The following is a 72,089-nucleotide window of genomic DNA, read 5'->3' on the forward strand; positions in this document are numbered from 1 at the left end:
CCAATGGTTTTATTGTAGAAAGGTATAGCGATTAGCTGACCCTACCGGCCGGTGCTACCCAAAAAACAATTGTTTTCTACCCTTTGTACGAGTCTTCTTCCAAAACTTTCTATTGCTATGAAAAATGGTTAAAATTTACTATAAGGAAAATAAAAGAGTTATTATCTATGAAATTTTCAATTATTCTATTTTTCGTCCTTATATACAACCAAATGGAATCTGGTCCCTTAATAAGAACTTATTGTAAAGAAAAAATTTAGATTAAAAAAAAAAAACCTTTGAAGATATGTCAATTAAAAAATAATTTTCAGAGGTGGAGATAAGTCCCCCTTCTTTTTTGAGTAATAATATTAAGTGATTATTATAATAAATAAATAAATAAACAAAACAAGATCTTTATTTGATTTGTATACAGTTTTTTTTTAATTCTACTTTTTAAAATAATTATATTTTCACCAACCCATATTTTAAAATCATTAAACAAATAAAAATAAGCTGAACAAACATTCTAAGAGCATTTGTAGTTAATGCAAAATAGAAAAAATGCTCAATTTTATACGTTTAAGTCCAAAATCACCAATATCAGTTACATTAAAAATATGTAAATTTGTAAAGTTGCTATAGTAACCGTTATTCATTTTACATTTAATTTTTTATTCTTTTTTTACTTATCCTAAAGGTGAAGGAAGAGAGTGAATAATAGTTATTATATGTAAAGAAAGAGAAATAATTAAAAAATATATAAAAAACTGATATTTTAATAAAATAGAGTATATAATAAATAATCTAATATTTGTATTTTTGACAAAATAATTGTATAAAATAAAAAAAAGGCTCTTATACTGAAATAAATATAACTTTTTGAAAAGTAGCTAATCTCTAAAATCTAAATTATGAGTGTGTTTGGGAATAACTTATTTAGTTAAAATTGAAATTTTGCTAAAAGTACTATAAATAAAACTAAAAGTTAACTGAAATAGTACACTAAAACCTATAAATAATACAAAAAAATGCAATAAAACTCGTAAATAGTAACAAAAAATAAACTAAAAAAATTAAATAAAAAAACTTGCTTTTTTCTTTGAGAGTTAAGAATCTATATGGATACCGCTTATACCTGAAAACTAAAAAGATTATAACAAAATAATCTTTAAATATATAAATAGTTTCATGAGACCTAATTTAAAAATTATTTTTGTTATAAAAATAATACTTGCAAGTCCTGTAAACTCTACACAATCCACACGAAAAAGGGAAACCAGCGTCTGCTTCAATCCAAACGTGCGCTTAAAAACTATCTTTTTCTTTTTTTGCTGAATAAAAAACTATCTTTTTCGTCCCATGCAAAACGCAACTTATATATTACGAAAAGGGGAAGTGAAAACCATTGTCGGTGGCCCATAGTTTGTTTGGGTACCAAGCAAAAGCTAGTACGGATTACGAATTCCTTCACAAGAAAAGTGGCCATCAAGGATTCAGTGCCCTTTGGGTCCACTTTAGTTAATTACTCTTATATAAAACCTTTTGAGACCACTTTAGTTAATTACTAGTATTATATTATATAAAGGTAATGGTCTGCTGGGTCCTATGTGTATTGTCGTATACTATTTTATTTGACAAGATGTATCAGTTAGTTTACACGAAAGAACAGAATACCGTTCATTAGTACTGACCCACGCGCGCGGTTCAAAAGCGGTGCAGGATTTATATGCTACTAGAGAGGGGAAAATAACAATTCCATAAAATAAAATAGATGGAAATAATATGGTTAAATTTATAATATCTTCATGGACAAAATGTAGGTGTCAAGAACTTTGTAAATGAATTAGCATCTTTTTATGTACAAAATATTTAAGGGTTTAAGGAAAAATATTTAAGTTGCGGAGTTAGTAGCATATTGTAATTATTTTATTAAAAAAATATATGAGTATCATACTTTAAATATATTATATTTTAAGTTCTCGATTTTTTTTTTTTTTAGAATTGATTAAGTTCTCAAATTAAATCTAAAATAAATAGTTGCATTGAATTAAATTTTCATTAGAAAAGACAACATTATTTATGTTTTTCATTGATAAATTCAATTAAATGTTTGAATTTAATTAAAAAATATAATATTATTATATTTAAGGTACTATACTTAAATTTCACTATGCACTCAAAAATTCTTAGGGCCCATTTGGTAGTAGATTCCAAACATCGTTGTTTAAAATATGTGAAAACTGTAATTTAAAAAGTATTGTTAAAACACGTGTTTTTAGTGTTCATAAAGCAAAAAATTTGTCTGGTACCATGGTTCAAATAACACGTTTCAATGTTTGAAAAACATAAAATATGTGTTTGGTATGTGTCTGTATTATTTTATAAAAAGCTGACACTATGTACAAAATAGTATTCTTTATTTGAGGAAAGAGAACAAAATCATTTTATAATGTTGCCTTTCTTTTCTCATTAGTGTTCTTTCTTTTTCCCTTTTCTTCCCTGAGAGAAGAAAACCAAACCCACGCCATCAGAGTCCTCATCTCCATTGACATAGCAAAAGATCCACGACTAGTCTTCACGTTCCTCGTATCTCATCTCCACTGTCAGCACTCCAAGACCCAGCAACGAATCAAGATTTTCTCGCTGCCGAAGTCAACGGAAGAAGGTGCCACTTCAACATCGAAAACTCATGGGCTTGCTGCAAATCCAAGTTCGAATCTCACTTTAACCTTGGTTGTTAATGGGTTTTTATCTAAAGATTGTTGTGTAGTTTAGTTGGACTTCGTAAATCATAAACATTGGGTTCATTCAAATAAAGACTGGGGACTAATATGTATACCTTAACCTCACTAAATTACTCTAGCACCACAATGCGCTTTACTTTCTTTACGTTACAGTGAATACTCTATACAATACAGCATGCCCAGGTGCCTCCTATATAACTCTTGAATCGTTCACACTCTCTTCCCATCCAGCATGCATAAATGTAAACCGCATGCCGAAGTTGCATGCACACGTCACATTTTGAGTGATGTCACTCATTCTATCTCTAGAGTATTAGGTTTAGTGCCCTTAAATCCTATTGTATGATGCTATGTATGATATTATGTAGGACATTATGTATGATATTGTGTATGACTTATATTGTGATTAATAAAGTTGTTTTATTATTATCTAAAGTAATAGTAACATGAATATTTGGACATTATCATATAGTCCATGAGATGCATAGTATGTGATTTATGTGATTTAGTCACAGAAAATATAAGTCACAAGTTCTTTGTAAACTCAAAATTTATAGTTCGTAGTCGGTGATGAAATTGAGCATTTTATCTGCGAAGACTATAACGTATTAACTAAGATGATTTGTCTTGATCATGGAAGTGGGGGCTTCTAGTTGATATGTTGATATATTTTAAGAGTTAAAGACATATTGAACTAGACTGCTGTGAGATTTATTATTCTCCTAACGACTGTCAAATGAATAATAAATCTCACGACTTCTATTTGCATGAACTCTTAATCCTAAGAGTATAATGGACCTGATCATAAGATGTAGGTTACTTTGATATATCAAGAGTGAGATCTAAAGTCACGATCAAAACCTCAGTATGTTGGGCAGCTACATTTAGTGTTGATGGAACATATATTCTCAAGATGGAATTCATAATCTTTTAACGAAGATATAAAATATTCCCTTGAGATAAATTTAATGGGTTTGGTTATTCAGAGTATTAGGCCTAACCACTTTAGTAACGAGTTACTAAAGTATATATTTATGAAATTGGATTTCATAAATATATGATGAATAACTTAAAGGATTAAACTGGGTACTCAAGGATTAAGATGTAGTAATCTTCAAAGTGACAGTCTATATTTATGACTTTGTATTATTAAGAATATTTTATGAAGGGGTTGCATGTATAATAAAGTCTTGGGATATAATTTATTATTAAGACTTAGAGTGCAATTATATTTATATAGTGTATTAAATATAATTAATGGTAACTTTGAACTTGTCAAGAGTTGACAGAAAAATCCAAGGCCTATTGAAGCTAGTGTCTTATTGGTCCCTTTTGGTCCCACTCCAAGCCACACACTAAAGCCCAATTGGAAAGGCCCAATAGGTCAGCCCAATTAGATAATCTGTTAATTATAAAGGGAGAAACATACAAAAATTTTTATGAGTGAATGAGAAAAAGAGAGACATCATTGTGAAATGGTGTGTATGTGTGAGTGAAGCCACTCGATTATTCTCATTTGGAAACTGATTGAGAGACCACACTTCTTAGGCGTAAAGTGGAATTAGAGTGAAGACTAAAAGTGTTCCCAAATGCTTCTAATCTTTGTTTTGAATTTCTCCACACCAAGGTACGCTATCTTATTCTTAAATTCTGAAATTTGCATAGTGCATGTTATCAATCATGAATGAAATAGATTCATGTTTGTTGCTTCCGTTGTATGTTTTGTATAAGATACAAAACCAGATTTTCCAACATAAAGTTGCTGGTCCTACTGGCTGGCACATAAGTACTAATATGTGTCCATCAATGGCCCCCACACATAATTGTTAACAAAATGGTAATGTTCATTATGTATAGGAATCAAAACAATCAAATAATTTCATTAGCTCTGAGCATAAAGCATTGTAGGGTGTATTAGGAATTGCCTACTGTACAAGCAATATTTCATAAAATCACAATGAATAAAATGAAAAAGATGTTGAATTTATATTTCAAAAGAAAATATTGTGTTCTATATTTATAGTATTATACCAACATTCTATTGGGTAATGTGAACAAATTGACCAATTTAGACAATCATTGAATTAATAACAAGATACCAATATAATCTTATACCTTAAACCATAAATAATATTTGTTATTTTCGCGAAGTGAATGAGAAAGCTCGACTGCATCAGCGTCAGGCCAAATGATGAGGCATCCCAATAAATGAATAGCCTTCAATGCACGCCAAAACCGCCTTTGAATGGCCTTAAGAGAGTGTTAAAAGCGGTTGGAAATTATCTAGAAGTCAGTATTATGTCCAACGATGTACAACAATGTCCCAACTGACTCCTCCATTGATACAATGCCAGTATCCTCCTCTAATAGGTGTAACCTCTTCAACTCATTACTGATTACACAAGTGCTTGAAAATGTGAACGTCCATGCGAAACATGTCATAACAAACTTGGGAATTTCCTTCTAGTACTTCTTTAGCGTACGACTTACCACTTAAGATACTAATGCATATACGACGTTTCATGTAGTACTTTTGAACATACTCTATACAAAGCTGAACGTAGGCTGTGACAATCTCAAGTTCGACATCACTATCGTCGTGATCTAAATCGAAGCTAGCCATGACTGAATCACACCTATAGGTGTCCAACTGGTTCACATGAGCCATTATACTCAGTTTAGTATTATTTTGTTACAAGCCATGATAGATATATCTATATATATATATATATATATACACACACATGTATCTATATATATTACTTTATGTATATCAATTATGCATGTATCTATATATATATATATATATATATATATATATATATATATATATACACATATATAACTATATATGTGTGTATATATGTGTGTGTGTGTGTGTGTGTGTATACATATGTATGTATATCTATATATATGTGTGTGTGTGTGTGTGTGTGTATACTGTTGTATGTATATATATTATTGTATGTATCTATATAAATGTGTGTGTGTGTGTATCAAACAGGGAGTAAAGAACACAACAGTAAAACATATGTGATAGATATATAGCACTAGTTCAAAGCATTAGATAGTAAAAGAAGACAACATGCAAACATTTGTCCAAAGCATTAAAATAGGACACAGCTTGAACATGGAAATGAAATAAAAATAGGACTAATATGTTCAACCACAAAAGCCCATGCCGCGGCTATCGAAACAAACCACACCATCAACCACCTCTCACCACTGCTGCAGTCCACTACCAACAAAATCAATCCAAATCCTTCTTCTATCTATCGTCATAGCAAAAAAATGGCTCTACTATGGGGATTATGAAGCTCCGTTACGGCCTTGCAGTAGGTGAAATGATCTACACTTGTGTGCTCGTTAAGCAGTGTTACTGCTTTGTTAATTGAGAACTGATCACCCCCCCCACAAAGACCTCGGTGGACCTATTAAACCTCTGATTCCTCGTCTCAATGAACCCCAAAATAGCCTTAGTCATGATTTCAAGGGAGCCTTCTTTATTCTTCTTTTTTCACCTAAATGAACCGCTTCGGCTACCCGCTTTTCAGCTCGCCTCCTGCTTTACCCTTCACCTAGTGTAGGTAGCTCCTCCACGTTGTCCACATTATCGGAGTTGACATTCACATGTATCCCAGATGATAGGAAGGCTGCATCCAACTCTCACTCTTCAGAACTTTTTGAAGCTGGTTTGATAGATGAAATTTGTAGGAAGTTTGTGATAGTGTTGGCATTGAAAGGCTGGCCCAACTCGTAGTTTTCAAACCCCTTTTTGCGGAACTCCTTGCATTGATGGTTGGCTTATTAACAATCATATATATGGGGTTAAACAATTTATTTATATAAAAACCAATACAAATGACTTTGGTAATTAATTATGCTCAGATTATGTTCAGCACTTACTGCAATTGCACTTACCCATACCGCATCACTTCCTACATCCGTTTTCGCAACAGGGTCCCATTCAATTCCCGTACGTCCAAGGAGGTCGAAGAAGACGAACCTTCAATCTTTGGTATTTTTGCCTAAGTTGTTCTTTTTTATAATTTTTATTTGCACGTAAGTTAACTCACGCACAATGGATGTCCAAAGTCCTGTCTTAAACTGGCCCTCAGGCATATTCCCTCTAACTTCCTTCTCTACCAACACATCTATGAAATGCTTCTCCATTGGGGGAAGCCACAACTTTCCATCCTTAGTGTCACTTGTGGCATCTTCCATCTAAATAAATTTTGTTATACTCACATATACTCCTCATTTGAAATTTTATGATACAAATAATCAAACATGAACTTCCAACTCACTAAACTACCAAGCAGCAAGCATATAAGAGTGAATCCAAGTAAGAAAATCATCATGTGCTTCATAAAATTATAAGGACAGAAAGATGAAAATGCCATAATAGAGTTAAAGGCAGAGGTTGATCTTCAAGAGTTAAAGGCAACAACAACAACCCAAAAAAATGAAAAAGAAGTATAGCAAATAGATAAGTATCACAACCATTGATTGATCTGCTATAATTGTTGTATAGCAAGCAAACTAATCATAATCTTGTTTTTCTCACAATACACTGAACAAATTGAAGTGGACATCATACACCAAAAATAGCTTCATGAAAAAATGTCCAAAGCATGATTGCTGATTACTCAACAGGTTTACAGTTACACATACAGAGCACAAGGATTTTGTATACAAATTTTGCATCACAGGGAAAAACACAACAACACAGAGGCCACAAAATAAAGAAAAATTATATCAAAACTAGGTACAAAATGATTAACCAGCTACAAAATTATAACAAAACAATCACAAAAATGACGACAAATTAAAATCACATATATAAGGAATTGAAGGGAACACGGTAAAATCTTAGTTTCATTACATAGATGCAGACCTACCAGTAAGTGAACACGGTCAGGGGAGGAAGCACTCAAGGATACTGATGTTTTGTGTGGCACTACTGAGGTGGATGAGGATGCGGTGTTTGATTCCATTTGAATGAAGGCGTGAGAGTAAAAATAAGCAACTAATGTGGGTTAATATGATTTGAGATGAGGTAGGTTAGATGTGAGAAAATTTGGGAAAATTTAAAAAATCTTACCTGACCAAGCCCTAGGCGATTGTGTGGCAGGACCTCAAACCGGAGTAGTTGTGGGTGTAGTGAAATCCATACAAGATGAGGGTCTTAAATTGGGTGTGAGACGGTTGGGGATCTTTTATGAGGGGTTGTTGGGAGAAGAATCCTATTTCTGAGCAAGGATTTAATTGGGTTTGACTTCTTTTGCTGATGCGTTGTGAGGGAGAGAGCTTCTACAAGAAGGCGTTGATGGGTCGGTGAGTTATGGCATTGATGGGTAGTTGCGTTTGAGATGACTTCTAAGTTTTGATCCATTGTGAGAGAGAGAACTAAGTGTTGAGTTTTGTGAGATGAGTCGGTGAGAGTTATGGTGCGATCGGTTTGAGTTATGGCGGTGGGTGAGTTTTGTGAGATGGGTCGGTGAGAGTTGTTGATAGGTGTGAGTAAATGCTCTGCTGCTTCCTTTGGCATGTTGAAGATGAGGGCAAAGGCAGGTCTGATGAGAAGAAGAGAAGAGAGAGAAGGTTTTGTCATATCAGGTGGGACCCACGAGTTTGAAGGTATTTTCAGAAGTACCACTGGAAAGCGTTGTTTGTTGTTTAAAAATAGGTCTCAGGTGATTTCAAAAAGTATTGTTTAAAAACCATATTTTGAACAACATTATTCAAACAACACTAAACAAAGATACCTTACCAAACACATTTTTTTTTATTGTTTTGAAAACCAGTGTTCAGTGTTTAAACACTGAATACTGGTGTTTAAAAGCGGTAACCAAATGGCCTCTTCGTGGTTTAAAAATGGTGCGTTGGTTTCACATTTATGTACCTTTTGTATTTGACACCTCAAGTGGGTCACATTAAATATGTAAAGTGATTATAACATCCTCCAATTTCATATATTTCAAGTTGATGCAAGGAAAATCAGTAAGCTGGATGCTTCGGGCTTCAAAGGACTAGCGATTGATTGGAATGTCTAGAAAAAGAAAACACGATCAGAGGTGACCGGGGTAGATCGGCCAAAGACCCTCCCATGCCAAAGTTAGTTTCTTTATTTTATTCTAGAATTCTTACTTTTTAGGAGTTGTTCAGAACTTACCTTCACTTGGTGTGAATGAACGTTTATATAGTGTGGTCTTGGAGTGGTTACTTGTCTCATAACTTCTTCTGCAAATGAGGAGGTCAGGGAATTCAAGGTTAACTTCCACAACCACTATAGGAGTTAGAACATTTTATCTCCTATAACTGTTGTGGAAGTTAAGTCCTACTAAAAAAGTTATAATGGTGAACCCAAATAGTGACACGTGGTTCGATTTAGTTCTTATACATTAATTTCTTGAAATTATCCCAAGTGTCAGGGCTCGTCCAGGGGTTTTCCTCATGGATGAGCAACATCCCTATGGACGACCGTCCTGACAAGGGAAGTCATTCTTGCCTTCTTGCTCTGGACGACCCCTATGGACGAGTCGGAGTTTGTCTATTTTTGCTCACAATCATTTCATAAAATTGTAAATAATTCAAAAAGTAATATCTTGATCTAACATACCATACAAAATATTACCTCTAAGAAATTGACAAAGCAACTTAGTTGTGTTGGCAAAATGGAATAATTTACAGGATAGGTCTTAGGCTGATTCAGAAAAGATTATCAAAGTGGCTCCATTTGAAGCTAGGTAATTGTGTAGTTAGAACAATTCTATAAAATAAAATAAATGGAAACCATATGGTTACATTCAATAATGTTCAGGATACCATTTTGAACCCCATTTTGATTTATCTATCCGAACAGCATTTTGGTATTAGCCTATTTTGATGTACCGTTTTAAAGTTACCACTAAAACTAACTATATATATATATAGGTTGGGTTCAAGTTACACTAGCAATGTTATACCACTCAATATTTTTTAATTGGATGTGAATTTTGACAAATTCATTGTTAGGTTAATTATCTTTACGTATTCTGCGTGTTTACAAAATTTAAAGATAATCAAAGATCAATAATCATGTCATCAATCAATTATTTAAATTCAAATTTTTGTAATTTAAAATAGTGCAAAAAATATGAATTTATAGATTGAATGGTAAATTACATATATATCACATAAAATTACACCATATCAAATTATTAATTCAAAATCAAATAATTCATATTCTTAATATCATCATTGCATAATATAAATATATAACATGTCATATATAAGTAAAGAAAAAATAGTATATTAATGAAGAAAAAAACCATGCATATGTAAGTAAAGTTAATAAGAAAAACTCATTACTAAAGGAAAATTGTACTTAATAAAATTTCATATATGAGTGAAAGTAATAAAAATTGGGTTTAGAAAATTTTTCTTTTTTTACATATTGGCTAAAATCAACCTACCGGGTGGAATTTAGTAAAATGAAGCAGAATAAACTAAAATTTAGAACAAAATGGAATAAAGAGGGTGATTTGTATCATTAATTAATTAGAATGAAAGATTACGGAATGGAATCCATAACTACATTATTTCAAATAATTATTTATAATATCCTCACATTTAAATTTTAGGTATATTATTTCAAGTGTAATACGTTATGTTCTCTAATTAAATTCACATACATAGTTACCTTAAATTTAATTATTCTTAAAAAATAATATACTATTTATATTTTATTAATATTTAAATTTAATCAAAAAATGTAATATACTGCTGTTAAGTATTGTTTTGGAGAACCAACGATAGTTCTACTGTACTACTGTCAAGTCTTAAGTGAGTGTTAACATTTTATTTTGCGGTAAAAATTTCTTATTAGTGGTTTAAAAAGGCGCGTGGTGTTTGCATTTGGAGGAACCGAAGGAATGGAGGTGGTACCGAGGTAGGAAACAGCAAATATACAGAACAGGAAGAATAAAGGAAAATATTGTTTTATATTGGGCAATTTCAGATTCGCAGCCTCAACCCCAAAGGAAAATATTTTTATATATTGGGAAGGATATTTCAGAGTTGCTGCCTCCCCAAAGTCTTGGCGATTTCTTCTAGAACTAAAAACTTTGACAATTGACAAAATACTATTACGTTCCCCCCACTCAACCATTCTTTCTTTCTCACCGACGTACTTATAAAACCCCCACTCTCCCCCACCGCTCTCTGCAGTAAAAACCAGAACCCTACTACACACAAAAACAGTACTAAACACACACACAAACACAATGCAAAAGAGTGGTTCATCATCATCGCTTGGCCCAGGAGGCCTGGACCTAACCCAGGCCTTCTTCAGGCAAATTCAACGTGCCGCCCCTCCATCCCCAACAAAGCGACACACCAAAATCTCCGTCGTTGGAGCCGGCAACGTGGGCATGGCCATAGCTCAAACTATTCTGACTCAAGACGTAGCCGACGAGCTCGTCCTCATCGACGCCAAGGCCGACAAGCTACGTGGCGAGATGCTCGACCTTCAACACGCTGCTGCGTTTTTACCTCGCACCAAAATCCATGCCTCTGTCGACTACGAACTCACCTTTGGCTCTGATCTCTGTATCGTCACTGCTGGGGCCCGCCAGGTCCCTGGGGAGTCTAGGCTCAATCTGTTGCAGAGGAATGTGGCTCTGTTTAAGACTATTATTCCTCCACTGGCTCGTTACTCGCCCGAGACTATTTTGCTTATAGTTTCCAACCCCGTTGATGTGCTCACTTACGTGGCGTGGAAGCTATCCGGATTCCCTTCGAATCGGGTTATTGGGTCGGGTACCAACCTCGACTCCTCCAGGTTTCGGTTCCTCATCGCCGACCATCTCGACGTCAACGCTCAGGATGTGCAGGTCAGTCGCTTGCCTTCTTTTTCTTTTTATTTAAGATACTCTCACCAAAACATAAAAAACAAAAAAAAGTAGTGATGCACATGCACCAATGCTTAGGGTTTGGTTAGAGTTTAGTGGATTATCTGCATTGGAGTTACAGAATTTCATATATTGTATCTTGTTTATGTTATTCCGATTCCATTAACTGTGATTAGCTTCTTCCTTATTGTAAAAAGAAAAAGTGAACATAAACGGACATGTCCGTATGTTGTAAGCCTGTCCTAATTGAATAAACGGTATAAACCTATCTCTAGCTGTAAGCCTGTAATTGGATTTTCTTTTCCCACAGTTCTACACTTCTACTTTCAAAATTAACGGTGAATTCTCATAAATTTTTTATTAAAAAACAATTAACAGTAATTACAATTATAACCTCCAATCAGAAATACATATATTGTGGTGATAATATAGATTTGTATTCTAACTTATATGTTTTTTTTTTTAATTTGACCAACACTTTATAAATTGAGTCAATTGACCATGTAAATTTAGTCGATTATTTTTCTCTTTCTTCCTCTCTGTTTTTATTTTAGTTTTTTAATTTTATTAGAAGAGTATGAGTGATAATTTTACTAATTAATTAAATTAATTTAGGTAATGCTTTGGTACTTTCTTGATTTAGTAAAATCTACCTTGTTAATAAACTTTGTTGTAATAATTAATTAATGCTGCAGGCTTACATAGTTGGGGAGCATGGTGATAGCTCGGTGGCACTATGGTCAAGCATTAGTGTCGGAGGTGTGCCGGTATTGAGCTTCCTAGAAAAGCAACAAATCGCATACGAAAAGGTGACCTTGGAGAAGATCCACAAAGAAGTAATAGATAGTGCTTATGAAGTGATAAGCCTCAAAGGGTACACATCCTGGGCTATTGGGTACTCTGTGGCTAACTTGGCTCGATCCATTCTGAGAGACCAGAGGAAGGTCCACCCAGTCTCGGTAGTTGCTAATGGGTTCTACGGAATTGAAGGTGGAGACGTGTTCTTGAGCTTGCCAGCCCAGCTTGGTAGGGGTGGGGTCTTGGGTGTGACCAATGTGCACTTGACTGATGAGGAGGCCCACCGGCTTAGGGACTCTGCCAAGACCATCCTTGAGGTGCAAAACCAATTGGGAATATGAATCATATCAAAGTGGATCCCTACTTTTGAATCGCTTCTCATTTGCATGTTTTATCATTTATGATTTTTTTTAGAGACACAATACGCCTATTGTGTATGTTATCTTTTGGGTGGATTTCAAGTTTATGTTTAGTGGATCTAACTATCTAAGTAGTGTTTTTATTTCAATCAATTAATTAGTATTACGAAAGAGGAAGCCTATTGAATTTTTTAATGGTGTCCTAAATCCTAATCTATTTTACAGTATCTCAAGAATATTTTGTATTTCATGTATGGTGGCTTTAATTTTTGGCCAATAGGTCAATTTCTATCTTGAAAACTTTTTCTATTGAAATTTACATTTAAAAATATCATAAGTGCTTCAACCTTTAAAATACATTACAAAAATTATAACTTTTCAAAGGGGATGTACAACAGGATAAGTGTGTAAATTTTATAAAAGAACTATATGTAGATTTATAAAAGGACTATATGTAGGTTGTTGAATGAAATGAGTCTTATTAATTTTCTATAAATGATTTCTAATAGAAAAGTAGGACGCTACTTTCATATTGTGAAAATGGAATTTAAGAAAAGGCTACAAGTTTTGTTTCGATAATACTACTCTGGCCTATTTATAATTGGGAGAGTGCAACTGCAAGTTGAACATTCTTACACTCCGTTTGGTAGGGTGAAAATAGGAAGATGCAAAATTATCTTTAACATACGGACAATTGTAAAACATTCTTGCAATTATCTTAATTTGACATCTTCCTGCTATGTAAAAAAATTATCTTACAACTATATGTCAGTTTGTGTTCTATTAATTTCATAGCTTAATTGTTTTTGACCAAAAACTCAAATGCTTTAGTGTAGAACTTTTCAAAACTGATTGTTATGTGTTAATTTTAATGAAAAAAAGTATACCGGAAATACTATTGAGAGTGAGTAGGCTTGTAAAAAAAGCATTATTGAGAGTTTTCTATCTTGTATCGATGATCAGCAAGATGATTGGATGGTTGTATTTTAAGAGCGGTACGCTATATTGTACATCTATTGCATCAGAAATACTGTAGACCATGTGTATTGTCTCAAAAGAGCAATCTAGTCTGTGCTTCAACTCCACCACCTAAAGTATTATTGGAATCGACGGCAACTCTGTTTATCATGATATGAAATAATTTTGAAACACCAACAATGTAACATCTCTTAGCTTGTTCTCTAATTTTATGATAAATAAAATATAGTGAAATATCATTATATAATTATTATTCTATAAATTACAAATTGTAATTTATTTGTTAATTTACGTTCTTAGGAACAACTGTAGGCGGTCAGTTTTTACTTTTTTTATTTTTTAAAAACTTTCATGGAGTGACCAAAAATTATAAAATTAGAAAAGATAATAAATAATATCAGTAAAAAAAAATTTACTTATTTTTAAAACTTTTTTACTAAAACACATTGGTCACAAGGGAAAGAAAATTAAAAAATATATATTACTTTGTTAAAAACTTAAAATAAATTTAAATTATACTTATATACATAGATTTATAAAAAATAAAAAAAGTATTATTTAATTAATTATCATATCCTAAGCGTGTTATATCTTAGTTTTTTCTAAAATGTTGTGTCACTGTATTGCACATCATGTTTATATATATGTGCTACATAGGTGGCCAGTGGACAAATACACAAAATAGAAGTTTCACCCATGTATTAATTGTTGGGTTGTGTTAACGGGCACGTAAGGTACCCGTTAACAATACATTAAGTCAGTTTTTTAGATTTTAGAGTAATTTATGACAACTTTTTAGTAATTTTTTAATCTTTTTTTGTAATTTTTATGACATTTTTTTCCATCTTTTAAATGAGACCTAAAAAAGAAAATATTTTTTTGATGATCACCTAAAAAAAATCTTAACAAGTATGCGGTGCTTATTAACATTTTTCAAATTGTCTAATCAGCATTGTAATGTTAATTGGCTATAGTACCAATAACAGATAAAAGCAGACCCTAGATACGATCGATCATGCCTTTCCATGGGCAGGACCCATTTCATTGTGCTAGCCAGTTAATTCAAAATATATTGTAACCTCGTTCTAGGGAATAGCCGAATAGGCAGGTCAAAAGTGATATCTCTTGCCTCTCTTTTAGGGAACACCCACTAATTCTAATTCTTGTACGTACTTTGGGCTGTTCCCTCCTTTTTAATGCAATTGTTATTCAACGCAAAAAAAGGGAAAAAGTTCTAAGATTAGAAAGAGTACCTTTTTATTATAACTTAATCCGTCTTCCATAAACTACAAGTACTTAAATTTGTAAAATAATCACTACAGTCTATAAGTACTTAAATTTGTGAAATGACCATCGCATTCAGGATGTGTGGTAATTTTTTTATTATAACTTTGATGTAATATATTGTAAGTGATTAATTATTACTTATATATAAATTTATTATTATTTTTTTTCTTAATTACACTTTGTCATGTCACAATTATGACAAAAAATTGTATAAATTTTTATGGCCTAGAATTTTTCAAAAAAATAAATCATTACATAGGTGAGAGTGGTGGGAAAAATATCAAAATATGAGGAAAAGAATGAAATCTTTATTCTCCGTGGACTTATGAAGTATATTATGGGATGTTTGAAATTTCAAATATAGTTATGAGAAACCAATGTTCAAGTCTTTCTGGCCATGAGTTTTATTGTGCAATCAGAAGTATACTTTAAGGTAATAAAATATAATTTCTTCATTGTTTTTAAAGGATTAAGATGAGGGGCAATTAGGTAACGTGATGTGATATTTTTTCATCCAAATTAATAACAAACTTAACAATGATCATAGTTTAAGATGCAAAGTGTAATAGGAGGTGATGGTAAAATACAAAATCTAGTTCGTCTATAAAGATTGTCCAAACCCAACAACATCCAAGACGAACCCTAAAGGAAAAATTAGAAAGATAACAAGTAGCAAGTGCACAAAGATTTAACAAGGGGCTCGACAATCGTGCCAAAGCACTATATACTTGTCCATACCACCATGAGGTGTAGATGAGTATAAACACTTAAGCATCCTGATTGTTCAACATGAGTAACCAAATTTCAGTTTCCTAAATGTGGGATAAACTTCAAAGTTCTCTCCCACATTCTACTAAGTCCACTTGTCTCTCATGCAATACTCCACAAAATCCACACCTCCATGATGTTAGTGGAACCAAACAAGTAAACCCACTCCAAGTTCTCTATAAAAGGGATCCACCCTCAAAAACTGAGGTATGTTCAACCAATTATACATTCTCCATACTTATTATTTGAAAGAGAAAAACTAACTTAGTCATTGGAGGGTCCTTGGTCGGTTCATCATTGTTCCCTTTGATAGTTCTTTTCTTTTCAGGCCATGAAATTGCTGTTGAAACTCGGATCATCCAGCCCACTGATTTTTCAATATCATTGGGAGGTATAGTTTATAATTTAACTTTTAGTTTTTTTTTTTTTGAGATAAACTAACTTTTAATTTTTTTGCAATATATTGAACATAAAAGTTACAAAAACTATAATTATAACTTTTGATAAATACTATACAAATAAGTTATTGAAAATAAACAAATTTCAAATAAACACTTTACATGGTAGGAGAAAAGGTCATTGTAGAATAAAAAATAATGAATAAAAAACTCGAAGGTGGTTTAATTAAAAACGTCTTTTAGATATGGAGATAGGCCCCCTTAAAAAAAATATTTTTTGAGTAACAAACACTTTACATAGTAGGCTAAAAGGTTATTGTAGAATAAAATAAAATAAAAAACTCGAAGGTGGTTCAATTAAATACGTCTTTTTGATATGGAGATAGGCCCCCTTAAAAAAAAATTCTTTTTTGAGTAACAAACACTTTACATGGTAGGCTAAAAGATTATTGTAGAATATAAAATAATAAATAAATAAGCTCGAAGGTAGTTCAATTAAAAATGTCTTTTAAATATGGAGATAGACCCCTTAAAAAAAATTCTGTTTTGAGTAGTAATTTTTGTTTTTAGAGAGTTTTAAATTGTGACATCCGTTTATGATGATAATTTTTTATTATTAGATTAAGACACCAATCAGTTTTTCATTTAAGTAGGGGTTGAACTTCAAATCTCTTATTTATCTATCAAAAACTTACCAGTTAAATGAAACTCACAATAATAATATTAACTAATTAGGTATAAAAAAAAAGGCCTTGAAAACTTACCAGTTTTCAACTATATTTCATTAAATTCAATAAACCAATTAAAATAAGCTGACCAACAAACATTCTAAAAGCGGTAATCTCTTTCTCAAAAAATAAAAGCGGTAAAGCTTAAATTATACATAACATAAGAGGAAAGTGAAAAGTTGAAAACTGTTGTCAGTGGCCCATAGATTGGATTGGGTATCAAGAAAGCATAGTAGGGAACACGAAATCCCTACCAAGCAAGCGAAGGACCGGACTACCAAGCATTCACGTGCCTTGATTTTGTGACCAATTTAGTTAATTAATTATAAAAAGGAAGTGATCTGCTGAGGTCTTCTGTGTATATTATTTGACTTGATGTACGTAGTTTAAATGACAGAATACCGTTCATCTCATGATGAAGGGTCTGCATCGATGCACCCAATTATCATGTAGATCGTCAACACTTCATTGCTCTCCCCAAAGTGCATATTGTATCCAAAAGATCAACAGACCTGCGCGCTTTTCCAAAGCGCGTGAAGGATTTCCTATGGTAATTTTTTTTTGGTTCCTATGTCACTAGTAAAGTTGGGTCCATAGGTCGTTTGAGTCAGGTTTGTGCCAATTTAAGACCGACTCAATAGAATTAAGTGGAGGAAGTTTTGACCCGCCACCAACCGGGGAGGGAGTTGGATCGGAGCAGTCGGATTTGTGTCGAAAAACGGTCAGTTCGGTTGAAACCTTCCACAATGAAAAATCCGGCCAAAATAGTTGATTTCAGGCAAAGCATTCGCTAGATCTGACAGAGATCTCATCGGATCTAGTGAGATCTCGCTAGATCCGGTGAGATTTCTACTAGATCTGGCTGAAATCTCATTAGATTCGATGATATCTCCCTAAATTTGACACAAATCTCATAAAAATCTGAAGTATTTTGACCAAAAATTCACTGGAAAATTCTTGTTTCGACGGATTTTGGTAAGGCTTTGGTCGGGTCAACTGAGGCGAATTTTAGAGGAGAGAACCCGCCAAACGACTTGCTGGAGTTGGTTTCTGGGTTCTGTAACCCGCCACTGACCCGCCGGAGCTCTCAGGTTGGTCATAGGTGGGTTGGTTCTGGTCAGTTGGGTCGGTCGGGTCGGGTCCGGGTCCGGGTGGACACCCCTAAGTCAATTATGCCACCGTATTTTACATAATTTTTGGTGCGATTTGTTTCAGAGTTGTAGAAAAAATTGTGTAAAATATTTATTATTAGACTAAAATATCAATTGATTTTTTGTATAAACATTAGTAATTTTTTATTTTATATAATATGCTAAAAATTGTAATAAATATAGTGTTATGAAAGAATAAATGAATGTATGATAGTGCCTTTTATTTGGATAAGCCTCAAAATATCAACGGATGGAAAAACTATTTATCCTTCACAAATGAAAGTCACTTTAACGCTATGTTTGTTTCAGCAATGATATTTTTTAGAAAATTAGTCATTTTTCAAAAAAATATTTTCTATAAAACTATTTCATTTTTATTTGTTTGGTAGCAACCTTAAATGAGTTGAAAAATTATATCATAATTTTCCTTATTTAGCTTGCTGTGAGATATAGTTGTTTTTCAATAAAAATTAGTGGAAAGTAATCTCTTAAAATAAGCCATACTTTTTATGTTAAGATAGTTTTTGTTTGACTCATTTATTCTAAAGCTACCAAACATTGGAAAATACGGAAAACTATCTTTACACAATATTTTTCACCGAAACAAACAAAGTGTAATATTCCCTAATCCCATATTTTTTATAAGATTGTGAGTAATTCAAACTTTTTTAATCACTTTATTGTAATATACCAAAAAGAAAAAAGAAAAATTTCTTAAAATAGAATAAATGGAAACACTATGAGTTATATTTATAACATCTTCACAAAAACAATCTCATATATTTCATAAGTTCTCAAATTTTTTTGTTGAGAATCCATTAAGTTCTTAAATTAAATTCAACGAGATGGTTACATTGATTTTAATTTGTCACTAGAAAAAGACTTTTTTTTTTTGTTGCTCAATGCAATTAGATGTTTGAATTTAATTAAAAAAATATACTATAGTTAAGATAATACTTAAATTTTACCATAAGTGCACACAATTTCTTAGTGGTTTAAAAATTGTGAATGAGTTTCACATTTTGTGTACTTTTTGTTTTTTTCTCTAAAATAAATGTACTTTTGTATTTGGCAGGATCCCAAAATGGGTCACAATAAATAAGTAAATTGTTTATAAGTTAAACTAAGGATGAAGCTAGAACTTTGAGTTAGGGGGTGGCTTTATTGTTGGTTATGTGCGAAGGTTTTAACCTCTAACTTTGCTACTACTTTATTGCTGATTTTTATTTTTATTTTTTTGGTGGATAAGAAAAAAATTGTTTTTGTTTAGATTTTTAAAAAGGCAGGGTTGTTTATTTTGAATAAAATTGGTTAATCGAGCTTAATTGTTTTTAGTTTTATTATTGTTAATTTTATTTTGTTGAGTTTTTTTTTTCTTGTATATTTTTTTTAGATTTTAGATCTATAAATTTTTTTATGGTCACTAAAATGAGGAAAATGCTAGAGCTACAAGCTTTTTTTATAAATTACTATATGATACGTGGTTATTGATAAGTAAAAAAATGATGTGAGTGGTGGGCCCATTATGCGAACCAATAAGAATTTGCTACTAAAACAGTTTGTAAAAATGTTGTAAAAACGTTTGTGAGTATAGTATTATGCTTAAAAGAATCAATAATATTGTTTAAGGGAAACAAAATGTAATTTTATAGAACAAAAATAATAAAATTAGTACATATATATATATATTTCTAATAAAAAAAAATTGTGGGGGCCATTGCCCCCTAGTTTATTGATAGCTCCATCCCTGGTTATAATGTACTCTAATCTCATATATTTCATGAGATTGTGAATGACACAAACATTAATCGTAGGTTCCAGTTAGCTCAACTGATAAAGTATTTGATGGTTGAATAAGAGATTCATAGTTCAATTCCCGCATACACAAAAAACGATTGATGTTTTAATTTGATGATAAAGAGAAAAATCACAGAAGTGGACACCAGATGTTCAAACTCCATATTAAAAAAAAAAACAAACATTTTTTTTTTGAAAAAAAAAACCCATTAATCTCTTGATTTAACATACTAGAGAGAGGAAAATAAAAAATTCCATAAAATAAAATAAATGGAAACTATATGGTCACATATATAATATACTCACATTTAAAATTTAGATACAGTGATTTATGTACAATATATTATATTCTCCAATTAAATTTAAACACATGACTACATTAAATTTAATTATCTTTTTTACCATATTTTTTAGTGGAGTTGTAGTACGCCTTTGTTTTAGATAACTTATTTCCCTATCTCTTGTGTGTGTTTATTTCTTTAAAAAAAAAAAAATCTTTTAAAAAGTAAAACACTATCTATATTTTATTCATGTATACAATTAAATGTTTGAATACATATTCTTAAAAAAGAAAAAGGGTTTAAGAGCATCCACACCAGTTATTTTATAATCTTTTATAATACAAAAAATCCTTCATTTTACACATTTTGGTCAAAAAAACTCCCACACCAGTGAGTGTAAAACTGTGTAAAATCTTGCAAAACAATCCACGAGCCACAGTAAGCATGTAAATATACACGGCTACTGTAGCTCGTTCATTCAATATTTTATTGTTTTCCCGTTCGCTCATTTTTTTCTCTCTCTTGTCCATGCTCAACAAACTCAGTTCTCTCCTCATTTTCTTCTTTTTCCTCAGATGCACACAAACACACCCACACACAAACACATCCACATCCACACAGACAAATCAATAGAGATACACTTGCTCAAAAAAAAAAAAAAAAACACACACACACAGACAGATCAGTGCTTGATCGGAATGATCGGTGCTTGTGGAGCGATCGGAGCTTGACTGTGGAACGATCGGTGCTTGACTGTGGAACGATCGGTGTTTGTGGGTCTTGCTTGATCGAAGCTCATGGGTCTTGCTTGATCGAAGCCTGATCGGAGCTAGGGAGATCTCAGATTTGATTGGTGCTTGTGGATCGGAGTTAGGGAGATCGGTCGGTGCTTGTGGATCGGAGTTAGGGAGATCGGTCGGTGCTTGTGGATCGAAGCTAGGGAGAGATCGAGACCACCACAAACGACACGTTCCACATGATGTCCAGAGCCACCACGGGTTTCGAGTACCCCCAGTCGGCCCTGCGCTCCTCCAACTGCCGCACCGTCGTCTCCCGCACCAGCATGGACGGGCCGCGACACCCCGTGGCACGACCTAGGAGCAAGGCCAGAGTGGTGGATTGTGGGTCGCGGTGTCGAAGCTGCCCTGTCGTGGGTCTGATCTGGTCGGACCTGATCGTGATCGAGAGAGTTGATTGAGAAGAAATGGGTAGAGTGGGTAGAGAGTGAGAGCAAAAAATCAGAAAAATGGGGAAGAGAGATAAAGCACGCGTATTAAAGGGGGTGGTTGGGGAAATGATAAAAATTTTGATAAAATTGATTATTTAATTGAAGAGGTGGTCAAATAGATGAACTGATGTGAATGTTTTGTAAAATTAGATGTGTAAAATAGAAAAAGAAAAAGGTTTTTAATGTAAAAATAAATGTATAAAATGAAAGAATTGGTGTGGATGCTCTAAATACAGTTATTAGTTCTGCACTCAAAATTCTCAACAGGTGCGCGTGGTGTTTGCATTTTATGTTTTTTTTTTTCTTGGCGGCCCAAATAAAGGAAGCAGTTGGGCAGTTTCACATTCGCAGTCCCAACTCCCAAAGTCTTGCCCATGCCTTCCAGAATGTTGACCATTGAAAAATCCCATTTCGTTCTCCCCACTCAAACTCAACAGTCAACACGTTGTGTTGCCCTTCTTTCTTTCTCTCCGACACGTATAAATCCCCAACGCTCTCTGCAACAAAAAAAACAAACCTTACACCACAATCTACACACAAAAACAGTACTAAACACACAAACACAATGCATAAGAGTGGCTCAGCATCATCACTTGGTCCAGGAGGGCTGGACCTAAGCCAGACCTTCTTCAGGCAAATTGAACGCGCCGCCCCTCCTTCCCCAACTAAGCGACACACCAAAATCTCCGTCGTTGGAGCCGGAAACGTTGGCATGGCCATAGCTCAAACTATTCTGACCCAAGACGTAGCCGACGAGCTCGTCCTCATCGACGCCAAGCCCGAAAAGCTACGTGGCGAGATGCTCGATCTTCAACACGCTGCTGCGTTTTTACCTCGCACCAAAATCCAGGCTTCTGTCGACTACGCACTCACCGTTGGATCTGATCTCTGTATCGTCACTGCTGGGGCTCGCCAGATCCCAGGCGAGTCTAGGCTCAATCTGCTGCAGAGGAATGTGACTCTGTTTAGGAGTATTATTCCTCCGCTGGCTCGTTACTCGCCGGAGACCATTTTGCTTATAGTTTCCAATCCCGTTGATGTGCTCACTTACGTGGCGTGGAAGCTATCCGGCTTCCCTTCGAATCGGGTTATTGGGTCGGGTACCAACCTCGACTCCTCCAGGTTTCGGTTCCTCATCGCCGATCATCTCGACGTCAACGCTCAGGATGTGCAGGTCAGTCACTTGTCTTCTTCTTCTTCATTTTCTTCTTTTTTAAGATACTCACAAAAAAGTGCAGTAATGCACTGATGCTTAAGGTTTGGCTAGAGTTTTGCGGATTATCTGCATTGGAGTTTTTTTTTTGGAGTTGCAGAATTTCATATTGTATCTGGTTTATGTTATTCCGATTTTTTTTTTTTTTATATAACATATGTGCTGTGACTAGGTTCTTCCTTACTGTAAAAAGAAAAGGTTAGGTTGTGCCTTGAAAAAGTGAAACATAAACGGACATGTCCATATGTTGAAAGCCTTGTCCTAATTGAATAAACCTATCTCTAGCTGTAATTGGATTTTCTTTTTCCTCAGTCTACTTTGAAAATTAACATCTGCTCAAAAAAAAAAAAAAATATCAGGGAATTCAATTTACAATTATAGCCTCCAGTTTTCTCCTCGGTCTATTTATTTATTGGTAATACTAATAGATTTGTTATTCTAACTTGTATTTTTTTATTGGACCAACAATCTATAAATTTAGTTAATTGACCATGCATTGACTATATATTAAGTGATAAATTTAGTCGATTTTCTTTCTCTCTAATTTTTTATTTTATTTTAATATTATAATAAAAGAATGAAGAAGATGAATGAGAGATTAACTGATTAAATTAATTTAGGTCATGCAATGGTACTTACTTAATTTAGTAGACTCTACCTTGTTAATAAACTTGGTTGTAATAATTAATGCAGGCTTTCATAGTTGGGGAGCACGGTGACAGCTCAGTGGCACTATGGTCAAGCATTAGTGTTGGGGGCGTGCCGGTATTGAGCTTCCTAGAAAAGCAACAAATCGCATACGAAAAGGTGACCTTACAGAATATCCACAAAGAAGTAATAGATAGTGCTTATGAAGTAATAAGCCTCAAAGGGTACACATCCTGGGCTATTGGGTACTCTGTGGCTAACCTGGCTCGATCCATACTGAGAGACCAGAGGAAGATCCACCCAGTCTCGGTCGTTGCTAATGGGTTCTATGGGATTGAAGGTGGAGACGTGTTCTTGAGCTTGCCTGCCCAGCTTGGTAGGGGTGGAGTCTTGGGTGTGGCCAATGTGCATTTGACTGATGAGGAGGCTCACCAACTTAGGGACTCTGCTAAGACCATCTTGGAGGTGCAAAATCAATTGGGAATATGATCGAGTCACATCATAGTGGATCCCTACTTTTGAATCCCTTTCCATTTGCATGTTTTATGATTAAATTTTTTTTTAGAGACGCAATATGCCTATTGTGTATGTTATCTTTTGGGGGGTGGATTTCTGGTTTATGTTTAGTTGATCTAACTTTCTGATGAAGTAGTGTTTTTATTTTAATCAATTAATTTGTATTAATAAAAGGAGGTTACCTATCAAAAAAAAATTAATAAAAGGAGGCGTATTGAATTTTTTTACTGGTTTTCTAATCTATTTTACAGTATATCAAGATTACTTAATATTTTTTGCCAACGGAGGCTTGGCTCAGCTGGGTAAGGTTTGTTTGCTCTGCCTAACATGCTTAGGTTTGATTCCCGCTACCAGCGAGCTTCTGTTGGTGGGCATCTTTAGTGGGGTACCCGGGTGTGATACAACCATAAATCCCCCCATTTTCCTTAACCAAAAAAAAAAAACTTAATATTTTGTATTTCATGTATATTGGCTTTAATTTTTGGCCAATAGGTCAATTTCTATCTTGAAAACTTTTTATTATTATTTAAATTTACATTTAAAAAATATTATAAGTGCTTTTAGTTTTTACAAAAGTTATAACTTTTCTAAGAGCATCCACAGCAGTGGAGCTAAAAATTTAGCAATTTAGCTCCATCAAAAGTTACTTTATCTATTTTACCTACACACATGCTGCAGCAGTGGATCTATTTTAGCTTTTAACACAATAAAATAATATAAACATCATAATAAAATAATATATCTATCACAATAAAATAATACATCTCACTACAATAAAAAAGTAATGTGAACGCAAAATAAAAAATTAATTAATTTTTAGCTCTCATGAACAGTGCACATCTATCTATAGATGTGCACTGTAGCAATAAGCTAAAAAAAATAGATTTAGCTCCACTGCTGCATGCTTCTTTTTGGTATTTTGGTAGAGCTAAAATAGCTATATAGCTATTTAGCTCCACTTCTGCAAGTGCTCTAAAGAGATGGGCAACAGGTCCAGTGTGGTATAAATTGTAGAAGGACTATATTGCAAACATTTTGAATAAAATGAGTCTTACTAATTTTCTAAATTCCGTTGTCACGGTATAAAAGTAGGACATTCTTGAAAATAGTCATTTTTATTTTTATTGTTCAATTAAACGAAAGAAATTTATATTTACTTATCGCTCTTTCACTTTTCCATCATTCCAACCAAATACATATGGTGGTAAAATAAAATATTTTTCTATTATGAGTATTCTCCCAACATTTTCCATCCATCGGATCAAAAAACTTATTATAGTAAAAAAAAAAAAAAAAAACTTTAATGGTGCCTCAATTAATAAAAAAACCTCTTTTAAGATATGTCATTAGGTCCCTTCCTTTTTAAATAATAATATTAAGTGATTAGTAAAAAAAAAAAAAAATCCTTATTTGATTTATATGTTTTTTTTTTAAGAATCACTTTTTTAAAATTTTACTTTTTAAAATCATTATATTTTCGCCAAACCTATGTTTTAAATTCAATAAACCAATTAAAATAAAGAAATGCTAATAGTGAGTTGTGAAACTTTTTGTGGTATTAGCATTTCTCACTAAAATAAGCTGAACAAAAAGCATTCTAAAAGCATCAATCTAATAAAATCTAAATTATACAAATTACATAAGGGAAAAAGAAAGTGAAAACTGTTGTCAGTTGCCCATAGATTAAATTGAGTAATTCTTAGCTACTCTTGGAGTATGGTAAATTGTGATCTCTTCTCTCATAACCATGGTGGGGTTCACTCATTAAATTCATAGTATGATCTATTATGAATGCGAGAAGAGGGAGTATCATTTCACTATATTCCAGGACTACCTAAGATTATATTTGATAACAGTTTTTGTTTTCCATTTTCAAAAACTTATATTTTTGGGAATATAAAGAAAAAACAATTTTCTTGTATTTTAGAAATCAAAAACATGTTTGGTTAGTTAAAATTTAAAAAAAAATTGAAGAAAAAAAAATAGAAAATACTAAAATATGTTGTTTCTAGGATTTGAACTCTAATGCTAGCTAATTAAATGAGACAGATTCATTAAATTAAATGCGTGTTTTCATTGGCTTTTGAAAATTAGAAACTGAAAACAGTTTTTTGCATGTTTTCAGTTTCCTTCATAAATTGAGTTTTGAGAACAATATTTGTTTTTTTATCCATTTTGGGTTGCCAAACAAGTTTTTTAGTCTCAAAAATAGAAAATTATTTTTAGAAACAAAAAAATGAGGAGAAAAAACAGTTACCAAACATACCATAAGTATTTTCCGATTAAATTGGGTACCAAGAAAGCTTGACCATCAAGCATTTACGTCCTTTGATATAGAATTCTATTTTTGAATAATTTAGGTGTATATGTAAGTGAGTCTTATTTTTGGAGACTTGAACTTTAACTCTTAGTTCTCATACTCCACAAATATTTATACTTGTAAAATAATCATCTCACTAAAAATACTAACTAGTAGGGCTCTTTGAATGGATGAGTAGTGTTACAGGTTAATACAGAGGTGTAAATGTTCTTTTAGTCCCTACATTTTGGACATTTATCTATTTTGGTCCCTACATTTTCATTTCACAACTTTTAATCCCTAAACTAATTAATGTGTGACATTTAAGTCTTTGCTGTCAGCCAACAAACGAAAAAAGCATACGTGGCTGATGGAGAAATTAAATAAGCTTATTTTTTTACACATGGCATGCATCACTTTGACATGTGGCTTTCCCGCCCCAAACCCAATCGCGTGTATGTCACGTGAGGCACTCACCAATCAAATCTGGTGCGTAGACATTGAAAAATACTCAAATCAAACTTGAATCCCTAAAATTACCCTCTCTGTCTCTCTTGAACCATCAGCCTCTCTCTCAAATCACCATCATCAACCATCTCTGTCACTTGAAGCCACCTTCATCAACCATCTCTGTCACTTGAAGCCACCATCATTATCAACCATCTCCCAAGATCTTCAATCACTTTGAAGTCTCTGATCAGATGGAAGCAAGCTCTTCAACCAGTTCAAGCTTAAGGAGGAGAGCTCCATTGAGGTGCTATTGTGCTGAAAAACCAGTGTTAATCGTTTCGTGGGCAGCAGACAACCTTGGCAGAAGGTTTTATGGTTGTCCAAACTGCTGGGTATTTCAATTTGAGTATTTAGTTTTACTGGGGTTTAGTTTTTTTTGATTAAATTCTTCTTTAATGGTGGAATTTTATTTTTCAATTTTCTTGTGTTTCATTATTAAGTGCTTGGTTTGCATTTCAGGTTGGGCGAAAGTATAAATTCTTCCAATGGCGTGATAATGAGATATGTGAATGTGGTAAGGTGCTTATCCTAGAGCAAGGGCAATGGATTATCACACTAGAGGCTGAGGTTGCAAGCTACTACAAGAAAGAGAAGTTTTACACTGTGGCTTTGGCATTCTTATTGGTGATATGTAGGATTTGTCTTTGTAATTGTATGTTGGTTAGACAGGTAGTGGAAGTTTGGTTAGGCAACAAGTGGGAAGTGTGGAAGTGTTTATGTTTATGTTTGGCTAGGTGAGTGGTGGAAGTGTATGTTTGGTTAGCATGTTACATAGATGGGGGAGTTTCAATATCCTGTAATTGCTAATGTATAGGGCTAACAGTGTGTAAACTTTTTGGTTAGGTAGTTAGCATGGAAACACCTATTGGGGTTTTTTTTTTGGTACCTAAAGTCCCTACATATACCCTCTATCTCAACCTTGGACCACTTTTCAGGGTCACAATTATCAACTACATCTACTGCACCTCCAAAATATTTTCTAGGATTCTCAGTAAAATAGCCACCATGATGCACATACCCTCTATCTCAACCTTGGACCACTTTTCAGGGTCACAATTATCAACTACATCTACTACACCTCCAAAATATTTTCTAGGATTCTCAGTAAAATAGCCACCATGATGCACAGATATACTGAATAGCACATCCTTTTTGCATGCAACATAACCCTAAAACCAATTAAACAATGCTAGTTACAGAACAAAACAACAGTTATTTAAGAAAACAACACTCATTTACCAACACAACACTTAATGAAATAGTTCACTCTACATGCAACATACCCCCAAAAACAATTAAACAATGCTAGTTACAGAACAAAACAACAGTTATTTAGAAAACAACATTCATTTACCAACACAGCACTTATTGAAATAGTTCACTCTGCATGCAACATACCCCCAAAACCAATTAAACAATGCTAGTTACAGAACATGACAACAGTTATTATTTAGAACAAAATATATATTATTTAACAAAACAACACTCATACCTAATAAAATATTCCATTATGCATGTAGACAACACAACACTTAATAAAGTATTTACCAACACAACACTTAATCAAATATTTAAGTAATAATACAACACTTACTTTAATAGTTTTGTCGTACTAAAACAAACATATGCATAGTTATCAACACTTGAATTACACAAAAAACCCTTATACAATAATGTTAGACTTACTTAACTCTCTTCAATAGGAGCACATAGGGAACATAGGGAACACATGAACCATAATGTAAACCACAAACAAACACACAAAGACCAACAAACAGTCAAAAGTCAAAATATACAAAAACATTGTGGCCCCTATTGCCAAATCCAACCAACAAGCATATTGTAAAGTTATAAATAAGGAGAGAGAGAGAGAGAGAGAGAGAGAGAGAGAGAAGACCCTTTCACAAAGACAGAGGTCTCTCAGCTTTTATTTTCTCCACTATTTAAAAAGTGTGAGTATCAAGTGACAGAGATGGTTTATGATGGTGGTTTTGAGAGATGGTTGATGATGATGGTGGCTTCAAGTGACAAAGATGGTTGAGAGAGAGGCTGATGGTTCGAGAGAGACAAAGAGGGTAATTCTAGGGATTCATGTTTGATTTGGGAATTTTTCAGTGTGTACGTGCTAGATTTGGTTGGTGAGTGCCTCACGTGACATACACGTGACTGGGTTTGGGGCGGGAAAGCCACTTGTCGAAGTGGGGCATGCCACGTGTAAAAAAATAACCTTATTTTATTTCTCCGTCAGCCACGTGTGCTTTTTCTGTTTGTTGGTTGAGGGCAATGACTTAAATGTCACGCGTTAATTGGTTTAGGAACTAAGAGTGATGAAATGAAAATGTAAGGATAAAAATAGGAAAATGTCCAAAATAAAAGTGGCATTTACGCCTAATACAAATTGATGTATTACTGCTCATATTATCGAGTATTTTGGGTAAATATTGGTAAAAATGAAGTTTTTTGGAGTTATAGTCACTGTTCGAAGTTATTTGGGAAAATGAGGAGAGAGAGTGAATTTCGGCAACAGTGTTGCCGAAATTCGAAGAAAAGTATGAGAGAGAAAATCCAAACTGAGGAGAGAGAAATTTTGAGAATTTCGGCAACAGTGTTGCCGAAATTCCTTCTGCTTAAACCCTGCCCGCTTCACTGAGTGGCCATGCGCGTGAGTGCCAAAAGGAAAAAATAAAAAAGGTTTGTGGCAATCCCATTGCCGAAAATGGAGGGAAAAGAAAAAAAAAAGAAAAAAAAAAGAGAATTACAGCAATGGGATTGCCGAAATAGGGGGAAAGAAAAAGAAAAAAGAAAAAAGTGGCCATGTAGTGCCAAAATAGGAAAAAAAAAAAAAAAGGAAAATTGGCAATGGGGATGCCGAAATAGGGGGGAAAGAAAAAAAAAAAAAAAAAAAAGAAGGTGGCCATGTAGTGCCACATTTTTTTTTTCTTTCCCCCCTATTTCGGCAATCCCATTGCCACATTTTCTCTTTTTTTTTTTTTTTATTTTTTCCCTATTTCGGCAACCCCATTGCCAATTTTCCTTTTTTTTTCCCCCTAGTTCGGCACTACATGGCCACCTTTTTTTTTTTTCCCCTATTTTGGCAACCCCATTGCCAAAATTTTTTTTTTCCCTATTTTGGCACTACATGGCCACTTTTTTTTTTTTTTTTTTTCTTTTTCTTTCCCCCTATTTCGGCAATCCCATTGCTGTAATTCTTTTTTTTTTTTCTTTTCCCTCCATTTTCGACAATGGGATTGCCACAAACCTTTTTTATTTTTTCCTTTTGGGCACTCACGCGCATGGGCACTCAGTGAAGCGGGCAGGGTTTGGGTAGAAGGAATTTCGACAACACTGTTGCCGAAATTCTCAAAATTTCTCTCTCCTCAGTTTGGATTTTCTCTCTCATACTTTTCTTCGAATTTCGGCAACACTGTTGCCGAAATTCACTCTCTCTCCTCATTTTCCAAATAACTTCGAACAGTTACTATAACTCCAAAAAACTTCATTTTTACCAATATTTACCCAAAAGACTCCATATTATCACCAATTATTATTATTATTATTATTATTATTATTGTATAATATTTATATATTTAGAAGCGGTTGTGCCGTTGAATAGTCCACCAGAGTCACACGTTTATTGTCAAATCTACACTAAAATCTTTCCTGATAGTCAGCAGCATCTATATAGAACAGGAAGAATAAAATTAGGAAAACATTGGGCCATTTCATAGACCATTACGCTTACCCCATTCATTCAACCATTGTTTTGCCAACCTTCTTTCTTTGCTTCCTTTTTTTCTCACTCTCCGACACATATAAAACCCCCTAACCCCCTCTGCAACAAAGAAAGCAAAACACAGAAGTTGGATCAGAATGCACCCCAGTGGTTCATCTTCGTCACTGGGTCCAGGAGGGCTGGACCTAACCCAGGCCTTCTTCAAGCCCATCCAACGCGCCGGCCTCCCTTCCCCAGCTAAGCGCCACACCAAAATCTCCGTCATTGGAGCCGGCAACGTTGGAATGGCCATAGCTCAAACCATTCTGACCCAAGACTTGGCCGACGAGATCGTCCTCATCGACGCCAAGCCCGACAAGCTACGTGGCGAGATGCTCGACCTCCAACACGCTGCTGCGTTTTTACCCCGCACCAAAATCAATGCCTCTGTCGACTACGAGCTCACCGTTGGATCTGATCTCTGTATCGTCACTGCTGGGGCCCGCCAAAACCCCGGCGAGTCTAGGCTCGATCTGCTGCAGAGGAATGTGGCCCTGTTTAAGAATATCATTCCCCCTTTGGCTCGTTTCTCGCCGGACACTATTTTGCTTATCGTTTCCAATCCCGTTGATGTGCTCACTTACGTCTCCTGGAAGCTATCCGGGTTCCCTTCCAATCGGGTTATTGGGTCGGGCACCAATCTTGACTCCTCCAGGTTTCGGTTCCTCATCGCCGATCATCTTGACGTCAACGCTCAGGATGTGCAGGTCAGCGGTCACTTGTTGCCTTTATTTTTATTATTATTATAAATTTTTTAATAAAAGATTTTAAAGTGCTCTGACAAAAAAGTGATTGAATATTTAATCCATGTCCATTAAATGTGAATAGCAGTTTCAATAAAGAAACCATTACGTGGAGAGGCCCTTTTGGAAAATGGAAATGGTGCTTTTTAGGTTAGAGTATAGTGGATGATCTGCATTGGATTAGAGTGTATTTTTTTGTTGTTACAGAATTTCATATTGTAATTTGTTTATGTTATTCTTAATCTGATTCCATTAACTGTGATTAGGTTCTTCTTTATTATAGTATTAATTTAACAAGAAGTTAGTTTTTTTTTTAATTATTATTATTATTAAAAACCTGTAATTGGAAGTATTATACTTAAATTATTTATTGGACCAAAGAGCCAAGTATAAATTGAGTCGACTAACCATGTATTGAATGCTAAATTTAGTACTAGGTCTTTTTGTTCTTTTTCTATAGTTTGTAGGTAATAAAATAATGAGAATGACAGGGCAACTAATTATCTTAATTAAATTCTTTCTCAAAAAAAAAAAAATCTTAATTAAATTTGTTAATTTAGTAGACTGGACCTTGTTAACAAACTTGGTTGTAATAAGTAATGCAGGCTTACATAGTTGGGGAGCATGGTGATAGTTCTGTGGCACTATGGTCAAGCATTAGTGTTGGGGGTGTGCCGGTATTGAGCTTCCTAGAAAATCAACAAATTGCATACGAAAAGGTGACCTTGGAGAAGATCCACAAAGAAGTAGTAGATAGTGCTTATGAAGTGATAAGCCTCAAAGGGTACACATCCTGGGCTATTGGGTACTCCGTGGCTAACCTGGCTCGATCCATACTGAGAGACCAGAGGAAGATCCACCCAGTCTCGGTTTTTGCTAATGGCTTCTATGGGATTGAAGGCGGAGACGTGTTCTTGAGCTTGCCAGCCCAGCTCGGTAGGGGTGGAGTCCTGGGTGTGACCAATGTGCATCTCACGGATGAGGAGGCCAAACGGTTTAGAGACTCTGCTAATACCATCCTGGATGTGCAAAGCCAGTTGGGAATATGAGGCACATCATAGTTTACCTCTACTTCTAATTTGCATATTTGCATGTCTTTTGGGGCTTTCTGAACTTCTTTGGGTTGCTTTTATTTCACTATTGTCTAGTTCACTTATGATTTAGTTTAAATTTCCTGTGGTTTTATTTTCTTAGAGACCCAATATGCCTATTGTGCATGTTATCTTTTGGGAGAGGATTTCAGGTTTATGTTTAGTAAACCCATGTAGTGTTTTTATTTTAATCAATTAATTAGTATTGAAAAGAAGGAAGGCTATTGAATTTTTTAATGGTGTTCTGAACCTTTTATCCTTTGGGGTATTGAAAATTCATTGAACAACGATTAGAAAGAAGTAGAACAATATACAATCAAAATTCTACAGAGCCGTGGAGCACACTACTCAACACTATTTCTCAGCCTTTCACAAGGAGTACAAGTATTAGAAACCTGTATTAAAGGTAATATACAAAATTGTTTTAAAGCATCTTTGAGACTGAACCATCATTATTGTTGAATCATTAGTTTGTAAGTTGCTAAAAGGTTACTCAGAATACCATTTTGGTGGACTTGGAGATTCACGAGAAATAAAAGATGCCCTCTGTTTCTCTACAACACAAAAAAATAACTACAGGTTTACACCTCTAAAAGCGCTTTTGATATAGTGATTTCAATCTGGGAGTATTGATCTACTGTAGTGTAACAAAATTATAACTTTTGATATTCTCAGAAAAGAAAGAGAGAAACAAAAAGAAGAGGAATTTGCTAACCTCAAAAAAATCTTAAAAAAAATTAAAAGAAAAATGCCCCACTTATGTAAAGAATGGGATTGCCAAATTAGTGATGTTTCGACTGCTATCATACTTGGTACTCTCAGCAATTTCCTTCAAACCAGTCCAAGATTTTTTTCTTCGTTTATTTGACATGCTCACAGTTTTTTCTGCATCTATTGGGGTAGAATTGTTTTCAGCTCCAGGTGGTTTCTTGGATGCTGATTGGTTCCTCTTTCTCCTTTTTGACTCCAACAAGGTAGTACCAGTTTTCACCAATGGTGTTACGGGACTTTCTGTAGTTGGAATTTCCTTAGCTAGTGCTGGTGAAGCAATCTCATCTGTTTTATAGCTACCATCCTTGTCTCCGGTGACCTTCTCCAAGTTAGTGCACTTCCCAAGCCTGGATTTTGCAGGTTCTGATTTTAAAGATGTTTTGGCTTTTGAGGGACATATCTCTTTCATATGTCCTTTTGGGGTCCCTCTCTTCAGATTCCAATGTGAACAGAAGTGACATTTGTACACCACGTTGTTCTGTGTGAAATCATTAGTTTTCTTGCGTCTATGCCTTGCCTTTGCCCTATTCTTTTCAATTCGAACAGTGCAGTTAAACCCGGGCTGAAGAATTGTTTCACATCTGCAATTCAATTACATGGCAGTCAAGGCCACTCTACATATTATTTACTATGAAAGAGAGGAGCTCGAAATTAAATTAAGTGCAAACCAGTGTTAATGATATATTTTGCCACTAGAATTAACTCATAATAAGCACAAGTTAGTGTAATATGAAAGTAGTAGAAAAAAATCCTTTTACCAAGTATAATGCATGGTTCTTGCTTCTATGTAAATAGGTAATCAACAAAAAATATATAAAGAAAGAAAGAGAAAATCATACAATCCATACAGTGGGAAGTAAAAACTGTTTGATGCATCATATTTGCAAATCAATTTGAAACCAATGTTTTTATTTAAAATTCATAATCCTACATCTTACGTGATATTATACTCTAAATATAAGTCTTTTAATGCAAAAAATCACCAAACCGATTAAAGCCCACATTGAAAGCATAAGAAAGGAATATCAATAAAAAATTTCTGCTCAAATCATATGTTCTAGCAAACAACAAGAGGATGACGAATTAGGAAATGGGGCATTAATGCTTTATACTTCCAGTTGGCAGGAAACACACATTACACACACCAATTTTTCAGGGAGTTTGCAGCAAGGATGATTTACAATTGTCATTATAATATGCATCTAATTGATCATTTCTAGATAAAGGTTGAGTAGTGACTCATAAATAATGTTACCAAGATAAATCAACACTAAACTAAGAAAAATTTGCACCAAAGAGACTTTGCTTTGCAAATGGGACTAGAACTTCATTTGTTCATGGTTAGAGATACAAAACCCCAGGTGCATGTTCTAGTTGATGTCATGAAGCTTCATGATTTGCTTATTTTGATGGATGAGCCGGGGCCCTGTGGCTTGGACAGTAATTCCAGATGCCTATTTCCTCCATAGTCTTAGGGTGTTACGGAATTTCAAGATCCCATGCAATTTCTCACAAAAACTTTGTTTGCATTTGGGAATCGTTGTAATTCCAAATACTCTGCAAGTAACCAAAGGTGATAGAGACAATACCAACCACTTAGCATATCAGTTTTCTCTAACCTATTTGAAGGCTAACTGCAAAAGAGCTTTCTCATTCAATCCAATCTTTTGAATTCCATTAAAAAATGACTTGCTATTTATGCACAGTAGAATGCCTAAAGCATACCTACTCCATACCTCCAACATATTTAATTATTTAGCATTACCATTAGCTTGTACAACAAATAAACAAAATCTCAATTACAACTCTCCTCAACGCACAAAGACAGGTCGTGCATTGAAAGGTTCTTTTGCCAAAATCTCATTAGTATTTCATTGAGTTTAAAGAGTTTGCATATATGCACCTCCATCCTCCATACGCAAACAGAAAAGCGTATTGTTCATTTGACGATCGAAGAAGCATGCACATTAATGCTAATGGAACTTATATAAGTTTGGAATCAGGTCAGTTTGGACCTGACCCATGGGCAGTTACTTGGGTGCCAAAGAAATGTAGTCATTGGAGAGTTTTTTTTTTTTTTTGATAAGTAAGAAAGATATATATACGAAGGTTACTCTATGCCTGAAAAACACATAGCAACCCAGAAATACAAGAAAAAGAAAACAAAGAGAAACAAGATAGAAAACCAAACAACAGAGAAATTACAAAAGGAGAAGGGAACAAAGAAAAGAAGGGAGGAAATCACTAGACGTGAGTCCCCACGCCCGAGACCAATCAAATAGAGTTCCACAAAAAGAAGCAAGCAACTGATCCCTAGAGCTGGCTGAAAATAGGCTAGTTTTAGGCCAATTCTACTCTAATTTACTCCCCCTTCCTCCCCCTCAATCCAAACAAACCATCAATTATTGCTGATGACTCTAATCCCTCTGAAAAAAACTAACTTATACATTATAAATTAACGTAAAATAGGGAGATAGAACATCTTCTTATCCCCTCTCTTTTCTCTATCTATCGCTTCTTTAAAAGGTTTCTTTCAAAGTTTCCATCTTGGACTCTAATATCTGATGTTATCAATGGAAATAAGGATATACATGTGTGTGTGTGTGATTAAACTCCCCTCATGTCCCAGACCACACTCCGTGAATCGAAAGGGGAAGTCTACTCATCCATTAGCTCCTCTTGTAGATCGGTTCAGTTTTACAAAGCATCTAAACATGATTCACTTGCAATATATATAAACACATATATATAGAAACCTTCATTCTAACTACCGAAAAACTCTGCATAGACAGAAAGTTGAACTCTAGGCCTGAAACATGTCCCTTTCTTCTTATAAAATCTCCTTTACTGTACAGCCTACACTAATTAAAATACAATACAGTTGCTCTCAGTTATCTATTTAGTAACACTTCAAAATTCAAACAAACAACAAACTCATATTGCAAACAAGGCCTTTCCATACCATAAAATATCTCATATGTTCTCTAACTCCAAGCTCTACTTTGCATTAACAAAAAAATGGAAACAGTTTTGAGTTTACCATTCAACAAGAAAAATTTTAATCCTCAGGTGAATGTGATTGTAAGAAATATGTATGCATCCATCTATGCAAGAGCTGACCATCAAATAATCTTCAAACTGAGCTCAAGCCCCTACAAGCAATTACCAACTAAAATAAAATAAAATAACTACAGTACAAATGCAAGCTAGATACAAACCTCTCGCATGAAAACAAAGAAGGGTCAGCACGCTCCCCCATGGCCTCTGTTACAGCGGCCAAACGTTGCCCAAAAAAAGCACCTAATGAAGGAATGGCAGCCTCCCCACTGGCCCATGTTGCTAGCTTCTGCAAGTGCTCAAGTTTTAACATGGATTTAGCATTCTTAGAGCCGGCTTTGGTTTGCTTTCTCCCAGTAGCTTCTTCCCTCAATGAGATTGGATTGTGAAACCCAGGTGACACATTAGGTGTTTTATTAGTCCTTCCTCTCTTGCCCATGTTTTCTCTTATTTTGTGCTCTCTCAGGAATTTTATCAAGCACCTGGTGGAGTAGCTTATTGGGGGTAAAGCAAGTCTAAAAGGGTTTTGATAACTGGGGTCTCCTTCTTAAACTAGATGCAAAAAAACAAGCTTTATATGCTCCACACAATGGAGAAAGACTTCTCTGCACAAAACAAAACAAAACAGTATTGATCCTTCAAGTTTAGTCATAGTTTAATTAATCCTTAAAATTTAAAGAACTACAATCAAATCTCTAAAATTATAAAATTTTTATAAAGGGCAATTCCTCCATGAAACAGAATTAAGGTTTTGTGGGATGATGTTATGTATAAAATCATAAAACAGTAGGAAAAGGAAAAATAACCAAACCTAGGAATTAAAACAAACTCTTAGCACAAAAGAACAAAAAAGAAAGTAGTTACAAGAAGGTTAAGCAAACAACCCACCAATGCATTCTCCTATATAAAACATCCAATGCATTCTTAATTAATTTTATTTGTAGGTATCGAACAGTATCCCTTGGGTAGACTTCAGAAATAAGAATAGTAAAACTAAAACCAACCTACTAAATGGTTGGTTTGCAATAAGGCAAAAAAAAAAAAAAAAATTTTAAGAAGTAGCCCACATAATAATAATTTTAACCAACCAAAAATCATAACTTTAATTAAGAAAAAAAAAACACAAGAACCCAAATAAAAATTCTCTATAAAGCAAAAGCTTATAAGTTGAAGAATTAAGATGATGCCAAAATAACAAACCCTAAAACTAAAAACCTCCAAATTTTATATAATCCCCAAATTCTACTTAAAAACCCCAAAACATCATTACCCAAAACTTCAAAACCAAACAAAACCCTTCAAATTCAAAAAAATTGTATAATGTACCAAATAAAAACCCATCATTCTATGGGATGGAAGTCTGAAACTGTCCCAGATGGTGGACTGGAGAGAATGAATGAGAAGACTAGCTACAACGTTGCCTTACCAAGTTACTTTTAGGGTTTATGAAGAGAGATTGGGGTTGGGAGGTTGACAAAAGATGGAAATCTAACTGGGAGGTTGAACGCGGGGATATAGTTTTTTTTTTTTCCCTGAAAAGAGAGTCGCATAAAAAAATTATTAAAAAAATATTGTAGAATTATAAAACATTAAAAATTATAACAAAATATTAGTGACGTGGAAAGAGTTTCAAAGTTGATGTGGCATATTCTCACGGGATCACTAAAAGTTAGAAACTTTGATTTTATAGTATTTATAAGGCCAAAATGCAAAATAATTTTTTAAATTTTCCTATTTTTCATTTCGGTTTTATAAGTTTAAATTTTGTCATTACAGTCTTCTAAGTTTCATTCTTTCCCAATTAGATCCTCTGTTAACTTGTAGTTAATTTCTGCAGTTAATTTGTCAAAACGACATTGTTTTAGCCTTTAGTTAATATATATATATATATATATATATATATATATTTGTTACCAAAAGCCAACCATTCCTTGTTTCTCATTTCCTTTTCTTTTCTAATCATTTTTTTTTGGTTCAGTCAATTTCCCAAACATTTGGTGCAATGGCTGAAGATGGTGCCGTCATGGTCTACAATAGCATTGCCATCACAGACACCAAGACAAACCCATTTTCCCTTAAGGCTGGGCTAACCTAAATGCTACATGGCAGAACCATTGTCGAAGTCACAAACGTCGAACAAGTCGAGATCGTCGAACAAGCTGGTGCATGTTGTCTCATTGCGTCGGACCCATCTCAACGAGGCATTTCTCGCATGCCAAACCCATCTCTCATCAAGGAAATCAAGTGCATCGTTTCGATCCCCATAATGGTCAGCGCTCGTGTCAGCCATTTTGTTGAGGCCTAGATTCTTGAAGCCATTAGGGTCGATTACGTCGACGAGAGCAAAGCTATTGTTCCTACAAGTGAGGACAATTTCATTAACAAGCACAAATTTCGTTGCCCATTTGTTTGTGGGTGTGAAAACCATGGAGAAGCATTGAGTAGAGAAAGAGAAGGTGCAACTATGATAAGGATTCAAGGGGATTTATCTGGGTCTAGAAATGTAGCGAAAACCGTCAAGAATATAAGGATTGTAATGGGTCAGATAAGAATCTTGAATAACTTAGATGAAGATGAAGGACTTAATTGGGTTGGATCTTGAATAACATGGTAAGTTAACGGCAAAAATTAACGGAAGACTTAATTAGAAAGAAATGAAACTTAGAGGACTAAAATGACAAAACTCAAATTTATAGGATTGAAATGAAAAATTGTGAAACTTAAAGTGTGGGTTTTGCATTTTAGCCTATTTTATAATTAAGACTCATACTTTTGAATTTGGGGTAATTTTGATACCATGCTTTGAAATTTAAAATTTTTGTCCATAATGTTTGAGATTGATTTTAATCTTGATGATGAAAGGAAAATCAGTAGGCTGGATGCTTCGGGTTTCAAAGGACTAGTAATTGATTAAAAGACTTGAGAAAAAGAACACACCATCAAAGGTGATCGGGGTGGACTGGCCAAGAACCCTCCGATGCCAAAGTTAGTTTCTTTCTCAACTTCTAGAGTTTTCAACTTTTCAGGAATTGTAAAAACGTACCTTCATTCGATGTCAATGAGTGTTTTTATAGTGCGCTCTTTAAGCGGTTACTTGTCTCATAACTTCCCCTATATATGAGGAGGTCAGAGGGTTCAAGATTAACTCCCACAACTGCCGCAGGAGTTAGAGTACATTATCCTTATCTTCCATAACTGTCGTTGGGAGTTTTGCACTTAGGAGGAAGTTATAGTGATGAACCAGGACTCAACTCACGCTTCGGAGTAATAACACGTGGTAGATTAATCTCTGAAATTCCTCTAAGTGCCGAGGGTCGTCTTAGGGTTTTCCTCATGGAAGACCTAGGTGTCCATGGATGGTCGTCCTGATAGGCATATGGACGACTGTCTTGATAGTCACTGCCATGCTCATCTTCTTGACACGAACGACTCTCATGGACAAATTGGAGTTCAAGTTTCAGCTCACCATCAAATCTTATTCTTAATGACATGATCATTAAATGTTAAGTAGGTCTTCAATCTTTATTCCAAGTCTAATTCATATATGCCACATCACCTAGCAATACAAGTTTATAAATAAATATTTGTAGGTCATTACAAAAAAAACATCTCAAAATATTCGGAGTGATCATGAGTCGATTGAACTCAAGTAAATCTTAAACCCATCAGTCAATTTGATCACATTAATTTGAGAAACCGGGGGGGGGGGGGGGGTGGGTGGTTTCTTGACCTTGTGTTCAATTGATCACCTTATTTTCAAGTGGGTAGTTTGATGTCAATTGTACCATTTGATTGGTAGTCTCAACATAGACTCCCTAAATTAGATCATTCATCTTTTGAGCTCCTAAGTAAAAACTTTAAAAATAAATAAAAATTCATGTAGATATGGGAGAGAGAGAGAGAGATGAGGTTGTAATAAAAAATAAAAAAAAAATTTCAACAAAAGAAAACAAAAACAAAAACCCTATGTATTAAAAAAACCTAATACTATTGTGTACTTTTGGCGCGATAGTCATTTCACAAGTATAAATATTTGTGGAAAGTAAGGGCCGAGTTTAAGTGTTTAGGAGGGAGTTTCAAATACATATACATTTAGATTAGATTAGGATAGAATTTCTATTTTGTATTAAAAAAAATCCAAATAAAACATTGTATTTAATTACAGATCATAACAAATCCAAGTATGACAATATCAACCATGCAAAATCATAAATTGGCAATGTCAACCCACCATCTTCATCATCAATGCTTTCCTAAATTATTTTTTTTTAACTCACCCGAATATGATATCTCTTGTGACTAAAATCTAATATTATATTAACAATTGATGATTAAATGGTAAGATTTGAAAGTGGAAGGATTGGTTTAAAAGTGACTCCAAAGTTGGATGGTGTAAAGTGTAGTTTTAACCTACTCTTATTTAAATACTATAATTTCCTCAAATTTTAATCCATATGTTTTTTTTTTAATAATTATAATCCATATGTAAAACACATGGCATTTTAAAAAATCCAACGATTTTAAAAGCTCATGTAAACCACACAAAATTAAATAATTATTGCATGTCTCACATATAACTAGAAATTAGAAGAATTGCAAAATTTAAATGCGAGGCAACATATACCCATATTTGTATCTCATGTTAAAAATTAATAGTGTATTGGCATTTACTTCTTGCTTTAGGATGGAAGAAAAGAATCTCCTTTTTCGATTTTAAACTATAAATTAAAAGAATAGGTACATATTGTTTTACTGAAATTTTAAACTTAAAAAAAAAAAAAAAACTAACTAGTAACTACTAAACACATTCACACACACTTAATTATACTCTCTTACAAATTTTAAACACATTATTTAACCTAAAATACCACTACAAAAGAGCATACTAAAATTTTAACCTAATTCCTTTATAATTTGTAATTTTTTTCCCTTTCACCCTTACGGTAATTGTTGATTTTTAGTTATTATTGGTTCAAATTATCTACTAAGGTTAATTTTTTATCATATTATAAAAATATTGTGAATATATTATTTCTCTTTTTAAAATAAATAAATTCTTTTTGGACTGTCATAACTTGAAGCGGGCCGGTTCACCTTGTACGCGAACCCAATGCGGAGGAGAATGAAGATAACTTCAGACGCTGTCGTTTAGACCGCTTTTCCTTTGATCACAATATATACATATAGAAAAGAAACGAGAAGCTAGTGTTTGGCACAAGAGAGTAGAAAAAGAAGCAAATCAGGGGAAAAAGAAGAAAACAGAAAGCAAAATGGCAGGGAGATTGAGCCACGTAGCTTCTAGAATCATGGGCGGAAACGGCGTCGTATGCCGCTCCGTCGCCTCCTCTCTTCGCCTCCGCTCCGGTTTGGGCCTCCCCGTCGGAAAACACATCGTCCCTGACAAACCGGTCAGAACCTCCGAAAATAACTAGATTTTCACTCTCTCTCTCTCACACACTTCAATATTTTCTTTTCCCCTTCCATTTACTTCAAAATAGTTTTGAAAATCATTGGAAACGAAGCCCTAAAAACACGATAATACTGTGTGTGTGTGTTGATGTTTCAGCTTCCAGTGAATGACGAACTAGTTTGGGACAACGGGACCCCATTTCCCGAGCCCTGCATAGATCGCATTGCTGATACTGTTGGAGAGGTAACACTATTGTATTGCCCAATTGTCGTATCCATTTCTTATTATCAATTTCAACATGTTTGAATTGTATTTTATTGGTCAATGCAGTCTTATAGTTCAATTTCAATCGTTAAGTTTTGCCCTTTTAGGATTTGGGTTAATTATCTGCAAAATCCATCCTATACTGTAAAATTTGAGCTGATTGATAACAAATCAGTGGGCTAATTGGATAGTGGGATGCGCTAATATGTCAAAATCAACTGATTAGTTTTCATTAAGCAACTATATCCACTCCAATCAGTCCATTAATTTTTGTTTATTTTAATGTTGATTTTGGATTGCGTGTTGGAAGTTGTGAGAAATGTTGAAAGTTTATAGCTTGAGGTAGTTATTGTAATTTGCAAATGACCCTATAGTTTAGGGCGGATAGCTACAATTAACAGTGACCACATTTTGTTTTTTGTTTTTGTGGATTTGGAAACAGTATGAAGCATTGGCTTGGCTTTGTGGAGGTTTGAGCTGTTTCGCAGGTTTGGGACTTTTGGCTGTGTGGAATGATAAAGCTTCTAAGATACCATTTGTAAGTCAAGAAGCTTGGATTTGATCTTTGATTTTGTGTTTTGAGTTTGCAGAATACAGTGATTTTCTATGATATTTTATAAGGTAATTTTTTTATAATGTTGAACTTAGTTATGATTTGCTATATCTTTGTTGATCTTTTTTTGAATATCAAAAGAAGAGGAAGTGAGTTCGTTGCCTTGTGTAGTCATTGGATGAGTTTCTTGCCATTTTTGATGGCGTAAAGAGGTAGCAATCCTTTTGTGAGTAATGGAATAGGTTGGAGAATCCCAAAGAGGGGTGCAATCAGGTACATGAGAAATACGCAAAAATTGATTTTAGATGCTACAAAAGATAGGTCTTTCCTCAATTACAATGATTTGAACAATTAGAAGGGTTCATGTAGCTGACCTGGATTAGCTGGGTCTAAGACTTCATTTGCTTATTAGTTATTTATTCGAAAATAGGTTTGAACCCCACCTCTCCCTCCCCCAGTGTCTCTCTATAAATTATTTTTTTTGGAAAATAGGTTCCAATTTGAAATGGTAGAAATTGGTTTAATGCTAATATTAATGTGAACATCCAAGAAAATTCAATAGTCTTTTAAGCACTCCTTTTAGTTAATGTTTGTGATAAATCAGAGCTCCTGCATAGACCTTGAACAGAAATGTTATGTACTTGAAATATTTTTTTGAGATATCTTGGATTGTTATAGAATAGAAGAAAAGAAAAAATTTGGCTGACCCTAACTAATATGTTGAGGATTCATAGCCAACCCCAAAATTTTGGAATTAAGGCTTTGTTGTTATTGTTGGATTGTTATCTTTAAATTTCATGCTCGTGTTCTTAGTGTAGCAGTTTTCAACTTTGCTTTAATGTTCATATATTAACAGGGCTAAAAATATAGCAAAATTTGGGTTTGATGTGACCCAAGTGAATCAATTTGGGACCAGATATTATGCAGAACATATACTTTAAAATTATGGAGCAGAATCAACTCATCCACTTCTCTCCTTACTTATTGAACGTAATGTACAAGTTGGGTTGATCTCTCTAATGAAAAAAGGATGATCGAGTACAATAATCTAATGTTATGAAGGTGGTCTCCAACTCCTACACATTGAAATGTGACACTTCAGGAAAAAGAAAGGAATGAAGCTGGTCTTCGTAATTAGAACCTCTTGAAATGTGTCATCTTGGGCAAAAGAAAGGAATGAGTTGTTGGATTCAATAAATAATTCATTTTAAATTAAATAAATAAAAAAATTATTTTGAATTTCATTTTATTTTCTTCTTCGTCTCTCTCTCTCTCTCTCTCTCGGCTTGGCAATTTCTTTATTATTATTAATAATATTCTTACGTTATTTATCAAAAAAAAAAAAAAAATTGAATTGAATTTTATTTTCTTCTTCATCTCTCTCTCTCTCTCTCTCTCTCTCTCTCTCTCTCTCTCTCTCTCTGTGTGGGCCAAGAAATTACAAAACATTAGACAAGGTTGATGGCTCGGCGATCATGTGTCATGTGTCGTTGGATTTACGGTGGTGCTCTGTTGGTTGATGGTGTTTATTTTATTTATTTATCATAATTATTTTTTTCACCTGATGGGATTGATTTGAAGGATTTTGACTTTGAAATTGTCTCATGCTTTAGTATTTTGGTTGGATTGTTGAGGTTGGTGAACGAGGGCTTGGTAGGCGATCATTGAGGTTGCTTAATGATGGATTAGAAGCCCAAGGTGGTAGTGGCATTGAATGGCACAACTGGCAATTGTGCCTTTTGGGTGGCAATTTGGATGATTCGGGATGTTGACTGTGGCTTGGGGTGTCATGGGTGCTCGGTGTTGGTTGGATTGTGGGGGGTTTTTTGTGTGTGTGTGTGTGTAGGCATAGGCTGGTGGTAGAGATTTCTTATGGCTGGCTGATTTGATGGAATTCCATGGCAGGGGTCTTGTGGTGGACGAGTCTTGGGCACGATGATTTTGGACATGGTGTTTGTGGGTTTGATCGGCGAGACAATTGTGTGGCTAAAATTGGTGTGGTGGTGGTGTTGTTGCTGTGGGTGTGATTATTCAGTGATGTGCTGCTGTGGGGGTGTGGCTTGGTTAGTTTTGCGTGGTGTTCGGTGTGGGAGGATTTGTTCAAGGGAGAAAGTGCTCAAGCGAATGGAGGAAGCTGGTTGTGTGGTGGTGAACGGTGATGAGCTTAATGGGCTGTCAGTGGGGTTTGAGAAAGGTGGCTGTTTGGAAACTAGTTGGCCATAGAGGGTGGTGGTTGTTGGTGGTTTTAAAATTGGGCCATGGTGGCACCAGAAGGAGGAAGACGAAGAAAGGATGAAAATTTTAAAAAAATTATATTTGAGTTTAAAAAGACATGTTTATTGAGTGCTGTCATGTGCACAGAGTGTGATAGTGTTCTGCCAATAATCAATGGAATGATAACAAAAGGGTCAATTTGGCAGATTTCTCAAAGTTTAGGGGCTTATAATTTCACATTGGAAGGATAGGAGGTTAGTTTGATTTTGACCTAGAATCTCAGTGTTTTTGCATTTTTCCAAATAAAAAGAGAAAAAAACCTAATTTCAAGTGCATAAACTTGGTAGTCTTAAATCTTGTCTGTATGTTCCTTTCTATTTGACGTTGTATATGTTTTACTCATTTGCTGATGTTTTGTAGATCATTTAATGCTTTCTGATGCTGAATTGTGACATTTCCCTTTTCTATTGAGCAGGCACCAAAAGTCTATCCATACGACAACCTACGAGTGGAGCTTGGCGGTGAACCATAGTTGGAATTGAACAGTTATTGTTGTTCCAGTTGTGCGTACTTTTTGTTTATTTGTATGGTTTTGGAGTTTGATTGGTTGAAATAATGCAACACGTTTATGTGTCGGCAAAACAAACATCTTCAGACAACTAGCAAAGTTTTCTTTCCTTCGTTATTATGTTGATTCTCATGACAAGATGCATAAATTCCATGTTTTATTTGTGTTTGTTGCATAATGTAATGCTTGCAGTACCGCAGTGTAGGGTACCACGTATTAAAGAAATGAAAATGATGGAAAAAGTAAAATACTTAAATGCTTAGCTGGATAAAATGGAAGACCTATATTTGTTCTGAAGATTTACATGGTGTGGCATGAATCAAGAGCAGCTGTTGTGCTCTGGTCTCCACACATGGTCACCAATTCCATCTTTGAGGTGTTTTTATTTTTGATACCATGATGGTTATTTAAAATTATAGCTTTTATCAATTTAAAAAATAACTTTATCTATTTTAACAACTCACTCTACAAAACACTCAACATCAAAGGCTATATTTTTAGGAACTCATTTAAAATAACATAAATAATTCATTAAAATAATGATAAATAACCACCACAAAATCCAACACAACAACAACCACCTCTACCAACGCCACTGTTGCCCCACTAGGCACAACCATAAACAAGAGCTCACAACTTGCAACCCATTGCCAACCACCACCATCTCGAAAAAAAAAAAAAAAAAAAAAAAAAAAAAAAAAAAAAAAACCATGACAACTGGCCAACAAAACCCACCACAACCAAAGCCAACAAAACCCATCAGCACCACACCCATAACTAGCCACAAAAGCTCTGGTCTCCACACTTGGTCACCAATTCCATCTTTGAGGTGTTTTTACTTTTGATACCATGATGGTTATTTAAAATTATAGCTTTTAGCAACTTAAAAAACAACTTTATCTATTTCAACAACTCACTTTACAAAACATCCAACATCAAATGCTATATTTTTAGTAACTCATTTAAAATAATATAAATAACTCATTAAAATAATGATAAATAACCACCACAAAATCCAACACAACAACAATAGCCACCTCTACCAACGCCACCGTTGCCCCACTAGGCACAACCATAAACAAGAACTCACAACTTGCAACCTATGGCCAACCACCACCATCGAAAAAAAAAAAAAAAAAACACAAAACCCATCACAACCATACTCACAACCGGCCAAAAAACCCATCACAGCCAAAGCCAACAAAACCCATCACCACCACACCCATAACTAGCTACAAAACCCATCATTACGACACCCACAACTAGCCACAAAACCCATCACAACGACACCCACAACCAGCCACGAAACCCATTATCACCACACCCACAACCGGCACAAAACCCATCACAACCACAAAAGAGAGAAAAAAAATCCACCACCACAACCTGCAACCCACTACCAGCCACCACCATCAATGCCACTAGGAAAAAAAAAAAACCCCACAAAACCCATCACCACCACAAAAGAGAGAAAAAAATTGAAAGAAAAAAAAAATAAATAAAAGAAAGAGAGAGATATATTTCCGGCCATAGCTTAAGAAAAAAAAAAAAAAAATGAAGAGGTGGTAGGTAGAGATAATGAGAAGCTTGGAGAAGAAAGAGAGAAAAAAGAGAGAGAAATGGGTTGGTCAGAAAAGAAAGAGAGAAAAGAGAAATAAAGAGATTTTTTTTTTTTAAAAAGGAGAGGAGAGAGAAATATATAAAATAATATATATATTTTTAAGTTTGGAGCTACTGTGAGCTGTTATCTATAGCAGATCACTATAGCTTAGTAGCTATTATTTTTAGGTATATCATCTTTGTAGCTTGCATTTTGGTGTTTTAGTTGCTAAAATAGCATTATAACAACTATACCTCCTCTGCTGTGATTGCTCTTACCTGCATAGTGTTAAATGGGTGGGTTTGGGGTGGACATAATTGGGTTTGGTACATAAAACCCATTTACCTATTTATTGTCCATTTAACTAATTACTTTTAATCCAAACTCAATCCAACCCAATTATTATGGATAAATCCCAACCCACCTCATTACCCAATAATTAAATTACCAAAATGCTCCTAAAACTTGAAAAAATGACCAAAGTACCCCAAAAATCCTTTAAATTACCAAAATACCCCTAACCCACAAAAAGACCAAATATGCTAAAAAACCACTGAAAATTACAAAATTATCAAAATATCTCTAAAACAAAAAAATGACCAAAATACCCCCAAAATCTAAAAAATGACCAAAATACCTTCTAAACCTAAAAAGTGACCGAAATACCCCTAAACCTAAAAAATGACCAAAATACCCCCTTAAACCTAAAAATGACCAAAATACCAGCGAAATCTAAAAATTGACCAAAATACCTCCTAAACTTAAAGATTGATTGAAATATCCCCGACACCTAAAAAAGGACCAAAATACCCCCAAAAAATAAAAAAAGACTGAAATACCCTTGAAACCTAAAAAATGACCAAAATACTCCTGAAAACTAAAAAATGACTAAAATACCCTCAAAACCTAGAAATGACCAAAAATACGCCTTAAACCTAAAAAATGACCGAATTACCCCCAAAACATTAAAATGACCAAAATACCCGTTATACATAAAAAATGACCGAATACCTCTGAAACCTAAAAAACGACCAAAATACCCCCAAAATCTAAAAAATGACCAAAATACTCCCGAAACCTAAAAATTAGCAAAATACTCACTAGACCTATAAAATGAACAAAATACCCCCGAATCCTAGAAAACGACCGAAATACCACCTAAACCTAAAAAGTGACCGAAATACCCCTGAATCCTAGAAAATGACCAAAATAACCCAAAATCTAAAAAATGACGAAAATACCCCCCTAAAACTAAAAATGACCAAAATACCCCCAACCCTATAAAATGATAAAAAATACATCTTAAACCTAAAAAATGGCTGAAATACCTCAAAAAAAAGAAAAGAAGAAGAAGACCGAAATACCTTGAAATCTTAAAAATGACCAAAATATCTTGGAACCTAAAAAATTACCAAAATACCCCCCAAAACCTAAAAATGATCAAAATATCCCTGAAATCTAAAAGATGATTGAAATACCTCCGAAACCTAGAAATTACCAAAATAGCCTAAAATCTAAAAATTAAAGAAACACTCCTAAAACCTAAATACCCTAAACCTCTATTTTGGTAATTTTAGAGGCTTCAGATGTATTTTGTTCATCTTATAGCTTTAGTGGTATTTTGGTCATTTTAGATATTTTGAGGGGGTATTTTGGTTGTTTTAGAGGTTTAGAGCTATTTTGGTCGTTTTAGAGTTTTTAGGGTATTTTTGGTAATTTTAGAGGTTTCGGGTTATTTGTGGTCATTTTAGAGGTTTTGAGTGTATTTTGGTCATCTTAAATGTTTGGGGGTACTTTTGTCATTTTATAGGTTTGAGGGCATTTCGGTCATTTTTTAGATTTCGGGGGTATTTTGGTCATTATAAAGGTTTCAGGGGTATTTCTTCATCTTTTTTATGTTTAGGGGGTATTTTGGTCATTTTTTAGGTTGGGGTAGTTCGGTCATTTTTTAGATTTTATGGGTATTTTGGTCATATTTAGGTTTCGGGGGGTATTTTGGTAATTTTTTTTATGTTTAGGGGGTATTTTGGTAATTTTTAGGTTTTGGGATATTTCAGTCAATTTTTAGGTTTATGGTAGGGGGATCTTGGTAATTTTCAAGTTTTAATGGGTATTTTAGTCTTTTTAGTGGTTTTGAGATATTTTAGAGTTAGGTGATTTGTAGAAATGATATTTGAGTCATAATTGGGTACACAGATAAAACTTAAAACTTAAAACCCAATAAACATTAATGTTAATTGAGATTAATTTGTATAATACCATTTAACCCAATTAATAATTAGATAGATTTGAGTTTTATTTAAGTGAGTAGGTTTGGGTGAGCAAATGGCTTTGAGTTTATTTTGCCCTTACTCAAAACTCAACAAAATTGTGAGGAGCATTTCCAATTACGTTGCGGTTGTTAATAATAAAGTGGCAACGGTTTCTGCTCTGAAACTGGTTTATGCTCCTCAGAGCTGATACAAATCGTGTTAATTTGGAACCTTAGAATGCAGAGAAAAGAATGCGTTTGATTGACTAATGAAATGAAAGAGGATCTATTTCAAGCTGGAAGCCATTAATATAGAGTTAACAAAATTGTCTTCTTGTAAACACATGCACAAATGCACAGACAGAGTACTTGAAACTTGAAAGAGATGAGACGAAACCAGAAACGGCAACAGTGCCAGTGGTGAAAACTAGCGACAAGAGATTGTTCGTTGCTTGGAGGGGAGGCTTTGATTCCTAGATTTGTTTCAAATTGTTGTAATGGGTAGATATGAATGCTGCAAATTCTTGCAAGCCAAAAATGTCAAACTCCTTCACCGTTATGTCAACTTAATTAAGCTCTTGCCTTAATTGATTTTCTTTTTCATTTACAAAAAAAGAAAAACCAAACAAACAAACAAACTACTTATTCAGCGTTAGTTTAATTTCTGTTCTGCCATTCAGTTACTTCATTTACCGACTGATTACCTCCATTTTCCCTCATTGACACTAATGCTCTAAATTGAGACCTTGATAAGGATTAAGGAAGGTCACAATGCAGCATTCAATGTCAAATCTAACTATGCTAGACCTTGACAATTGATTAACAAAACCACCGATAGGTTTGTCATATTATATTGTAGCTACTAGCTAGTGTGTGGATATTAGTCCATATTGAGCCTCCCATAGCTAGAATTGAAAATTGAGGTCAAAGTTATCGGTGCCACGGGATCATGTCTAAACTATGTGTAACATCAGTGCCCAAAGTATCACAAAGAGGACATCTTGATCCTTGGTGCATGGATGGTAGTGTGTCGATGTAAGAAAAATGTAATTACAATAGAATTAGAGTCATGTTTGTTATATCAAGAACTTGGTAATTTAACTGATTAGAATTTTTTGGTGTTTCTAGTAAAGATATTTAGAGTTTAAATTTTTATTTTTCAACCATCGAGTTATATCAAGAGCTTTGTAATTTAATTAATTAGAATTTTCTGGCGTTTCTAGTAAAGATATTTAGAGTTTAAATTTTTATCTTCCAACTATTGAATTATAAAAGAGTGATGTATTAATCTTGACAATTTCACACCTGTTTTTTTACCCTCATTGGAATAGGAGATTATACCTACCAATTATTTGTCTTGATGTTTGATGTGGTTCCATCTCGCTGAAATGAAACCGAATATATGTTTCAACCTTTATGTTTCACTGCTTTTTTTAATAATCACATAGCTTGTACTTATCTCTAATATGTGCATTTAGTCCTGAAAAGAAGCGAAAACCTACTCGTTTGTTTTGTTGTTTATTTTGGTTCTCATTTTCTGTAGCATTTCGCTTTTTGCTTCTCTTTTATTTTGTTTTCGCTATTACCTCCTTCCACCTTCAGTTTTGATAGGCCAAGAATGTATTAACCCCTTGTGATAAATTAACTGATTAATAAACCAAGTTAATTAATTAATCCAATTAACATGCAAAACGCGTTGTAGTACAAACAAATCACCAAATAAGTTAATATACAACGGAAGATAAAGTTGACATGGTGATTTGTTTATGAATGGGGAAAGCCTCCAAGGCAAAAACCCCACTGGGTGATTTTAAGGTTACCACTCCTGAGAATTCACTATTATCACAACAAGCGATTACAAGTAAAGGAATCCCAGTACCTTATACTAACCTAAAGTTGAACCTTTACCCCAATACTCAATTGGACTTATTTTGTAGTGACAATCTCTCATTTTCAGTGCACGGCTCCTAGTATGTGACTAACCAATCAATGCCAGATTCTAGTACGTGGCTTACTCATTAACTTGAGAAAGATGTTGGTTGAAAAGTTCTTCAGTTTATCAACATGATGAAAATCACGAAACTCCTTGGTCATAAAACCCAACAGCGTACAAACACAGCAGCTTCTTCAAGAGAAAGATGAATTAGGACAAATTCTGTCTCCGGTCACAATTTTCATGAGCAAAACTTTGCTCTACACTCGCGCAATTTTTGACAGCCCTTAAAATAATCCTTATATATATATATTTAGGATTGTGAGAAAAGAAAGTCTAAACATGTACACGGATTGGAGTGAAATCAGATTTGAAAAACTGATTTTTATAAATCTCAATAGATAGGGTATCTATTGAGCAGCTATTGAGCATCAAGCTTGTGAGAGACCGGGAAATTGCCTTTAAGAAAAAAGAGAGATTTTTGGAGTGTTTTTTAGGGAACCTCTCTTTTTGGGTAAGTGGTATGGATTCGCCACTAATTTTTTATGTACAAAAAAATAAGAAAAACTAAATACAAATTTATATGACTAAATGTTCCATTCATTGATTGAATAAATAAAAAATACAAGTTCGAAAATTTGAACTTTACGTGGCTATGGGTCCTAGTTACAATCTATCAAAAAAACATGGCCTTTTGTCCTAGTTACAATCTACCTAAGATAAAAACAAAGATAAAGCTAGATCTACTTAACCAAAAATCTAAATCCGGAGGCTAGGTTACAGAATGAGAAGGTGTTAGGCACCCATTCTGTCTAGACAGAGTTTGATCTTCTAGGCTCTTGTGACCAATGTACCATTTTTATGCATGTTATGAATGATATGTTGAACATGTGAAAAACATAATTACATAAGTCTATTTTATGAATGAAATCTCTTCTTTTGAAAAGAATCAGATATGTTTTAATTAGTAAAAAAAATGGATTTTGATTTGAAAAAATATCAGATTTGTTTTGTAGTATGTAGAAAAAAGTGGTTTTTGAAGATGAAAATTCAGATCTATTTTGTGATGATAAAAAATGATATTTTTTGATAAAAAAAAAATCAAATCTGTTGTTATGTTGTAAAAGAATGAAAAAGATTTTTTAAGAAGAGAGTTTCACTCTTAATTTAAATTTATACAACATGAAACAAATAAAACAAGGTTTTATCTTTTCCTTTATTTCAAAGATCTGCATGTATTAAAAATTCAGATTTGTATTTTGAGAGAGATACAAATTAGTTTTGATTTGAAAAAAATTTAAATCTGCATCTAAGGAAGATGTAGACTTCTTTTTATTTTGAAGAAAAATTCAAATCTACATCTAAGAAAGATGCAGATCCGTTTTATTTTAAGAATAATTCAGATCTGCATCTAAGAAAGATGCAGATCCGTTTTATTTTAAGAAAAACAAGTTGACTACATACAGATCTTTTAAAATTAAGAAACAGATTATATCAACATCAAAGAAATCAAGAACATATTTTCATGAACTAAATTAATCATGGTAAAATATGAATATATAAAACAATTAAACATGCATCATCATGATAAAGAAAAGCATAAAAGCAAAAGGGTTAGAGAACAACCTCTTGCATGAGCACACTTCGTTCTTGAAAGGATGTTTTAGGGTTCAAAGAAATTTGTTCAATTCTCTTTGAAACCTAAAAACCCTAATTTACGTAGCAACACTCAGAGAAGGGATCAGAAAATATGGGTGATTTGAGAGCCTAAATGTATGCCTCTCAGAGTGTAGCCAAAAGATCTTGAATTAAGAGGTTTAGTCTCTATTTATAGAGGTCAGAGGACTTTAAAAAATAGGTACGGACGATTAGGGTTTGAATCCGGACGCATCCTTTTGAAAAAAGGTCTAAAAGGGTGTGCCTTATCGTCACCCAAAGGTTGTTGGGCCAAAGCCCAACCAAGTGCAATTTGGCACTTTTAAAGTGCCGTTTGGCACTCCAAAAGTGCCGAATTGGGTCTTGGAGGCCGAATGTGCTTTCGTGTTCGTGTGCCATTTGGAGTCATTTTCCAGAGATTTTTGACCGATCCTTGTATTTAAACGTGTTTTCTTCCTCCGTCTAGATTTTTATTTATTTATTTATTTTATAAGAACAATTATCTTGAACAGTTATCTTATGGATAAATTCCTTAAATTAAATCTTGATAAAGTTTAGATTATCTACAATTTCATTGTTATCCAATCATCCCTTTTATTCCTATGCATGCATCCCTATCTTAAACACTAATTATCAACCAATCACAAAATTCTTTAATTAATTTTAATTGCTCAACCAATTAGAATTAATTTAAATTAATTGTGTGTGGTCGGTTCCTCCTAGACAAAATGCATATGGACCGTGTAAACTTGATCATGTGATATCTTTTGATCCGATGGTTTGATTTAGAAACGAGACCCACTGTTGAGATTGTTAGAATCTCAAGATTATTTTTATGATATGCAATGAATGAATTTATGCATGCAAGGCAAGAACAAATTAATGCATGTGAGGCAAGAACAAATTAATGCATGTGATGCAATTACAAATGATGCATGTAATGTAAGAATGATTTTTTGGGTACATGGATGGTCATTCCAGTCATTCTCCTTGATTAAATCATGGGTGCAAAATTGAGTGTCTACGGAATGCCCCTCATTGACAGAGCTTGAAAAGTGAATGTCAATGTAAAACAAAGACACTGATTTCAGCAACAATGATTTAATTGAGGTCAATTTTCAAAGATTACCTAGCCCTCGAACCTAAAGCTTTGGAACATAGAACTAGTGCCTTATCTTTTGACAACAAATGAAAGTACTTGACTTAGTTGGTAATTGATGGCTCTGGACATGATTCTTGGTAATTAGGGTGACCAAAGGACTTTTCTATCCTAATCTTAAAAATGAAGTTGTCTGGGATGACAATCAAAGGTCTTCTTCTACTTTGATCTGGAGTGGTATGGCGATCAAAGGTCTTTTTCTACTTTGATCTGGAATAAGATGGCGATCAAAGGTCCTCTTTTACTTCGATCTGGAATGGGATGGCGATCAAAGGTCCTCTTCTACTTTGATCTAGAATAGAATGATGATCAAAGGTCCTTTTCTACTTTGATCTGGAATGGGATGGCGATTAAAGGTCCTCTTCTACTTTGATCTGGAATGAGATGGAATGTCGATTAAAGGTCCTTTTCTACTTTGATCTGGAATTTGAATGATGATCAAAGGTCCTCTTCTACTTTGATATGAAATTGTTGAAATGTCGGTCAAAGGTCCTCCTCTACTTTGATCTAGAATGGGATGGCGATCAAAGGTCCTATTCTACTGTGATCTGGGATGAGATGGAATGTTGATCAAAGGTCCTCTTCATCTTCGATCTGGAATTGAATGACGATCAAAGGTCCTCTTCTACTTTGATCTGGAATTGTTGAAATATCGATCAGTGGTCCTCCTCTACTTTGATTTGGAATGGGATGGCGATCAAAGGTCCTATTCTACTGTGATCTGGGATGAGATGGAATGTTGATCAAAGGTCCTCTTCATCTTCGATCTGGAATTGAATGACGATCAAAGGTCCTCTTCTACTTTGATCTAGAATTGTTGAAATGTCGATCAACGGTCCTCCTCTACTTCGATCTGGAATGGGATGGCGATCAAAGGTCCTCTTCTACTTTGATCTGGAATGAGATGGAATGTCGATCAAAGGTCCTTTTCTACTTTGATCTGGAATTTGAATGATGATCAAAGGTCCTCTTCTACTTTGATCTGAAATTGTTGAAATGTCGGTCAGAGGTCCTCCTCTACTTCGATCTAGAATGGGATGGCGATCAAAGGTCCTATTCTACTGTGATCTGGGATGAGATGGAATGTTGATCAAAGGTCCTCTTCATCTTCGATCTGGAATTGAATGACGATCAAAGGTCCTCTTCTACTTTGATCTGGAATTGTTGAAATATCAATCAGCGGTCCTCCTCTACTTTGATTTGGAATGGGATGGCGATCAAAGGTCCTATTCTACTGTGATCTGGGATGAGATGGAATGTTGATCAAAGGTCCTCTTCATCTTCGATCTGGAATTGAATGACGATCAAAGGTCCTCTTCTACTTTGATCTGGAATTGTTGAAATGTCGATCAACGGTCCTCCTCTACTTCGATCTGGAATGGGATGGCGATCAAAGGTCCTCTTCTACTTTGATCTGGAATGAGATAGAATGTCGATTGAAGGTCCTCATCTACTTCAATCTGGAATTGAATGAAAATCAAAGGTCCTCTTCTACTTTGGTTTAGAATTGTTGAAATGTCGATCTAAGGCCCTCTTCTACTTTGATCTGGAATTTTAATGTCGATCAAATGTCCTCTTCTACTTTGATCTTGGATTTGCTTTCTACAAAAAAAGTCAAAATTTAGAGTTAGACTTTAACTGATAGGTGCTTCGTGGTCCCAATGCTTTTTGAGATGTGATCCTTTTCTCGATTTGAACTTTATCAAGAAAAGTTGAATTGAAAAAGATTTTATTTTTGGAAAAGATTTGATTTCTGAAACTTGAAAGTTTTGAAATTGGCATTTAAAATTTTGAGACTTTGAAACTTTGAGATTTTGATTTGAAATTTGGAAATTGAAATCGGAGATTTTGAGATTTGGAATTTTGAAAATTAAGACTTGAAATTTTGATCATGAAATTTTAGAATCTAAAATTTAGAATGTGGAATTTTAAATTTGGGAATTAGAATTTTGAATTGAAAATTTTGGATTTGGGATTGTCCTTGAAGATTTGGTCATGGAAATTTGTCCTTTGAAGATTTGTTTAGGAGATTTTTCCTTTGAAGATTTATTCCGGAGATCTATCCTTTGAAGATGTGTTCATGGAGATTTGTCCATTGAAGATTTTTTTAGGATATTTGTCCTTTGAAGATTTGTTCAGGAAAATTTTCCTTTTAAAGATTTGTTCAGGAGATCTATCCTTTGAAGATTTGTTTAGGAGATTTGTCATTTGAAGATTTGTTCAGGAGATTTTTCCTTTCAAGATTGGTTGAGGAGGTTTGTTATTTGAAGATTTTTTTAGGAGATTTGTCATTTGAAGATTTGTTCAGGAGATTTTTCCTTTCAAAGATTTTTTTAGGAGATTTTTCCTTTGAGATTTGTTCATGGAGATTTGTCCTTTGAAGATTTGTTCATGGAGATTATTCTTTTTGAAGATTTGTTTAGAAGATTTTTCCTTTGAAGATGTGTTCATGGAGATTTGTCCATTGAAGATTTTTTAAGGGGATTTGTCCTTTGAAGATTGAAGTTTAGGATATTTTTCCTCTTTTAATTTCCTGCAAGAAAAACAAGAGTTGATTTCTAGTCAGTTAACTTGTATAACTCATGAACTACCACTCTTTGATCTTTGCATTTGATGACTTTGATATGTATGAACTTATTCTTGTGAGAGCTTGATTTAGAAAAAGTTTAGAGTTTACTTGATGAAGCTTTGTGGTGCAAAGGTTTGAATTTACCTGATAGGTTTTGACATGGGTGATCTTACCTGAATGAGGCATAGCTGAATGCCCCTAGTCTACAAATTGAAGCATGATTTGAAAACCTTGACTTTTGAGGAAAAAAAGATTTTTTTTTTTAATAAAATGGAAGAGGTATGGCCGAATGCCCCTAGTTTAGAAATGGATGCATGATTTTTGGAAATCTTGATTGATTTTTGTAAAGATGATGATGATCTTTTTTTTTTTTTTTTTGAAAATGAATGAAGCATGGCCGAATGCCCCTAGTTTGCAAATCGGTGCTTGATTTTCGCAAACCTTGATACTTGAGGAAAATATGATTTCTTTTTTACAAAATGGATGAGGCATTGCCGAATGCCCCTAGTTTAGAAATGGATGCATAATTTTTGGAAATCTTGATATTTGAGGAAAATATGATTTTTTTTCTTCAAAATGGATGAGGCATGGCCGAATGCCCCTAGTTCATTCATCAATGTGAATTTTTAAAAATCTTATTGTGTAGGAACCTCAATAAAGAAAAATTTGAGTAAAACAAGATCAAAATCACAAAACTGGGCAAAACAAGGACTGTTGGGATGATGGACCAATGGGCTATGTGGGAGTGCCGATTGGCACCTCTAAATTGAAGATTGATGGTGATTGTTGAGTAGATGAAAAATCCATGTCAACCTCCTGCAAAAGATTCTTCTCATGAACTTGTTAGTACTTAGTTATTATAAAAATGTTTAGGGCCAATGCCCCTAGTTTAGACATGCTTGCACAAAAAATTGATGATATGCTTAATGCGAAACAAATGCTCCTAGCCTAAATTCACACACAAAAAAATGTTTTGATTTTGAGCCTTTGAAAAAACAAGTTTTTTGAGTAATTGTGACCGGGCCTTTAAAAAGGCTACCTACGTACCTCTCTCATAGAGGATCAGGTCGAAACGTAGTTCAAAAAAAAAAAAAAATGAAGTTTTGAAAAATCTTTTTTTTTTTTGAAATGAAGTTTCTTTTTGGGTGATTGTGATTGGGCCTTTGAAAAGGTTGCCTACGTACCTCTCTTGTAGAGGATCAGGTCTAGACGTAGTTCAAAAAAAAAGTTTTGAAAAATGAAGTTTTGAAAAATCTTTTTTGAGAAATGAAAATTTTGAAATAAGTCTTCTTCTTTTTTTTTTTTTTTGTGAAAAAAAGCAATTTAGTTAGAATGAGACTTTTTTGAAATTTTATCTTTTTTAAATGATCAAAAGGTGATCCTTTGAACAACCTCTTTGACCAATCATAATGTTCAATTGGTAACTCGACCTCATTGGCTAGAAAGGATTTGAAATCATTAAAAACATGTAATAAAATTTGCTTCTCCATTCAATTTTTTTTTAGATTAAGTCTTCAATGACAATCAAAGAAATGAAATGCTTGGGGATCACACATGTTGGGAATAAGCAAGAAAGGGAAAAATCCCAAGTTTGAAGATTTGAAAATTTTTGAGAATTTGGTAGTTTTTTCTCTTGTGAGTTATTTTCTGTTGGGAGCAAACAAAGTGATTGTTTGGGGCTTAGAAAAAATTTTTGGTCACTTGAGAATTTGTGAAATTTGTCTTTTAAATATATTAGCTAGTGGGGCTTGATAATCTTGAACAATTTCCTTCTTAATCCAAGAGAAAATATCATCAAAGCTAAATGTGTGCTTTCAATTAGCAAGACTTCAAGGAGGGCTTTATTGAAAGGTTGTAATGTTGCCGGGTTCAGGTTATTGAAAGGAAGGATATAAAAGGCTCAAAAAAACCCCTTATGATGTTTCCCCATGTATGCAATACTTTAAATTCAAGCATTGGAAGATTTTTTCACAACTCCCATTATTGACCCTTGTGCTAAACTCCTTATCATGTTCATCATCTTCTCATTGGTCTTCATTGATCCATTTCCTATGGTCTTGATTTTTTTCAACTCCCTCTTTTTGGTCTTCTTAGCGTCCTATCTTGTGGTCGAATCACTCACTCATTTTTTTTCTCATTCATTTTTTTTGAAAGATTTTTTTTTTGTTTTTTTGTTTTTGCCCTAATTTTTGCTTAGACCGTCCTTTCGGCTTTTCAGCCTAGCATGCTTTTTTTTTTCTCTGAAACTTTTTTTCTTTTTGAAATTTTATTGGCTCTCACTTAATTGCATTTTTTTTTTCAATTTGACAAACTTTCCTCTTTCTTGGATGATTTTGCATTTCGACTTGATACCCTCTTACACTTTCATTTTTCTTGACTTGACTGAACACACTTTTTTTTGTTGTTGATGAAATGTGTCTTATTTTTTCTTTTTCTCATCTTCCTCAATTTGATTAGATTTTGCTCTTGATGAGTCTTCATTTTTGCTCATCTTTCTCAACTTGAATGATCTTTCATGGAATTCATGTCTCTTGCGTCTTTTGATGAATCAGTATTTTCTCACAACTTGATGAAAATTCTTGCATTCACTTTTCTCTTTCTCTTTTTTTTTTTGGTTGAAGTCTTTTCTAGCTTGACGACCTTCTTTTTTCTCATTGTTTGATGCTTTCTTAAAATCATATCTCTCCTTGATGGATTTCCTTTCTACCTAGCTTTTATGAACTCTCTTTTTTGAACTTGATGAATCTTCCTCTTTTTAACTTGTCATATTGTCTTCATCGAGGACCTTACCAAGTGGTGCTGAATCCATAAGGTCAACACTTCCTCATCTTGAGATTTAAGCATGCATACTTAATTTCCCCACCCAAGGTTTAAGTTTTTAGTGGGTTCATTGAAAAACTGGCTAACTGTTTAAAGGCTCAAGTTGGCTAGCAATGGATAATTATTGTAATAGGTGTCAAGGAATAATGCGAGTTATCGAAGGCGGCCTCCTATCCCTAGTGATGCTTTCTTGTAAGCACAGTGACTTAAACTCCTTTGATAAATTTTTATTGGAATAGAAGTATATTGGAATAGAAGTATAAATGCTCCAATGATGTGAAAAAAAATTCAGTAGAGATTGGGACAGAGTGTATGGGGTTTGAGAAATCTGGGTGAATGGATTTATTTCTTTGATTGCCTTTTTGGACCTTTTCTTATCATATTTTGAATGTTTAGCAAAAGTCCTTACATGGATTGAATGAAGTTAAATCCCTCTTTGGAACAAATTGATTGGTACAGTAATTAATCATCATGATTTGGAAAAAAAGGTTTATCAAATGGATCTTCTTATATTCTCTTGAAAAGAAGGCTTTTGAAAAATTTTTGGAGTCTTTGAAGGAACAAAAGGCTTTTTAGAAAAAGGTTACTAAAAAGGCACAACGCCCCTAGTGCAAAAACGTTTTTTTTTTAATGAATTTTTTTTTTGAATTTTTTATGTACATATGAACAACATGATGGATCAAATGCATCAAACACAACATGGACTTTATTGAGCAAATAACCAACCACAAATCCTAAATAAACAATAAAACCAAAGAACCAAAATGAAATTCAAACAAAGTCAGGATGACTGGCTGATGATGGTGGATCAATGACTTGTTTGTCGATTAGATTTTGAATGGCATGTGGCATATTGATACATTTGTCTGTCTGATGGCTAGGTTCTTGATGATATTTGTAGAACTCATGTGACTTGTAACCTTTAGGTAGTAGGCTTGGAGGAGGTTGAGGTTCAAGTGGGCCAAGATGCCCTTCAAGCTTAAGCTTTTCAAACAATTGGCTCATAGGCATGTGGAGTTCATTGAACTTTCTTCAAGGCCTAGAATTGACAGTTGATGATGTTTGGGGAACTACAACATTGATTGCCTCCTCATTGGTGGTGTGGGTTGTAGCTTTCTAAAAAATGGAGCCTTCTTCATACTTCAACATGCCATTATTGATAACATCTTCCACTTGAGTACTAGCTATGACCAAGGCTTTGAAGTTCGGAAAGTATTGGGCAAAAAGATGCTTGTGGAATATGGGTAACAAATTCTTCACCACCATTCGGATTTGCTTTTCTTCACTAGGTCTTGTGATCATTTAGGCTGCCTTGGCTCTCCATTTGGTTATGAAGGTGGAAAAAGACTCCTTCGGCTGTTGTTTAGTGGTCTCCAAATCTCTCCTTATCACATCCACCTCGATGTTGTACTTGTATTGATTATGAAACTCGTGGCAGATGTCCTTCCAACTTCTTGCTCTATCATCATCTAGGTTGAGGAACCACCTAAGAGCAGCTCCAGTCAAAGTTTTTTGGAACATTTGAGCAAGTATTTCTTCAGTTGCTCCTAGGGGCTGCATGGCCCTCACGTACATCTTCAAATGGGACTTTGGGCAGTTAGTCTCGTCGAACTTGTCTAAAGTTGGCATCTTGAATTTGGGTGGCAATCTCACATTTGTGAAAAGTGAGAGGGATTTGTAGTCCATGAGGTATTCCATCTTACGGGCTCTTCTAATCATCTCCTCCATTTTGTTCGTTCTTTCGTTGATCTTCTTCTCACTCTCCATTGTTGGTGGATTATGTTAGCCTGGTTCTCCTCTTGGTTATTCTTCAGACTCTAAAACTGTTGCACCATACGGTTCATGTCTTTCCTTAGCTGTATTTGACTAGCTATCATGGTGTTGAGTAGCTCTTGAGTGTTCATGGGTTCTACGGTGTTTGGATGTTCTCCCTCTTCTGGCCATGGTGTTTGGGGCTTCAAGCTTCTTGTGGCTTGAACTGTCTTGTAGGTTGAATATGAGATTGTGATGTTACAACAGCGGAGTATCCTTTATGCTCACAGGCTTCAATATTGTGATGGGAGTGATGGGCTTGGAATTGGAGCTTCTAGCTTGAGTGTTAGCCTTGGGTTCTCTTTGCACCCTTCCTTCGGATCTTGAGCAAATTCTTCCCTCTTTCTCTCTCTCTAAAACAAGCTCTCTTGGGTCAATTAAGGCTAGGTTGCCATCTACATCAACTAACCAAGCAAAACAAACACACACAACGTGCAATGCAGTTTTAACTGGGACCGACCTAAGGGTAGGTTCTAAGTCATTACGTTGTAGGATGGGTTTGTTGTTTTATTGTTTCCCATAACTAGGACTTTACACCTCCCAACTTGTAATGTAATGAACATTGCGTTGGTCCAAACAACATGGTTTGTCCTTTACAGTCAACAGGAAATGATTTAGTGACTTTGGACTATGAGTTGGTGAGTTCACCATTGGGTACCCGAATCTAATGAAGACCGGTGATCCATGGTTACTACCACCACCACAAAATTGTTGAAAAGGGGTGCGTACATATTGTTTGAATGACACACACACAATGACAGCCAGGGAAAGATTTTAACAAACAATACAAACAAAAAAAATATCATACAATATCTCAACAAACAACAAAATTGTTAGGACGTATGTGATTCATGTTAGAAACATATGTCAACATTTTATGTAATTGGCTAATCCTTTGACAAAACACACTTTACTTGTATTTGGGTAGGTCTAAGATGTGTTTAATACTTCAAGGAACAAGGTTTCAAGTTCAAGTGTTAAAGCCATGCAAGTCTGTCCAAGATTCAAGTATTGAAGTGCAGGATTTTAAATCTAGACAGCTAGCTCGACAGCTATTATCTATCGAGGTTTAAAATTTGTCTAAGCATGAAGTTTGACAGCTGCTCGACAGATAGGGTATCTGTCGAGATTTATGAAAAGCAAATTTTCAGTTCTGATTTTCATCCAATCTGTGAATGTATGTTTGAGCTTTCTTTTCTCACAACCCTAAACATATATAAGGATTATTTTAAGAGCCGTAAAAGGTTGCGCGAGTATTGAGCAAAGTCTTGTTCATGCAAATTGTGACCAGAGATAGAATTTGCCCTAGTTCTTTTTTCTCTTGAAGAAGCTACTGTGTTTGTACACCGTAGGTTTTGTGACCAAGCAACTTCATGATCCTCATTGTGTGATGAACAGAAGAACTTTGTAGCCAACATCCTTCTCAAGTTGGTGATCAAGTCGTGTGCTAAGATCTGCGCATCTATTGGTTAGTTATGTACTGGGAGTTGTGCAATACAAGGAGAGATTGTCACTTCAGAACAAGTCCAATTGTGTATTGGGGTAAGGGTTCAACTGTAGGTTGATATAAGGTACTGGGATTCTTTTACTTATAACCGCTTGTTTTGATAATAGTGGATTCTCGGAAGTGGTGACCTTAAAATCACCTGGTGGGGTTTTTGCCCCGGAGGTTTTTCTCATTCGTAAACAAATCATCGTGTTAACTTTTATTTTCCATTGCATTATATTTTAGTTGGTGATTTGTTTGTGCTGCCATGTACATTGTATGTTAAATTGATTAATTAATTAATAAACTTGGGTAATTAATCAATTAATTCATCACGAGGGGTCAATACATTCTTGGCCTATCAAAAATATCATACAACATCTCAAGATATAAATAAACAAACAAACAACAATATCATGCAAAACCATGCAAAAACAAACGTACACATTTGGTCACTTAAGTGTAATACGAAACTTAGCCCTCGACATTTCCAGCAGAGTCGCCACTGTGAGAGACTGGGAAATTGCCTCTAAAAAAAGAGAGAGATTTTTGGAGTGCTTTTTAGGGCACCTCCCTTTTTGGGTAAGTGGTATGTAGTTGCCACTTATTTTTTATGTACAAAAAATAAGAAAAACTAAATACAAATTTACATGACTGAATGATCCATTCATTGATTGAATAAATAAAAAATACAAGTTCGAAAATTTGAACTTTACATGGCTTTGGGTCCTAGTTACAATTTACCAAAAATACATGGCCTTTTGTCCTAGTTACAATCTACCCAAGATAAAAAAAAGATAAAGCTAGATTTACTTAACCAAAAATCTAAAGCCAGAGGCTAGGTTACGGAATGGGAAGGTGTTAGGAACTTATTCCGCCCAGACAGAGTCTGGTCTTCTAGAATCTTGTGACCAATGTATCATTTTCATGCATGTCATGAATGATATGTTGAACATGTGAAAAACATAATTACATAAGTCTATTTTATGAATGAAATCTCTTCTTTTGAAAAGAATCAGATCTGTTTTAGTTAGTAAAAAAAATGGATTTTGATTTGAAAAAATATCAAAACTGTTTTGTAGTAGGTAGAAAAAAGTGGTTTTTGAAGATGAAAATTTAGATCTGTTTTGTGATGATAAAAAATGATATTTTTTGATAAAAAAAATCAGATATGTTTTTATGCTGTAAAAGAATGAAAAAGATTTTTTAAGAAGAGAGTTTTACTCATAATTTAAATTTATGCAACATGAAACAAATAAAACAAGGTTTTATCTTTTCCTTTATTTCAAAGATCTGCATGTATTAAAAATTGATATTTGTATCTTGAGAGAGATACAAATTAGTTTTGATTTGAAAAAATTTAAATCTGCATCTAAGGAAGATGCGAAATCCTTTTTATATTAAAGAAAAATTCAGATCTACATTTTATTTTAAGAAAATTTCAGATCTGCATCTAAGAAAGATGCAAATCCGTTTTATTTTAAGAAAAAAAAGTTGACTACATACAGAACTTTTGAAATTACGAAACAGATTATATCAATAATAAAGAAATCAAGAACATATTTTCATGAACTAAATTAATCATGGTAAAATATGAATATCTAAAACAATTATACATGCATCATCATGATAAAGAAAAACATAAAAGCAAAAGGGTTAGAGAACAACCTCTTTCATGAGCACACTTTGTTCTTGAAAGGATGTTTTAGGGTTCAAAGAAATTTGTTCAATTCTCTTTGAAACCTAAAAACCCTAATTTACGCAGCAACACTCAAAGAAGGGATCAGAAAATATGGGTGATTTGAGAGCCTAAACGTATGCCTCTTAGAGCGCTGCCAAAAAGTCTTGAATTATGAGGCTTAGTTTCTATTTATAGAGGTCAGAGGACTCTAAAAAATAGGTACAGATGATTAGGGTTTGAATCCGGACGCATCCTTTTGCGAAAAGGTCGAAAATGGTGTGTCTTATTGTCACCCGAAGGCTGTTGGGCCAAAGCCCAACCAAGTGCAATTCGGCACTTTTAAAGTGCCATTTGGCACTCCAAAAGTGCCGAATTGGGTCTTGGAGGCTGAACGCGCTTTCGTATTCGGGTGCCATTTGGAGTCCTTTTCTAGGGTTTTTTTGACCGATCCTTGTATCTAGATGTGATTTCTTCCTTCGTCCATGATTTTTTAAATCTCTTTTCTATATAATTCAGGCTTTTTAAGAACAATTATCTTAAACAATTATCTTGAACAATTATCTTGTGGATAAATCCCTTAAAATAAATCTTGATAAAGTTCAGATTATCCACAATTTCATTGTTATCCAATCATCCCTTTTATTCCTATGCATGAATCTCTGTCTTAAACACTAATTATCAACCTATCACAAAATTATTTAATTAATTTTAACTGTTCAACCAATTAGAATTAATTTAAATTAATTGTGTGTGGTCGATTCCTCTTAGACACAATGCATATGGACTGTGCAAACTTGATTATGCGATATCTTTTGATCCGCTGGTTCGATTTAGAAACCGGACCTACCATTGCGATTGTTAGAATCTCAAGATGATTTTTATGATATGCAATGAATGAATTGATACATGCAATGCAAGAACAAATTGATGCATGTGATGCAATTACAAATGATGCATGTAATGCAAGAATGATTTTTTTGGTACATGGATGGTCACTCTAGTCATTCTTCTTGATTAAATCATGGGTGCAAAATTGAGTGTCTACAGGGCTAAAGCAGCCTTTTAAATCTCGATAGATGCGAACTGTCGAGTTTGCTGTCGATCTTTAAAATCCAGCACTTCTTCACTTGTTTCTTGGATAGATTTGCATGGCTTCAATACTTGGATTTGAATCTTGTTCCTTGAAGTATTAAACACATCCTATATCTACCAAATTACAAGTAAAGTGCGTTTTGTCAAATGATTAGCCAATTTTAAATGATATATGTTCCTAACATCATTTACATATGTCTAACCAAGTTTCAATCAATCACACATGTTTTCACATGGGTTTGCCGTTTTCTCTGAAAATTTTGAAAATATAAAATTGAATTGTCCCTCTATACCAGATCACTAAGATTCTTTGCATCAATTGGGTTGCTGTAAATCCAAGTGTAAATGACTCCAGCTTGGCATGACTCAGTAAGTTCCCAGTGAACTATGGCTTTCTTATTCTTCTTCCTTTTTTTTTTTTTTTGTGTGACTGCATCCAGTGTAAATGAAGCATAAGAAAGCTACTAGTTCATAGTTAATCTTGAGCATCTACAGAGTACCATGACATGTGCTTCCCTGGCCAATTACTGCACACAACAAAGTGGGTTCCTACATTCCCATTTCTGCAAACTCATCAGTCATCAGTCACCATCCAATTTCCATTTTCACCACCTAGCTAAGTGACAATAACGTACAGCACCAGAGGCTCACATGCTTAATGATTTGGACGTCTCTAGCAAGCATTCTGAATTGTAGTCAGTATAACCGGTTTTGAGTGAGCAACGTTTTTTGTTTTTTGAGAAGAGAGTGAACCGCTAATAACCAGTAGCCATAATCACATGATAGATCGAGGACCTAAATTTAGCCATAATTATCTTATAGGTTTGCAGTTTTTTTATACATGTGTATCGTTAGTGACTCCCTAGCTGCCAAATATCTCAACAAGTAATTTTTTTTTGTGAGTTGATCTCGACAAGTAATTGAAACATGCTTAATATATACTATATATGTTGGGAGTTTAGACCCATATTGTTTTTTTTTTTACGAGAAACTAAAGCTGAATTGATTTTTTTTTTTTTTTTTGGGATAGGAAAAGCTGAATTGATTAATTAACCAATTATGTATAATTGAATTAAATTATGGTTAATTTCACTACATAAACAATATAACTAAAAGTAAAGTGCAGAAAATAATTAACAAATCAAAATATTTACAATATGAAAAATAAATGGCCGGCAACAACCAATGTAAAAAACACACCAAATTAAGGTTTATCTACCAACCCAAGGAAAAATTCACTAAGTAAAATTGAATTTCGTACAATAAAAATCAATTGACCCTAATTTGTAATGCTATCTCCAATATTGATTTACTTAGATGATCACACGCAACTCTAACCCGATTGGATTCTTTTACTTTGAACTCCACCACATGAACTCTCTATTCATGACTTTAAGGACTATCTTGAGGTTTGCAATCAATTGCACCGTGATTGTATCATGACTTTAGCTTCTCCATCAATTTTTCAGGAATTGATGTTAATATTTTTAGTATCTTTGGTTTAATGGTGAATTAAGAGAACTTTGGTATAGAAACCCTAGTGTACACAAACAACTCTCTCTTCACTTTGTTTAGGTCAACTTTAATCAACCCTTATATAATCAAAGAAATAGGGCTTGAATTCCCAATTAGAAGTTGACTTGTAAGCCTAGTAAAAATAATGTTTGGCTCATCTCAATCAATCAAGACTTAATTAAGGTGGCTATCACTAGCTTATCTCGATTGATCAAGGTAGCTATCGCCAGGGCAAAAACATCATTTCTCTTAAGCTATTCTTTTGTCTTCAATCTTGATCTAAAAATGCACATCTTCAACACACAAGACTTGAGCTTTATTTATTTATTTTATTTTTAACATGATTTGTAGAACAAATTCGTTAGTTAGTGTGGGCGCAAGGGGGGAGTCGCCACTTAGTTTTTGCAATAGTCTAGGAACCATATATATAGCGTCTTCTCGGAGAATGACCTTTTGATCTTACTACCAGAGATATGATTTCGGAGTTTAGGTATGCTCTTGGAAAAGTGTTAGGCATCCAAGTTCGCCCAACCTTAAGGTTGGCCTCCTATCATTGTGTCTTATATCTTAACCTTATTAAAAGCATGTTCAACACTTGTATTCTAACTCACACACATACTAGCATACATCTAAGTATACAACATAGCATCATTCATCCCAAACCCTAACCATACATCTAATCATGGCATCCATCACAAACCCTAGCATAAATCTATATCTCATCACAAACCCTAACATACACCTATCATGGCATCAAAGCATATTCAAGGAAACAACATATACAATCAAATCAAGGCAGAAACATAAGCATAAGGAAAGATCCTAGCATTCACATTCATCTCTAACATCAATACAAGATCATATCACAAATGCATGAACATTTCCAATGACTTACCTTTCACTTACCTTGCAGCAACATCGCACCCATGGCATTCATGCATGAACATGTGAATGAATGGTATTAAAACTAAGAAACCTTGAGACAAACCCTAATCTAAACATGTGATAACAAACAAGCATGTAAGAAGGCGAATAGGAACTTATGGGGCCTAAAACATGTGAAAAAGAGGCTAAACAAAACAAATATGTGAAGGCAGAAACAAAACAAACAAAAATTTACGGTTTCTGGACAACGGCATCACGCACACTAGAACAGGCCTGCGTACGCATAATCAAGCCTGCGTGCGTCGGCTAGATCATGCGTACGCAGATCCTTGCCCAAAAAACCTAGAAACGTAGAAACATAGTAGAACTTTAAAACCACAAATCTAACAACCTAACATGTAGAACATGAAAATGACTAAGAAACCAACTTAAATAGACATTATACAAACATAAACTATGCAAGAAACAAAATTAAAACGTAAAAAGAAAAGCATAAAAGAAAGAGAAATAAAAAGAAAAGGGTTAGACTTAATACCTTAAACAAAAGCTTTCCAAGCTTGATTTTGACCGTTCCCATTAGTCAAATCTATTCACAAACCAATAAGAAAGTGGTTAGCAACATTAAACTTGAAGGGTTGGGGCCAGAAAAGGTCCCAATTAAATAAAATTGACTTGAGGGTGTTTTGTGAAAAACTCTCTTTTGATTCACTATTTTCTAGTGAATCTTAGGTTTTTCCTTGAGGGATTTCTGTGTATTTTGAAAATGTACCATGTAAGGTTTTTTATAGTTGAAAAAATGGGGTTTGGAATGGCTCCTAGATAATGTGGAAATCATTCCAAACCTAAGCCATTATTGTATAAAACTTGTCTTTCTTATGCTTTTGAAACCTTAGCTGCGTATGTAGGAATATGCCTGCGTACGCAAATCGTGACCTACGTACGTATACCGAGGGTCTCTTTGGTCATTTAATTTCCAAAAATGGATCTGTGGCTCATTTAAAATGTTATTTTTCTATTTTAACACTCCTTAAGTCAATTTAATATTTGATTGGGCTCTAAATTGACATTGGGCTTTAGAGTTCGAGCATCATTGGGGAATGAGGGCCCAAGTTGTAAGGGATACAATATGCAGTGTCTACAGTTAGCATGCTTATGAAACATGTTTGTAAACTAGCATCTCTAGTCTTTTAGACTCGAGATTACTTATCAAACTCGAGCCTTTAAGGCTCGAGTTTTATACCAAAAACTTAGCAGGTGGAAAGCCCTAACACCACAATCATCTAAGGCAAGAGAGAAAGTCCAAGGTAAGAGAGAAAGAAAAGAGTCAGCCAAAAACAAACCCAATGTTAGCTAAAAACTCAGCCGGTGGAAAGCCCCAACACCATAGCCATCATTGCTGCTTGCCACCGCTCCGGTGCCGAGATCGAAACCCTCAAAAAGGTTCGCTGCTTTGGTATCGTGGGGTTGTGTTTTGATTTGGGTTTGGAAAAATGAGTATTTTCTGATTTTTGGGTTTAGGTATTTGAGAAATGGGTTTGGATGTAAGAAAGAAGAAGAAGAGATCTAGAGAAAGAAGAAAGAAGGAAGAAGAAAGCTAGAGAAAGAAGAAAGAAATGAAAGAAGGAAGAAGAAAGTTGAGGAAGAAAGTAGAGGAATTAAGACTTGAGTTCCTTCAAGCAACTCGAGACCCACATACTCGAGATGCTACTTTGCAAAATAGTTTGCAATACTTGTTAACTAATGATATTGTTAGTAAATTTATGTTAAATGGAAAAAACCCCACAAGACTTATAGTTTGATTTACAATTTGACACCGTTGTAAATACACTAAACTAAGGACCTAACAATGTATATGTCTATCTAATTGTTGCTTCCCTCATGAATGAGACTAACTGATGGCTTCTCTAGGGTTAGAGTTTCCCTTGAAAAAGAATACTATTGAATCATGTGATGTCGCGGAAGCCTGAAGAGAGCACACATGATAATCTCTTGATGGAACAGAAACTAAACTATTAGCTTCTGGTAGTAAACCTTGAATCCATAAAGGGTTTTTTCCTGAATCCACAAGGAGATGAACTGGAATCCACTAGAGAAAGAATTTGACAAAAGCCTATGTTTATTGATGATAGTCTAATTTTTCTTTGACGGCTACAAAACATATAAATACTGAGAAAAAAGTCTGAAACCCTAATTTGCACTAATTACGCGATTAGGTGACAAAATACTAAAATTTACTAAAAATGGCAAAACTGAGTTAAATACAGAATCATAAACTATGGTCTTAAGGGTTATCTCAAAACAAGCGGGACTTTATTATGACTTTTGAGAAAAAAGTTATTAAGCAAACATAAATTACTAAAAATGGAAAAATTGTAGTTTTTGGGGCTTAAATGAAGGAATTTTCCATTTTTAGGGGGTACCTCGTGGCAAAGCGATAACTATTACTTAGAAGGCCGTTTCGCTTCAACCTGCCAAATTTCATGCGATTCCGACTCTGAGACCCATAATTTCTACTAGTGCTTTTTTGCCTTGTGCGATGATTTCAGGTGTGCGTGAGAGTCCCAACAGGTTATAGCGGTCTATTCTAGATCATCATGTGAATAGAATCTAATTTGATATGGTTTAGTCAATTATTTTGTTTTTCATATTCATCATAAGAGAACAAAGTACTAAATGCCAAAGATCAAGAAAACAGGAATCTATTAGCTATCAAATTTCAAATCTGATCTTCATCATATAGTTAAAGTACAAAATGTTATTTTTCACTCATTGACATTATTTTCTTTGTTAGAGAGTGAATTGACAACTACCAATTGCAGAGAACACCAGACGCCGACGCAGCAAAAGTTTATTCTTCATGCTGCACTGCCAGGTTGCGCTGGCCGCTAGGTATTACATTCCAATGTGCCCACATGTGGTTTTCATTCTAATTTCTTTAGGCCGAGATAAAGAAAAAGAAAAAGGAAACAAAGCCACGAGCTCCCCCTATAAAAGCCTTAGCTCACTTCATCAATTTCATCATTCACATTTCCTCTATACACCTTCCCCTATTTCACAACCCATCAAAAGCTTTTGGTGTCTTTGTGAAATATGGCTTCTAAGGCTCTGGCTTCCACTGCCCTCCTCCTCTCCCTCAACCTCCTTTTCTTCACCATGGTCAGCTCTACTTATGTCCCTTGCCCACCACCCCCATCAAAGGGTCATAAACACCAAACCCCGCCAAAGAGCCCACCATCAACTAAGCCCACCTGTCCCAAGGACGCCCTTAAGTTGGGTGTGTGTGCTAACTTGTTGAATGACTTGATACACCTTGTTGTTGGTACTCCTCCTAAGACCCCTTGCTGCAGCCTCATTGGGGGTCTTGTTGATCTTGAAGCCGCTGTTTGCCTTTGCACCGCCATCAAAGCTAATGTCTTGGGGATCAACCTAAACGTTCCGTTGTCATTGAGCTTGCTGCTAAACTACTGTGGAAAGAAGGTCCCCTCTGGCTTCCAGTGCGCATAAATTTACACTAGTTATTACCATCGTTCTATCCTATAGCTGTTTTCCTATTTCCCTTTCCCCCTGGTGTGTGTTTGGACATTTGCTTGTTTATTGGCGCATGCTATAAACGTTTATCAATAATTTCTTTTTGGTGTTTTCGTTGTTTTGATGGATGGAAGGTCCCTCACCTTCTTCTGCTTTAGTAGAAATTGGGGTAATAAAGCTGTAAAATAAACTCAGATATCGTTTCAAAGAGAAATGAATTTATTTCATTATGTTACCTACTTGCTCTCTTTATATAGCTTATGATTACTTCTGATTAAATAGAAAGTAATTTATTCTTTGGAGGAGATTACAATTCTTGCATTTGCTTTAATTTTGGTACTACGGAAAGCTAGATCAAATAATGGTCACCGAGGGAGTGCCACTGCTCCTGTGTTCCGATCAAGAAAAGAGGAAGAAAATTTGTTGTCCCCACAAGATGGAAGAGAGAAGCATTTTACATATTTTTTCATCATTAACATTTGTTTCAGCTAGCTAGCCGCTTCCCAACAGCTATCAATGAAAAAGTACTTTATTGATAGGATTGTTTAGAACTCAATGATTGATTTTAGCAGAATTTAACCAACTTTATTAAGTTACCCAATTATGATGTCCAGTTAACTAGCCACGGTAAACAAATCACAAAAATAAAGTAATGCATAGTAGAGTAAATAATACCAGTGATTTGTTGATGAAGTAAAAGAACCAATAGACTAATTTAAAGGAAAAAAAAAAAAAAATACTTCGAGGGTTGCCACCAACCCTAAAGAAAATTTCATTATTAATTATAATTGAAGTTTTATGGTCAGAATAAACAAACCTTTATTTCCAGGGATGGAGCCAGAAATTTAAGTTTAGGGGGTAAAGTTAAAAACAAAAAAGGGCTCATAACAATGCTACGCACGTAGCATAATACTACAATCAAACTTTGTTAAATATTAACAACTAAATATTAAAATTTCAAACCATCTCAACTAAAACCAAAAAACACACTAAAAGACAAGCACAACCATTAATTATTTGTTGCTCCTTTATTCATTGATATTGTTGTTCCTTTATTCATACGGGCATATGTTGTAAAAA

At 34.4% G+C, this 72,089-nt stretch overlaps 6 protein-coding genes and 1 pseudogene across 7 annotated transcripts; 6 read left to right on the forward strand and 1 right to left on the reverse strand.

Annotated features, from left to right (window-relative positions):
• The first annotated feature begins 10,957 nt into the window (after positions 1–10,957).
• On the forward strand, positions 10,958–12,938 carry LOC142613933 (L-lactate dehydrogenase B-like). The gene is made up of 2 exons (XM_075786456.1): positions 10,958–11,602; positions 12,316–12,938. Exons 1-2 carry the CDS (start codon positions 10,994–10,996, stop codon positions 12,757–12,759), a joined length of 1,053 nt encoding a protein of 350 aa, XP_075642571.1. The 5' UTR covers positions 10,958–10,993; the 3' UTR covers positions 12,760–12,938.
• An 8,939-nt stretch (positions 12,939–21,877) lies between these two features.
• Positions 21,878–23,976, forward strand: LOC142612773 (L-lactate dehydrogenase A-like). The gene is made up of 2 exons (XM_075784926.1): positions 21,878–22,567; positions 23,300–23,976. Exons 1-2 carry the CDS (start codon positions 21,959–21,961, stop codon positions 23,741–23,743), a joined length of 1,053 nt encoding a protein of 350 aa, XP_075641041.1. The 5' UTR covers positions 21,878–21,958; the 3' UTR covers positions 23,744–23,976.
• Positions 23,977–30,215: 6,239 nt separating this feature from the next.
• LOC142613217 (L-lactate dehydrogenase B-like) lies at positions 30,216–32,419 on the forward strand. The gene is made up of 2 exons (XM_075785457.1): positions 30,216–31,058; positions 31,700–32,419. Exons 1-2 carry the CDS (start codon positions 30,450–30,452, stop codon positions 32,141–32,143), a joined length of 1,053 nt encoding a protein of 350 aa, XP_075641572.1. The 5' UTR covers positions 30,216–30,449; the 3' UTR covers positions 32,144–32,419.
• Positions 32,420–32,763: 344 nt separating this feature from the next.
• Positions 32,764–37,556, reverse strand: LOC142613218 (uncharacterized). 2 transcript variants are annotated; one of them, XM_075785459.1, is made up of 3 exons: positions 37,440–37,556; positions 36,175–36,618; positions 32,764–33,537 (listed from the first exon to the last, which is right to left on the reverse strand). In XM_075785459.1, exons 2-3 carry the CDS (start codon positions 36,450–36,452, stop codon positions 32,943–32,945), a joined length of 873 nt encoding a protein of 290 aa, XP_075641574.1. In that variant the 5' UTR covers positions 36,453–36,618; positions 37,440–37,556; the 3' UTR covers positions 32,764–32,942. The 2 variants fall into 2 exon arrangements, with proteins under 2 accessions (XP_075641574.1, XP_075641573.1); XM_075785458.1 differs by having other exon boundaries at positions 37,340–37,543.
• Positions 37,557–38,015: 459 nt separating this feature from the next.
• Positions 38,016–38,615, forward strand: LOC142612027 (pyridoxal 5'-phosphate synthase-like subunit PDX1.2; annotated as a pseudogene).
• A 2,456-nt stretch (positions 38,616–41,071) lies between these two features.
• Positions 41,072–45,200, forward strand: LOC142613143 (NADH dehydrogenase [ubiquinone] 1 beta subcomplex subunit 8, mitochondrial). The gene is made up of 4 exons (XM_075785356.1): positions 41,072–41,421; positions 41,580–41,666; positions 42,130–42,225; positions 44,930–45,200. The coding sequence occupies exons 1-4, from the start codon at positions 41,284–41,286 to the stop codon at positions 44,984–44,986; spliced, it is 378 nt and encodes a 125-aa protein (XP_075641471.1). The 5' UTR covers positions 41,072–41,283; the 3' UTR covers positions 44,987–45,200.
• A 25,236-nt stretch (positions 45,201–70,436) lies between these two features.
• Positions 70,437–71,244, forward strand: LOC142613695 (14 kDa proline-rich protein DC2.15-like). The gene has a single exon (XM_075786151.1). The coding sequence runs from the start codon at positions 70,572–70,574 to the stop codon at positions 70,983–70,985; it is 414 nt and encodes a 137-aa protein (XP_075642266.1). The 5' UTR covers positions 70,437–70,571; the 3' UTR covers positions 70,986–71,244.
• Positions 71,245–72,089: the final 845 nt, after the last annotated feature.

The sequence above is a fragment of the Castanea sativa genome, chromosome 10 (genome assembly GCF_040712315.1).
Source record: "Castanea sativa cultivar Marrone di Chiusa Pesio chromosome 10, ASM4071231v1".
Lineage (NCBI taxonomy): Eukaryota > Viridiplantae > Streptophyta > Magnoliopsida > Fagales > Fagaceae > Castanea > Castanea sativa.

Coding starts and splice junctions, on each gene's coding strand:
- LOC142613143 (XM_075785356.1), top strand. CDS start 41,284: ATGGCAGGGAGATTGAGCCACGTAGCTTCTAGAATCATGGGCGGAAAC. Junction 41,422..41,579: donor ACATCGTCCCTGACAAACCG/GTCAGAACCTCC, acceptor TTGATGTTTCAG/CTTCCAGTGAATGACGAACT. Junction 41,667..42,129: donor TTGCTGATACTGTTGGAGAG/GTAACACTATTG, acceptor ATTTGGAAACAG/TATGAAGCATTGGCTTGGCT.
- LOC142613217 (XM_075785457.1), top strand. CDS start 30,450: ATGCACCCCAGTGGTTCATCTTCGTCACTGGGTCCAGGAGGGCTGGAC. Junction 31,059..31,699: donor TCAACGCTCAGGATGTGCAG/GTCAGCGGTCAC, acceptor TAAGTAATGCAG/GCTTACATAGTTGGGGAGCA.
- LOC142613695 (XM_075786151.1), top strand. CDS start 70,572: ATGGCTTCTAAGGCTCTGGCTTCCACTGCCCTCCTCCTCTCCCTCAAC.
- LOC142613933 (XM_075786456.1), top strand. CDS start 10,994: ATGCAAAAGAGTGGTTCATCATCATCGCTTGGCCCAGGAGGCCTGGAC. Junction 11,603..12,315: donor TCAACGCTCAGGATGTGCAG/GTCAGTCGCTTG, acceptor TTAATGCTGCAG/GCTTACATAGTTGGGGAGCA.
- LOC142613218 (XM_075785459.1), bottom strand. CDS start 36,452: ATGGGCAAGAGAGGAAGGACTAATAAAACACCTAATGTGTCACCTGGG. Junction 33,538..36,174: donor TCTTTGTTTTCATGCGAGAG/GTTTGTATCTAG, acceptor ATTGAATTGCAG/ATGTGAAACAATTCTTCAGC.
- LOC142612773 (XM_075784926.1), top strand. CDS start 21,959: ATGCATAAGAGTGGCTCAGCATCATCACTTGGTCCAGGAGGGCTGGAC. Junction 22,568..23,299: donor TCAACGCTCAGGATGTGCAG/GTCAGTCACTTG, acceptor TAATTAATGCAG/GCTTTCATAGTTGGGGAGCA.